This window comes from Bos indicus x Bos taurus, chromosome 9 (genome assembly GCF_003369695.1).
Source record: "Bos indicus x Bos taurus breed Angus x Brahman F1 hybrid chromosome 9, Bos_hybrid_MaternalHap_v2.0, whole genome shotgun sequence".
NCBI lineage: Eukaryota > Metazoa > Chordata > Mammalia > Artiodactyla > Bovidae > Bos > Bos indicus x Bos taurus.
The window spans coordinates 72,589,840-72,661,928 of record NC_040084.1 but is presented as its reverse complement, the minus strand read 5'-3'; the positions used below and the strand labels follow the sequence as shown (position 1 = coordinate 72,661,928).

At 39.4% G+C, this 72,089-nt stretch overlaps 1 long non-coding RNA gene across 1 annotated transcript; it reads right to left on the bottom strand.

The window, feature by feature from the left end:
• Window positions 1-35,077: 35,077 nt before the first annotated feature.
• On the bottom strand, window positions 35,078-41,253 carry LOC113898830. The gene is made up of 2 exons (XR_003512749.1): window positions 41,172-41,253; window positions 35,078-35,343 (listed from the first exon to the last, which is right to left on the bottom strand). It is a non-coding gene; the product is annotated as an uncharacterized LOC113898830 (long non-coding RNA).
• Between the last annotated feature and the right edge of the window lie 30,836 nt (window positions 41,254-72,089).

Below are 72,089 nucleotides of genomic sequence, written 5' to 3'. Positions count from 1 at the left end.
TGAATGCTGGGCTCCTTTGTTTAGACTAGCCTAGAAGAACCCACAGAGAAGGTGGTGGTACCCCACTCCAGTATTCTTGCCTGGAAAATCCCATGGACGGAGGAGCCTGGAAGGCTGTAGTCCATGGGGTCATGAAGAGTCAGACACGACTGAGCGACTTCACTTTCACTTTTCACTTTCTTGCATTCAAGAAGGAAATTGCAACCTACTCCAGTGTTCTTGCCTGGAGAATCCCAGGGACGGGGGAGCCTGGTGGGCTGCCGTCTGTGGGGTCCCACAGAGTCGGACATGACTGAAGTGACTTAACAGCAGCAGCAGCAGAAGAACCCAAAGGGATAGAGTAGAATTGACCTTGTGTTGAAACTCCTAATATTGTTCTTCTAATGCAATAAAAAAGAGCAGCTCTCCTGTAAATTTCTTGACATGTTTATTTCACAGGAAGGGTGTCACTAATTTGATTAATTTTTAAGGACTTGTTAGATATCTTCCCCCAGGCCCCAAAAAATGAAAAGATAAGCAATTAAAAATTTTGAGTATCTTAAGAGTGCTATGGGCCCTTGTGAAATTCTGTTTGAGAAAATTTATAGAAAGTTACTGTGAAGCAACCATATGCTTAGAAAGCTTCTTGTTTAAGACTCCATTGGGTCAATTCTGAGGTTATTCTGGGAGTTGGATGCATTTGTACTCTCTCTGAATCACAGTTTCTGACATATTATTTTACCAGTTCTTGATCTTTTTCTAAAAACTGACAGGCTTATGGAGAAGTTAATAATTCAGTGAGTAAAATATGCTTATGTCTGCAAACAACAGAGATCAAAAAAGGTGCCCCATTTTTACTGTGAATCTTCCTAACAATATCAAATATGCAAACCCAAATTTGACTTAGAAAACATGCAAAAGATTTTAGCCTTTAAATCTTCTCTGCAGGTTTCCCTTATCATAAAATGCTTTCAATTTTGCTTGAGGTGAAACAATTTAAAGCCCAGCTTCAGACCACTGTGTCTTATATTACAGAATTTAAAAAGGGAAGAAGGTTCTTAGAAAAGTGTGGCCTATGTCAAAAGTAGCTGTATTACACCAAAATGACTATTTCTACATTATTTACAACCAATGGAAAGATAAATTTGAGCATGATTTTCTTATAAATGATAACTAATGTATTTTATGAATGCATTGGTACAAACCAGATTTGATATCACCATATAAGATACAGCTACTTTTGACATAGGCCACGCTTTCTTAAGAACCTTCTTCCAATAGGGACACTGGTGGTTCAGTGGTAGAATTCCTGCCTCCCACGTGGGAGACCTGGGTTTGATTCCTGGTCAATGCATCATGCTCTTGTTTGTTTTGGGGCTTCCCTGGTGGCTCAGACGATAAAGAGTCTGCCTACAGGGCAGGAGACCTGGGTTCAATACCTGAGTAGGGAAGATCCGCTGAAGAAGAAAATGTCAACCCACTCCAGTATTCTTGCCTGGAGAATCCTATGGACAGAGGAGCCTGGCGGACTACAGTTCATGGGGTCGCAAAGAGTCAGACACAACTGAGTGACTTCATTCTCTCTCTCCAAGTTGATAAGAGTAAGACTTTTCAGTTCCCTAATGATTTCTCTATTTTCTATAATTATTTGCAATGATATTTCAGTTATATTTGGGATGTAGCTGTCAAACTATAAAAATAGCCTCCTAGTCCACAAAACAATATGCTGTCTTCAAATTAAAGATGAATACTCTGTTTTAGAGTACAAAAAGTTCCATTCCTTGGGTTGCTATTCCATTCATCCAAAACTTCACACAAAATTACCTACTAGAAGCTGAAAATCAGGTAAATAATTTGTGAAGTAATACATAAATTCATGAAAAGAAAGGAAATCCTTTGTGCTGACAGACTTTGCGGGGAGCAGTAGTAGAAGGACCAGGTCTTCCTCCCCTGGGATCCTTGGTTTCCTTTGCCTAGAATCCTCTTTCTCCATATTTACATGGCTGCCTCCATGAGATGGTTAAATAGCATCATCAACTCAATGGACATGAATCTGAGCAAATTGCAGGAAATAGTGAAGGATAGGGGAGCCAAGTTGCTGCAGCCCACGGGGTTGCAAAGAGTCAGACACAACTTAGCGACTGAACAACAACAACTCCATCTTATCTTGGGAACTCAGCTAAAAGCTTAAAGGTTACAAATCAGATCATTCTGATCACTTAACCTAAGTAGGTGCCCTATTATATAATTGTTCACATAGTCCTTATCACTAACTGATATTCTTGGTTTCTGTTTAATGTCAATCTCCTTGCACTTGGAAGACATGAATTTTGTCATACTCACTCTGTAATCCTAGTATCTAGAGTATCTACAGCAAGTATTATGGGTTGAACTGTATCCCCAGACCCCCAAAATATGTTGACGTTCTAACCCCCAACACCTCAGAATGACCTTCAAATAATTGGAAGACAGTTGTTACAAATGTATTAGTTAAGATGAGTTCATATGAAGTAGAGTGGGCCCTTAAGACTAAAAACACTCTCTTATAAGATAAAGTCATACAGACAGAGATACTATGTGAAGATCTAGACACATGGAGAAGATGGTGATATAAAGAAGAAATTGGGTTACATGGGGGCTACCAAGAACTGGGAGAGGGCATCAGAAAGAATATGACCCTACCAACACCTCACCTCCCTTTTCAAGTGCTGACAGCTGATATTCTACCCCTTCACCTAATGGCCAAATATGTGCCTTAAAAATTATACTAAAAACTGGGATTTTTGCAATAAAAATTTGTATAGAAAATGGACTGAAGGGTATCATTCTATTGCAGTTCTCTGGTTTGGCTTAAAGTAATGTTGCTATAATTTCCATCAGAAATATTTGTAGGAGGGAAGATTTTTACCATAACTTTGTACTAATGTTATTGTGAATTTCCATGTTTCAGCTAGCATTAGTTAATAATTTAAAAATGCATTATATATTTTTTTCTTTTTTGCAGTAATAAGAGCATATCTTTGGGACAATGGATGGCATCAGAGTTGAACTGAAGCCAACTCTAGTTTTTTAAAGAAACTTTTTCATGACACTTCTAAGTGAGCAGATTCAAAAGACAGCATGAGTCAGTCTCAAAATATTCTGGGTAATTAATTCCCAAAGTTTGCATGACCTAAACAGTAGTAGCTCAAAAACACAAATTCAAGATGTATTCATTGTTAGAGCTGATTTTTAGTGATTCCTTTTTTAAAAATCTGAAATCACTTGAAAACCAATTATATATATGCATGTATGTGTATGTGGAGAAGGTAATGGCACCCCACTCCAGTACTCTTGCCTGGAAAATCCCATGGACGGAGGAGCCTGGTAGGCTTCAGTCCATGGGGTCACTAAGAGTCAGGCACGACTGAGCGACTTCACTTTCACTTTTCACTTTCATGCATTGGAGAAGGAAATGGCAACCCACTCCAGTATTCTTGCCTGGAGAATCCCAGGGACAGAGGAGCCTAGTGGGCTGCCGTCTATGGGGTCGCACAGAGTCGGACACGACTGAAGCGACTTAGCAGCAGCAGCATGTGTATGTGTTCAAAATCACCAGCATTTAGGAACTGACAAGTTTTATTATGAGATCTTTAAAAAGGTTATTCCATTTATATATCCCTTTATATCAAATATGGGCTTCCCTGGTAACTCAGCTGGTAAAGAATCTGCCTGCAATGCAAGAGACCCTGGTTTGATTTCTGGGTCAAGAAGATCCCCTGGAGAAGGGATAGGCTACCTACTCCACTGTTCTTGGGCTTCCCTGGTGGTTCAGATGGTAAAGAATCTGCCTGCAATGTGGGAAATATGGGTTTGATCCCTGGGTTGGGAAGATCCCCTGGAGGAAGCAACTCATTCCAATATTCTTGCCTGAAGACCCCCAGAGAAGCCTGAGAAGACAGAGGAGCCTGGCAGGTTACAGTCCATGGGAGTTGGACATGACTGAGCAACAAAGTTATCAAATAGGAAGCTAAATCATAAAAAGCATCTTCATTTATTCCTCGGTGCCACAAGAGCAATTTCTTTAAAGGAAGGCATATCACCCTATAACTGCAACTAGCTCTCAGTCTGTTCTGGGCATAATACATAGGATTAAGTAAAAAGAAGCAAATGGATGTACTGAAAACAAAGATCAAACTTTGTGGAGTCACGTGCAGGGTCTGAGAGCATTTCCTGTCTCATAGGAAACATTCACATCACGACTTGTCATCTATACTGTCTAGCCCAGTGTCTCCTAACTTCCTGGAATAAAACCAAACTAAGCAAAGCAGTAAAAATGTCAATTTTTCTGTGTTTTGGAATTCCAAACTCTTATTACTAGAACACTAAATCTTTCAACCCTGCTGACTCTTGTGCCATCCAAAATTAATAGTGGTTTTTAATGGTTTATTTTTTAATGTAATGCATCTATCTACATACCATAAATTATAACAACTTATTTTAATCTTATTCTAAAATTCTGCAAAATATTGGCTTAGTATTCAAACCTACCTCTGCTTTTTACTTTGGCAAATGACTTGAACAAAACTCATTCTCCCATAAATATTAATTGGGTTTTAGATGCTGGCAAATAACCAGAAAGTGAGTAATATAAAAGTCATACTTAGTTTATCCTGTGGATTTGCCATTCGTGTCTTCTACAATACTTGTTGGTCGAATGATTTCCAAATCTGATCTATATTTCAACTTTGCCTTCATAAGAAATCATCCCATCTGGAGACAGGGTTATATTTTATCAGCACCATCTCCACCAACTACATGGCCATCAACACTTTTCAATTTGTAGAAAATTCAGCATTATCTGCCAAGTTGTCAAGATGTCAAAAGTGCATAGATTATTTTAACAAGACTACTTCCATTGTAGGTTAATTTTAGGGACTCACATCAGGTGTGGGGAGCACTTCCATGCCCCATGCTTTCAGACTGCAGAGATTAGTAGGTTCTTATTTTCTGTTTGAAGCAAGCATTCATAGGGAGTACAAATTCATTCAGCCTAAGGAGAGACATTTCAGATTTATGCAATCCGGAGTCTTTATTATACCAGTAAGGAAATAAAAGTGATGTACCAAGCCACTAAAATCCAGATTTTCTCACCGTCAAGGCCCAGGTCATATTCATAGCTCTTTGAGGAAAAAGGAAACACAGAATTAACGCCTACTGAATGTCATCCATGGGCCAGACACAGTTATAGCTGCCTGGCACTGTCATCCTTCAAAACAGAGTTTAAGGGTTAGGCTCCCAGTTAGATTTCTTCAGTGGGAAATTGGTTCCACCTCTTGTTACCTAGTTCTCTGATTCTTAGTTTCTTCACGTATAAAATGTGGTTCATAAATGAACCTTCCTTAGTGACAAAAACTAAATGAGATAGTCATTATCAAAGCCTTAATAGTGCGTGGCACATAAGTGAATATTGAATAAAAAAGTATTGAATAAATTGAATATTGAGTTAAAAAAAAGAGGAAAAGAAACTTCACATGTCATAGGGGTAGGGAGGATAAAGCAAACGAGAATAGATTTTATGCCTATTATACAAATGAGAAAAATTATAGTTGGGTAAAATTCAGTTATTTGCAAACAAATTGCAAAACCAGCATGTGAAGTTTCTTTCTGTTTCAACCCAAACTTCCAGTTGTGTCTGCTATACCACAACACCTTATAAGAAGGATAAGAGAGTCAGGGAACTAGAAAGAGCACTGGGACCATCTGCTTGGAGAGCAGGCTGCTTTGCTCATGCTGCACTCTGAAAGCTTTCGGGCAACTTCCCAGCAACTCTAGTAACCTACGAAACTCTGAACTGTTGCTCTGCCCAAGTGACAGAAGTCAATGAGAATATTCAGATGATAGTGCAAATATTAGTCCAGGTTAAAGTCTGGAATGTAACCTTGGCTTCCGTTAGCTCATTCTCAAGGACAGGCTTTGCACGTGCTCTCTTTCTGTACAGCTGACTCACTCCATGCCCAGCATGGCAAGGGCTTGCTGGGTCAGCTCTCCTCATGACATGACCCTAGGCAGGTCACCAACCTCTGCAAGACTGGGTTAAGGACAGAATCGCAGGCCATACTGCCAACCACCTAACTCAGATTCTTACAGAATGAGATCTTGAAATACCTAATTTTTATGTAAACTTGTCACTGAGGTCAAGCTTGTATCAGAAAAAAAAAAAAAAAAGAGGTACAAATCCTGTAAGGGTAGTCTCATTAATTTTCATGAAATGAATACAATCTCAAATCAGTTAGCAAAGCAATCTAGTCCAGAAGACAACTCTTTGGACTATCTATTAGTCACTCTCTCCCAAGGTAACCACCATATATTCTGACTTCTAGGATAATAGCTTACTGTTCCATATTTTTGAAATTTATATGAATGGAGCCTCATAGTGTGTGTTCTTTTGTATCTAGCTTCTCTGACTCAACAGAATGCTTGTGAAATGCATCCATGTTGTTGCATGTAGTTATAGTTTGTTTGTTCTCATTGTTATATAACAGGGGGTCAACCTTCTGTTTTGTTAATAAAATTTTATTGAAACACTGCCAGGCTAATTATTTGCACCCCCCCCCTCCTTTCTCTTCTTCTGATGGCCTAGCAGTGGTAATGTTTTATTATGATTTTCTGAGCAAATATTAAGAGGAGAATGTAATAGAATTTTATAAATGTTTTCCAAGCAATGAGTATGCTCAGTTGAATCACATTCTCTCAGAAATTGGCAGTACCTACCTGTATGAAGCTTATTTAACTTATATGCAGAGTACATCATGGGAAATGCTGGGGTGGATGAAGCACAAGCTGGAATCAAGATTGCCAGGAGAAACATCAATAACCTCAGATATGTAGATGACACCACCCTAATGGCAGAAAATGAAAAGGAACTAAAGAGCCTCTTGATGAAGGTGAAAATGGAGAGTGAAAAAGCTGGCTTAACACTCCAGCATTCAAAAAACTAAGATCATGGCCTCTGGTCCCCTCACTTCATGGCAAATAGATGGGGAAACAATGGAAATAGTGACAGACTTTATTTTCTTGGGCTCCAAAATCACTGCAAATGGTGACTGCAGCCATGAAATTAAAAGACTTGCTTGCTCCTTGTATGAAAAGCTATGACCAACCTAGACAGCATATTAAAAAGTAGAGATATCACTTTGCTGACAAAGGTCAATATAGTAAAACTATGGTTTTTTCAGTTGTCATGTACAGATGTGAGAGTTGGACCTTAATGAAGGCTGTATGCTGAAAAATCAATGCTTTTGAATTCTGGTGCTGGAGAAGACTCTTGAGAGTTCCTTGGACAGCAAGCAGATCAAGCCAGTCAATCCTAAAGGAAATCTACCCTGAATATTCATTGGAAGACTGATGCCGAAGCTGAAGCTCCAATACTTTGGCCAGCTAATGCAAAGAGTCAACTTATTAGAAAGGACCCTGATGCTAGGAAAGATTGAAGGCAGGAGGAGAGGGAGATGACAGAGGATGAGACAGTTGGATGGCATCACTGATTCAAGGGGCATGAGTTTAAGCAAACTCCAGGAGATAGTGAAGGGAAGCCTGGCATTCTGCAGTCACAAAAAGTCAGACACAACTGAGCGAGTGAACAGCCACAACATGTATGAAGAGAGATGAGATATATAAAATCTTAATACAGATAAACAGTTGCAATTGATTGCAAACATACTTTCAACCTCAATGAAGCAAACTATATACTCCCCAAAACATTTCATTCTTTATATTAATGGACCTGTATTAACAAAAATTGTATCAATTATTATTTTGTTTATTGTTATTAATTTTAAAATTGTGAAAACTATTTTCTTTCTTGTTATTATAAGTACCTACATCCAACATAATAGCCTTAGTTTTGCTTTTTCTGGCCCACAAATTCTGAGTATTTACTCTGTAGTCCTTAACAGAAAAGGTTTGCTAATCTCTGCTTTAGATAGTTTTATTGTTCTTTAGTTGCTAAGTTGTGTCTGACTCTTTTGTGACCCCATGGACTGTAACTCACCACGCTCCTCTGTCTATGGGATTTTTCCAGGCATAAAATGGGTTGCCATTTCCCTCTCCAGGAGATCTTCTTGACCCAGGGATTGAACCTGCGTCTCCTTCTTGGTAGGCAGTTTCTTTACCACTCCACTTTAAACAGTGCCCTCTACTAAAAACTAAAAGTATGCCCAATAATTTCTTTCTCTTGTTTCTGAGTCTTGGATCATTTTTTCCAATAGAAAGAAGCACACGTCTTTTCTCTTATGAAGGTTATGTTCAACACAGAGAAATCAGACAATAAATATAAATAGATCATAGATAAAGGAATATTATGATGAAAATAAGGTGATATGATAAAGATGGTGTGATAGAGTCATAGGGATGCAATTAGACTGGGTGGTCAGTTAAAGCATGACTGAGGAGGTACCTGGGAGCTAAGCCTCAATGATAAGAAGAGGTCAGACGGGCAAAGATCTTGGGACTGACTGTGGCAACACTGGAAATAGTATGTGCAGAAATCTTAAGGCAGGAATGGATTTAGTGCTTTTGAGGGAAAATAGAAAAAGCCAGTGTCGCTAGACCAAGATAAGAGGTGAGGTATAGAGAGAGAACTGACAGCACCCAGGCCAGGTCTCCTGTCTGCCTCCTGCATGGATCATAAAGACTTCAGACTAATTTCTTTCTGTCTTGTGTGCAGCTACTTCCACACAACAATGCCAGAGTTTAGTTGCCTCAGAGACTGTTTGGCTTCAAAGTTGAAAATATTTACTATCTGGCACCTTACATAAAAAAAGTTTGCTGACCTTTGCCCCATAGTATTCAACTGCCAGTATATCAATATTTCTTTATTCATTCTACTTTTGATGGGCATTTGGATTGTTTCTAGTTTTGAGTTAATACAAATAGTGTTGCTGTGAAACTTCCTATACATGTTTCTGGTAGTGCATATACCTATTCCTATTGGATGTATGGCATATGATTTTTTTTTTAAGCCTCTGATTGATTCTAATGTACAGACAGGTTTGGACATTTTTACTTTAAAAATGTTTAAAGACTTGAAACCCAAAGTGTATAAACTGCCTTGCCCAAGGTCACACAGATAGTATTTGGCAGACTTGAGATTGACAGACAAACCTCTGTTTCATGGAACAGTTTTGTTTTTCCACTATAGTTCCTGTAATCTTTATCTTTAAACATTAACTTACAAGGGCCTTTACTTATACGAGGTCCTTCACAAATGTAACTCTTTTCTGCCATATCTGGTTGTACCTTTTTAAGAACAGGCATGATTATATAAACCACTTAACCTAGCCCTTCATTTTATAAATAAGTAAACTGAGGACCAGGAATATTAATAATTTGCCCAAAATAGGCATTTGAATCTTGACTTTTATCATGTGCTCTAAAATGATTTTGAACTTGCTGTTGCATTTGCACTTGTCTTTGCATTTGATAACATTTCAGTCAATTCACTAACAAAAGGAATATCTATTCACTCAACTATTTAAATTTACAGAAATATCTAAATTAAAATTGATGATTTATCATTCCCCTTCCAGCTATACAGCCTCTCCCCTGCTGCTAGATGATTCCTCTTAACAGTTTGTATTTTCACTATCTATATATGAACATCTAAAATTCATGTAACTTGTATGAGTCCACAACTTTGATGAGGAGAAATACAACAATTTTTCTTTAGCTCAAATTAATTTCTAGCTTGAGGTTCCATCCCATCAGTTAGGTAGCCACTCAGTCTCAGTTATTCGGAATAACTTCTTTTTTCCTATAAATTGTCTAGCATTTTAGGGACAGAGAGAAGGTTATGCAGTACCAAGAAATTGAGTGGGAGGTAGAGCATGTGCAACATCTGCTTCTTGGTAACCATGGTAATACTGACACTTCTTTCACCCTATCTGGGCCTTGGCCACCGGTTCCCACAGACACATCAGCCCCTGTTGTTAGACCCTGTCAGGTGTGTGGGTTTCTGCGTGGTGTCTGAGTCACAGCAATCTCTGCCAGCTTATCTGATGCCCTATAGCAATTTCCTCTGTGGGCTCTTGCCAGCCTCCCTGGCCTCCACCTGGAAGTCGAGGTCAGTTTCCTCTAGTCTTAGATCCTACCAGCCGAGCTATAGTTTTCCACTGGCCCAGCTCTATCGAGGCATTTGGTTTGGGGCCCCTTTTTCCGGGCACATCTCCAATGCTCACTGCTTTCTTTCTAATACATTTTCATCTCTCCCCAAGCTGGGGGCATCTACTTTCAACCTTTAATAAGAATCTCTGTAAGATGCTTTGTATATTTGTATTTTAATTTCTGTCAGATTATCTTTTTTTAGTCAGGCAGTTGGGTCCAACCCCTCTCTTCTCCAACCCTCAAATATAGGCAAGTTTGACTTTTTGGAAGCCAGTTGCTAGAATGATTCTTCTCTCTATTCATACCTCATTGGGAATAACAGACCTGGAGCAGTTTAGGGGCTTGAATGGGGATAAGGGTAGAAGGGTATAAAAGGTGTACTACTGAAAGAAAAAGAAGTGGTTAATATCTCAAAATATTATCCCACTACAAAAATAGGTACATCTGGAAAATAATTATTTCATTTTGCTCTTATTCTAAAATTGGCATTATACATCAGACTGTAACTTATACTTCTTCACTGAATGCATCCTGGACAAATGCATGCATACAGATATGCCTCATTATTTTCAATGGCTTCATAGTACAATTCAATTATTATCCTTGCTAATGGATATCCAGGTTGTTTTCGTTACTATAAATAATGCTGAATGACAGTATTAACCAATATTTATTATGGTCTTAAAATATAGTAGATGATGTTTTAAACACTTAACATGCATCTTATTATTTAATCTTTATAAAAATTTCATGTGATATATATTTTTTGTCTTCTTTTTCTGAAAACTGACGCACATAGGATTGAATAACTTACAAGGTAAGTTATCAATGTGAATCCCGAGTCTAACTATAGAGGCCATGCTCTTAACCATCACACGGTTCTGCCTTCCTCAATTAATAAGCACACTTGTATGTATGTTTATATACTTTATTTTTATTTCTGTGAGATAACTACCCAGAATTGAGATTATAGGTAAAGTCTTTGTGCATTTCTATATCTTGACAAAACCTGTCAGATTACCTTTGGAATGAAGCAATTTACAGAACCGTGCCAAGTGTTCAACAGAATGGATTACCCGCAAGGCTTAACAACAGTGGGTGTCAGGTCTTGTCTAAAGTTATTTCATGCCAATTGGAACACTGTCTCTCCACCTCAAATGATGCCCAGGTATTTCAATTTTCACTTTAGTGGCTACTAATATAGATGTCAAGCATCTTTTCTTAGGATTACTGGTCCTTTGTATTTCCTCTGCTGTGAATTGCCTGTTCACATCTGTCATTTTCTAATTAATTTGTAAAAGCTCTTCATGTGTGAGGGATATTAAGCTGCTGTTTTACATGTGTTGTAAATATTTTCTCTTCTTTTGCTTTATACCACACAGTAGTTATACATGTTTATTTGACTCTTTCATTTTATTCTTTATGAAATAATTGCATAGTACTCTATAGTATGAATTGCTTTTTCCAAAATATGTTAATTTACTGTTTCCTATCTTGCTAAGGAAAGCTTGTTTCATTCCATAGTTATATAAATGTTTTCCTGATTTTTCTTTTTTATGATTTTACATGTTGTATGTCTAGTTCCTTAATATAGCTGGAATTTACTTTTGGATCTTATGAATAGGAGTTGATACTATTTTCTTGCTAATAGATAGCCAATTATCCTAATTCCATGCATGTATGAACTTTGAATTGTTTGTATATTGCATATTACACTTCCTTCCCCAGTGACTTCCACTCCCAGATACACTTGGATCTACTTCTAGACCTAATTCTTTCCTATTGATTTATCATTTTTAATTTCAGTATCATTCCACTTTGATTTCAGTAACTGTAAAGTAAATTCAGATATCTGTTAAATGAAGTACACTCCCCCATTTCTGAAACAGAACTATAAAGTTTACTACATACTTTTCCTTCTTCAGATAGTTCATAATATCTCAGTAGACCAAGAGGCTATCTTATTATAAGTGGGGTTTTTTTTTCACGAATGAGGAAGTGCAGATTTTTCAGGCAAATGAAGCTCCTTATGCCACATGATCTGATATCCTTCAAATTTTGCTAATATTATCAATGAATTGACCTTGAATTTGAATCGGAATTCACATTTTCTTTCAGTTTTAGACACTATCTAAAGTCCAGACAATAGAGAAATTGGCCAATGAGGGAAAATTAGCTAGGGAATTTTATGACTGATAAAGATCATTATTTTGTTAAATAGAAACGATTAATTTAGCAATAATTTAACTTAAAAGTTGAATACTGTTACTCCTGTGATATAATGTTTATTTTTAGTGTCCCTTCCCCTGCCCTCAATCTTTATCACTAATTTGTATCCAACTATAATTTTAAAAGGTTTTTATTCCAAGCTTCATTATGGATGTGAGAGAGTTGCAGTTTATGGGCTTTTTTTAATGCCAAAATCTTAACTACTTTTCCATCAAATTCCATGGGCAAGTTGGTTCTTGTGAATTTTGCCTAGGCTATTCTTATTTGTAAATGTAGCTCCATAGGCATATTTCTCTAGATGTAACATCTATGTTTAAGTAATCCAAATAGAACCACCCTGCATTAGTATATTACTAACTCATAACTGAAATTGGCACAACAATGATTCATGTGCTGTAATATCCATTACTGCTTCCTATGAGTTTTGAAAACCTTATTTTAGGAAGAATTCTGTCTCAACATCCATCACAGTGGATTTTTGCCCTCATTTCCTTAGTATTTATTCTGGATGGTGTTTGTAAGAGGACGAGGATCTATTTTGGTTGGGGACATTATTCTCTTCCCAGAGGAGGAAGTGAGAGACCCCCGCGCTTTGTCTCCAGCTCCAAAGCTGTTAGACAGATCAGACAGGGCCCTCGGTCTGCCAGGCTCCAGGAAGACTTCTCTCTTCTGATGGAACAGCTAAACAATTGTTACTATTTACAATGGGCCAAATGGAGAGGTATTCTTAGAACAATAAGAAAAGGGAAAGTCGGCCACCAGGCAGGAAAGAAGGCTTTCAGGCAACATCAAACCTAGAGAATGTGAATGTCTTTTACATGTAAACAGTTTACCCATAGCACCTCTTCAAATAACAATACCGGGGTGCTTGCAACGTGCCAGACGCTTGACACACACTGTTATCTCTAATCCCCTAACAACCACACCAGACAAGTATTAATCCAATCTGACACAGGAAGAAATCAGGGCCAAAGAGCTTGTAATAACCACTCCATGGCTGGTAAACGTGGAATTCAACCCCAAACTTGTATTATACACTTAATATATATCCTATCTTACCTATCTTGTTTGTAAATTAAAAAATAGGTGGAAGTTTACAGTTTTTAATGAGTGAATCTATACTCTTCTCACAAAAATCACACGGTAGCAGTTAGGGGTCCACTGATAGATTGAAATATGTTCTTTTTGAGTTTCTCTGAATTCTGCAGAGACAATGGGAATCAGAAGAAAACTTGCTACATGCTCTGTGATAGGGCAGCCTCCTTTGTCACATACATAATTATCTCCGCATCTCACTCTCTAGGGCTTCCCTGGTGGCTCAGATGGTAAAGAATCTGCCAGCAATGCAGAAGACTCGGGTTCAGTCTCCAGTCTCCGGGTCAGGAAGATCCCCTGGAGAAAGGAATGGCTACCCACTCCAGTATTCTTGCCTAGAAAATTCCATGGACAGAGGAGCCTGACAGGCTACAGTCCATGGGGTCCAAAACACAACTGAGCAACTAACACTTTCACTTTTCATCACTTTCAATCTCTTCAAATGGCCCATGGGATGAACTCTTATTTTGATTATAGTAACTCCAAACCTTGAAGACAATATGTGTAGATTCGAAATCTATATTCATAATAATCATCATATTAATTTTTAACAGAATGCTTGGGTTACATATAGCACAAGTATGATGAAAAATAATCACCAATTTAAAAATATATGGCCTTTTTTCCATTAGAGTTTTAATGTTTCACTGAAATTTTCTATAAATGCTAGATCAATGAAGCAAATCTTACCTTAATTGCATATAATTTGCAAAAAGTGAGAGGAGAAAATAATATATCTAAAAGTGAGGTGCTCATTGGAATGTTTTGGATATGGAGTGATACATGAGAACAGTCAGTATTTGATTTAAGGACTATAATGAACCATGAAAAGTTACTAGCTTTCTAGTTGCTTTAGGTACAATGACAAAATCTTTTTTTTTTTTTTTTTTTTTGCTATAACTTCATTTGCTCCAATGGGCCCAGGGCCTGCTCCACACTTAGGAGGACAGAGGAAATGTTTGTGTGGTCTCCTTCTCACTGCCTAGCACCACACTCCCGTTCAAGGTTTCCTTTCCTTGTCCTCAACTCCTGCAGTGGAATTGCCACCAGTTTGGGGAACATCCACTGTGTGAAGGGGAAGGGAAATACATGTTCTTATGAGCTCTTTTTGATAACATTTTCAAGGATTGGTTAGCCATTTGCTAGTTACCGTCACAGAAAGCAGGATTCTGGACAAATAAGTCAGATGAAGCAGCAGAGGTCAAGACTGTACGAGAAGATGGAATAGTGAGAGGAAGATGGCTGGCATCCTGCTGAGGACACTGAACACTAAGAGGCCGATGGAGTGGGATGGGTAGAGAATGAGAAGAAAGAAAGCGTTAAAAGAAAAATAGTTCCCCAAAGAAGAGGTGGAAGACTTTCTCATCCTTTTGTCTAAGTTCTCCCAAAGTCTATATTTGTTTAAATGATCATCTACAGGACACATCAGACTTTTAGCATGACTGCCATTTCCTCTTCAGAGGAAAGCTGCTGTAGCCATAGCACCTGAGGAAGAGGTTAATCTTGGAAATTCCTCAGGCGTAAGTGGCCGTGTTTGCTCCATACTGACTTGCTTCCCACAGACAACTGGAGCAGGGTTCATGCCTAACCTAGTAATCTAGTCAGACCAACAGTCTTGGAAATGGTCTGACGTCAAAAGCTCTGCCCTCTAAGAATAATGATGATTGCTTGTACAACTAATTTATTTTTTCTTAAAAGAGCAATTGATAGACCAACTGTGGTTCTTCATACTTTTGTATTTGGCAGACATTTTCTTGAAAATGAACAAAGTGTGTCTGTCATTTCAAAAAAAGATCTGGCAGTATGTGTTGTGAATGATAAAATTTAAACTTTCAAGTGAAAAATAGAGTCTTGGAAAATGTGTAGCTGCCATTTTAAGCTTGACAGCTTTCCAAAACTTAAACACTTAAAAAAAAAATTCTGACATAGATGATATTAATATATGTGATTTCTTGGATACTGTGTCAGCATTTACAAGACACCATATACCTCACTTAACCAAATTTTCCAGATAACCAATACTTAATGTTACAAAAGCCACAAGTGAAATATTCATTTAAAGTGCAGGGTAGATCACTTAATTTTTTTTTGAATAGTGAATTTTAATATAACTGAGTAGTCAAATTTCACTGATATGATTTCAAACTTCATGTCACAACTAATCTTTAAGAAACCACCACTTGCTGAGTTTTGGTATTCTATCGAAGAAGAATACCATAATCATCTGGAAAGGATATTCAAATGCCCTTCCTTTTTTCAAATACTTGTCTGTGTCAGGCCAGATTTTCTTCACGTGCTTCAACCAAAACAACATAATGCAACATATTGAATGCAGAAGCAGATATGAAAATCCAGCAATTTTAAAAATCATACATTAAAACAATCTGTAAAAATGTAAAATATAGCTATGTTTCTCCCTAATTATTTTCATTTCACAAAGTAAAGGTATTTTTGAGAAATGTTATTTATGTTAACAGATAATGAGCTGATTATCATTATGTTAAATGCATTAATAAATATTTTTAGGGCTTCTCAGTTTTAATTCCTGATTTAGTAAATAGCAATTGATGTAATCCAAAAAAAAAATTTTTTTTTAAAAACCACTTTGGGTTTCTCAATAATTTTTAGAAAAGAATTTAAGATAAAAAACTAGAAACTACTGCTCTTATTTCCATTTCTTCTTAGAAAAGTAGGTAACTCTAAAGAGGTACTACATTTATTTTTTGTTGCAAAAGAAAAAAAAATCAAATATAAAACATTCAGAAATGTCCAAAGGGAATTTTTGTTCTTCGGTTGAGACCAAAGTTCCAAGTTACATATACGAAAAGTAAAATAGACAAAGGCCCACCGAACCAAAATACTTTCTGGCATACTGATAGCATGTTAGCTAGGAATCCAGCATAGTGTATGAATGCAGAGTCAGCTACTAGGTTACATTTAAACTAAGACAATATTTGCATGAAAGATTTAATCATTAAAAGTGCAAAAATGTCATCTGTTTTGAATCAAGTAGGAGACTTTGAAAAAAATGTGTATTCTTTAATGTCACCAGATTTAGTTATTAAAAACTGAGAGTTAAACAAAAATCTTATTCTCATTGTCATATGCATGTACAATATTCAGATAGCAAAAATAAAGCTAAAATTTTTAAAGTCGGGTACAATTGTTTCTTCAGAGACTTTGATAGTACAAGAAAGATTATGTTTTGATGAAGGTGGTAGCTTAAGTTTCAGTCAAATTTTGTTAATTACAATAAATTTCAACGATTGTTTCAATTATTGAGCTTCCAGAATGTGTTTTGTTAAATGTTACATTAAATAGGCTATTATCTCTGACTTAAGATATTTTCATTAATAAGATTTTTGTGTATATAGTCATTATCATAAATCTGATATGTAACTTTTTGGGTTTGGATGCCATACTGATTAATATTTTTCACTAAGTAAGAAATATTGTTGCTGTTCTGTCGCTAAGTCATGTCCGACTCTTTGTGACTCCGTGGACTGTAGTCTGCCAGGCTCCCCTGTCCATGGGGTTTTTCGAGGCAAGAATACTGGAGTGGGTTGCCATTTCTTTCTCCAAGGGATCTTCCTGACCCAGGGGTTGAACCTGCATCTCCTGCATTGGCAGGTGAGTTCTTTACCACAGAGCCACCAAGGAAGCTCAAGTAAGAAATATATATATTTTAAAGAACACAGATAATCACAGACTAGCAGTAGTTATACTTCTTATACAAGTGAAAAACTGAAATAAATTTACAAAGTAGCTGCATTAACCAAATTCAGTATAATTTAACTATGATAGTTGAATCAATGATATGGTTTTCCAGAAGTTAAACCACTGCTGGCAGCAAACTCCTGACTTCCTCTACTACAGCAGAATTCTTTTGGTTTGACATGAAGATACTGCACTATTATTACACAGTCAGATGGCTATATTCACTCACAGCTCTTCTTAAACTACAACAAAACCTTCTTAAGTATGAGATGCAATGAAATCATTGTTCTTGACTCAGGTTCCTATTAGCCAGAGTGCCTGAATTCTTTGCGCACTGAATTCCTCTGATTGTAGCCATTTAGAAAGTGATCACCAGATGATCCCACCTTTGATCGCACCAATTGTTTTTTTAGCTTTAGAAATGAAAATGCAAATCTTAAAAATTCGGTGGAGAACTTGAGTGACCTCAAGAGGGTGCCCTCAGAGTCCAATTGAGGAAACCATGCTCCAGTTGGAGAAAGCCTTGACTGGAGCTGCAGGAAATGTCCTGCCTGCAAAGGAGGTTGTCAAGGATGTTTTTATTTTTGACATTGGAAATATCCAAGCTTATCAAAGCTTTCCAAGCTAATTGAAGGGCCATAAGACAGAGAAGCTAGTCCTCAAAAGAAGAGCTTTTCTTTATCTTGAGAAAGTGAAATTTTACACATTGATTTCCACTTTCCAAGAAGGAGCACTATACTTTTCTCCAGTGAAAATAGGAAGTTTCCCTATCAAGGACACTTTTACTTGCAAATTTTACATAAAATTACTAGTGGGTATATTTTGGCAACATTTGCCCAATCTAAAATTTAAAGCAGAAGTCAGCAAACTATACCAACCGTAAGTATAATTCAGCCCACTGTTTTTGGATAAGTGTGAGCTAAGAAAGTTTTAAACATTTTTAAAGTATTGTCTAAAAAAAAAGGAAAAGATAAGCTGAGAAATAAACAGAGAAGGTATGTGGTCTGCAAAATACAAAAAAGTTACTCTCTGGCTCTTTTACAGAAAAGTTTCCAATACCTGCTCTAAAAAATTGCTTACTTTTAAAAAGCAGTATCAGTCTTTTCTCGGGGGAAAGGTTGACAGTATTCATTTTCTGTCTATTTTTCATCTTGATCCTCGTTCATCCTTTACTTTAGCCTTGCTATCAAATTAAAGGCTTTTAAGGGGACTTCCCTGGCAGTCCAGTGGTTGGGACTTTGCCTTCTAGTGTGGGGGTTGCCGATTTGAACCCTGGTTGGGGAGTTAAGATCCCACATGCCTCTCAGGCAAAAAAAACCAAAACATAAAACAGAAGCAATACTGTAACAAATTCAACAAAGATTAAAATGGTCATCAAAAAAATCTTTTTTTAAAAAATGACTTTTAATATATTGCTATCTATATTAAATAAATTATTTCATTCATTCCTTTATTTTAAAAACAAGTGAGAAGGCAATTTATATTAATACAACTATTGAAACAAGCCACTAAAATGGAATAGTCTGTTTTTTCATTTTTTTTTTTTCTTATGGGCCAGTAATCTTGAGAAAAAGCAAATGTGACCTATTTACCTTAGATGCCAACATTAGAGCAAAATCATTCTTTCTTATCTTCAGTTTGTCTTCTCATTTTTTTCTTTATTAATAAAAAAAAGTAGGCCACTAACTTTCTCTAAGTTTGAGAATAACTTGAAGAATGTTTAATCCATGCTCAGGGTTTCCCACGTGGAGTAAGTAATTACTAGACCCAGTGAAGGACAATGGAACACGAACCTCACCTTCTAAATATCTTTTCCCATTAATTAAAGCATGAATAATATTTGTTTGGTAAAAATCTAAGTGGATTAATACTCTCTAAGCCTTCAGAGAAATTCACTTTCAGAGCTGCCAAAGGGTTTATAAGCTTCATTAACTGTCCATTTTAACTATGATTAAGTGCTTAGAATATTTTTAAGTACCCAGGAATTAGTTGTTTGATTAACTATTATGGTCTCCTTTACCTGACTCAGAGAACACATTAAAATAGCTGAAGAAATGTCATTAATTACTCACTAAGGAAATAAAATGTGGTGGGTAAGTATCTGGGTTTTATGTCATCTTCAATGGATTATTTAGTAAAGAACATTTGAAACTAAGTCCACAGGAAAAGGCACTGGGACACAGATTGCCGCTGAGAGCATTTGGTCCTCAACACTGAATTTGAAAGGCTAAAGAGAATCATGTTTTCTTCCCTGAAGGCAGATGGGTGCTTATTAAGAGCTTCCTTCAGCAAGAAAGTTAGGATCCCTGCCACATTCTCCACCCCCTCACAGCCTTGGTTTCTTCCATTCTAGAGTTCTCCACAGGAAGCAGGAAATAAGCACTCTAAGAGGGGGGCCGTGGGGCCCCCTTGGCTGCCCGGGGACTCGATTTGCATTCATCTGTGCACTGCCCTCAGGTCTAGATGGTGATCCCATGGTAATGAGAGACATCTCGGCTGTTCAGAAACGCTGATCCAGAACTTCGCTCAAGAAGCCCTTGGAGTCGTTAAGGCTGCAGCCAGCTTGTCCTGGCATGTCATGCACACACCTCTTTGGGCACTGTTGCCAGAAAACAACTCTGTGAGGACTTTGGGGGAAATCGTGCCCTCTGAAAAAACTAGTAAAGGTCTCAGAGGACAGAGAGGGCGCTGCCTCGCCAGCCCCAGCAGAACCCTGCCCTGCACTCTACCAATCCGTATCTGCAGACTCAAGGCCTGGTGATCGGGCCCCTGTGACTGTGGGCAGCAGCCCTCCCCAGAGACAAGACTACATAAAGCCTGCTTGAGCTGCTCTCTTGGGCACCTCACTGCTGCCCCTCAACTTCCACTCGGAGCTCCATTCTTTCCCTGACCTCTCAGGCCAGCTTGGACCCGAGTCCTGACAGGCCCAGGTTCTCAGACTTTATCCCTCCAAGTGGCCATGAGTCAGGGCAGCTGGGATCTCTGGATCCTAAACCACCACCTCCCGCACAGGCCCCACCCCATGACCACACTCCTACCTTTGCCCCTGTTTGATCTTGAACTCCAGGGCGCTGTGGGGCAGCCAGCCAGCTTGAAGTCTGAGCTTTGCCCTATGCCCCACAATTCAGTCTCATCTCCTCCTCAGGCTTAATGACTCTTGCTTTATGTATGTACCTTTCAGCTCTGAACTCTAGCTCTGCCTTAACTGGCCTGTTACCTGGACCACAGAGCAAGGCTGGCAAGGATTCCTAACATGAGTCGCTTCATGCCTGTTCCCCATGTTTGCTGAAGCTATTTGTGTGCTTCCAGATTCCAGGGAATCTCTAGATACAGGACAAGCATTGAAATTAAGGGAAAGAGAGTAATAGGGAGCACCTTGTCCCAGTAAATTTCCCCTGTGAATGCTGGGGGAGAAATTACTGAAAGGAAGTTCTTATATCAGCACTGACAAGTATTCTTAAGGGAAGGGGAGGCTTGGGTTATAGATGAGATGGATGTTCACAAGAAGTAGAACAAGACTGAATAGAAGTTCATCTCTTTTACTTGGCTCCTTTCATAGACAAGAAAATGGAGGACCAACAGCATAAATTGACTTGACCAATATCACTCTGGTTAAAACAGAGCAAAGTTGGAATCAGCATCTTGCTTCCTGGCTGCTACAGTATTCTCCACCTTCATTCTTTCAACAAGCATTCATTGAGTGTCTACTCTAGGCTGTGTTATTACAATTTACCAATTCTTGGGTATGTCATAGGTGCTTCCCTGCTGGCTGAGACAGTAAAGAATATGACTCCAAAACAGGAGACCAAGTTCAATCACTGGGTTGGTAACATCCCCTGGAAAAGGAAATGGCTAGCCATTCCATTGTTTTTGCCTAGGAAATTTCATGGACAGAGGAGTCTTGCGGACTATGGTCCATGGGTTTGCAAACAGTAGGACATTCCTGAGCAACTTTCACTTCAGTTCAGTTCAGTCGCTCAGTCGTGTCTGACTCTTTGTGACCCCATGAATCGCAGCATGCCAGGCCTCCCTGTCCATCACCAACTCCCGGAGTTCACTCAGACTCATGTCCATCGAGTCAGTGATGCCATCCAGCCATCTCATTCTCTGTTGTCCCCTTCTCCTCCTGCCCCCAATCCCTCCCACTTCACTAGAAAGATACAAAAGAAATATAACAAAGAGTAGCCATTTTAAGGGACATTGATCTGGTTTTTAAAAAAGGAAATCTTTTAAAATATTAAGTATTTTAAAATAATGCAAGGCTATTTATGCTTGTGGGGTAATAGAAATACATGTAATAAATTTTCATGGGAATTCAGAAAGAACAACCATCAAATTGGGCTGTGATTCTCAAGAAAGACATGTTGGATGGTACAGGTATTAAACAGAAAGACAAGATAAGATTTAGATCCTTTGACAGGAATGAGAAAGGATTTTTAAGTAGGAGAAACTGAAGTTTGTTGGCAATTTAGAAGAGAAGGCTATATCATTTGTGTGGGACACATTATAGAAAGCCTTTGGGAAAAACAATCAAAAGTGTACAGTAGGCACTGGGGAACCATTGAGGTGTTTAGCAGGAGAGTAGTGAAGAGTCAGACACAACTGAGCAACTTCACTTTCACTTTTCACTTTCATGCATTGGAGAAGGAAATGGCAACCCACTCCATGCTCTTGCCTGGAGAATCCCAGGGACGGGGGAGCCTGGTGGGCTGCTGTCTATGGGGTCACATAGAGTCGGACACGACTGAAGCGACTTAGCAGCAGCAACAGCAGCAGCAGCAGTGATGAGCAGGGTCTTATTGGGTAGCTCACCTGGTAAAGAATCCACCTGCAATGCAGGAGACCCTGGTTCGATCCCTGGGTCAGGAAGTTCCCCTGGAGAAGGGTTAGGCTACCCACTCTAGTATTCTTGCCTGGAAAATTTCATGAACAGAGGAACCTGGTAGGCTACAGTCCATGGGATTACAAAGAGTCAGACACACAGTCATAAGCAGAGCAATGCTTTAGGAAGACTAATCTGGTAAAGCTAGGATAGGAGGCAGTTGGAGTGGAGGGAGAGAATGAGAGCTCAGAATTGATGACAAGCTACCAGGTCATTAAAACAGCATCTAATTATAGAAGATTCTTATAGAAAGTTAATTATGTCATTTTCAAATACTTAGAGTAAAGTGATCTCAAGACAAAAACAGAACTGTTACCTTTGGGCCTGACAAATCTGCTGAAGCCAAGAATTTAGATTGTGTGTTTCTATCATGAAACTTTTATAGAAATGGATAAAGGTAATGCTCAAAAACAATTTGTTCTCAGATTAAGCAAACCACTTTCTCCCCAAACAAAACATTTTATTTATAATTTGTGTTCACATCTCTTTCACAGCTGGCACAAAGTTGAACAAGACTAGTTTATGCTAACATAACTAAAAATTCTCCGTGAGTGTATGCTAGATTAATAAGCATTTGTTACTCTTTCAAGAGTTTAAAGATACAAATAATATTAAAAACAACAATGAAAGATAGAAAAATGAAGTTCATTCCCAATCCTGTTACTTCAGCACCAGCTGTTTCTCCTTTTCCCATGTCCTTTTTTTTCCAGGCTTTGTTTGTGTGCTGCTGTGTCTCTTTTTACAATGGTGAAACCATTTATCCATAAAAAGATATAGTAAAATCGACTACCTTTGCACTTAACATAATTATCCCATTGTATTAAATAAGAACTGTTGGTTGGTAGATGGCAATATGAAATGGATGGAAAGTTGGTTTCCCTGACTCTGAGCTCTTCAAAGTAAAGATCACATGGTTTGGAATCTCATACAAAAAGCCTGTTTAAATACAGCAACTCTGTCGCTGTCTTCTGCTCCAACTAGCTGACTAAATGATGAAGGGCAACAGCTGCAGTACTTTCTTTGTGTGTTTCTTGTGTGTCTGTGTTTTAATTGCCAAGTTAGCCACTAATCTCTCTAGCGAGTTAACAGTGGTTATGTCTTATGGAAAAAATTATCTACATCTCTTCATATGGATTTTAAAGAAATTAAACCCTGGCTGTTTATTACTATTATATTTTTGAGATCAAGTCATCATTATTGGAAAGGAATGTTGTAATATTTACTCCATTAATATTTGAATTCAGCTACATTCAGATTCTTGTTATAGATTGGATTGTGTGTCATGGTTCACTTGTTACCAATCAAGTCATTATCCCCGATGAACCAGATTTGCTTGCCTGGAGGCAGTGTTCTAGGATGTACTACATTTATTCAGAGGTTTTTGGTTTGTTTATTTTAATAACCCTTGTTAGCAAAGCCTGAAACTTGAAAGTTGTCCAAATTCACTACCAAAATGTAGCTAGAGCTCCAATTTAGTGATGAAAATAGAAAAAGGTCTTGATTCTCAATGACCTTCTGTCTCAATTTACACAAATTTGCATATGCATTATGACCTTCACTTATGAGTTACAGAAGCTGAAATGAAATTAGGTAATATTGTTTTCATCAATTGAATGCATGATATGAAAATAAAACTAAATTCCAAAAAGGCAAGAATTAATTAAAATGCTTGGTATAATTTCATCACAGTAAATGTCCAATACCATTATATCTGCCATGAAGATTATTTTACTGCAAAAATGATTTTTGTGATATTTTTAAGGAACTAAAATCTATTTTCATAGTTCCAGATATTATTCCATTAACTGATATTCCATGTGATGCTTATGCCATAAGATCCAGAGCAAAAATGATTGGTGCAAAATACATAGTTGTTACTATAGTAATAATCTCCACTAAGGCTTACAGTGCTCACTATTTTACCTGAAGTTGGGGGGAGACCAGTATTTCATATAAACACATTTTTGGCCACAAGTTAATGTTTCTTGTCTCATGCTTTTTTAAGTTAAATGCCCTCTGACTGAAAAGTGTTTCTTCGTAATAATTGGTAGTAATAAAATAAATGTATATCAGAAAATTTTCCACAAAGGTTATCTCAGTATATTCTCACAGTCTTGGGAGGTAGTAATTATCATTATATTTTTTGATGGGTCAGGATATTGAAAGCCAAATGAAATAAAAGTCTTTTTAATTCTTATAACAAGTCAGTGGAAAACCCATATTTTGAGTTCATGGCTGGCTTCCCAGTACATTGCTCTTTCCATCAGCCTTGTATATCATGTGTTGATTGCAATGGAGCAAGATTGAAAGTCCCCCAAAAGGTTACCTTCAAATTGTTTTATTGCTTCAGCCAAAGTATTTTGTCATAGTCAAATGCAGTGATTCATAGTCACGTGCTCACTCTGCACTGGTCCACCAGCGCTTTGCTTGGCACAGTTTTAAAGCTCTCGCTTCTAAGTGGAAACATGTGCCCTCCCTCATCTTCTGTGTGTGCTCTGCCCTCATCCAGTACCCTCCCTCTCACCCGGATGCTGCCACATCTAATGAGCTTACAATTATTTTTAAACTTCTTTCCATGAGGTGATATCTACATACCAGCTGAAGGGGAGAATGTGATCCATCTTGCAGAAGTTAAACCATGGGTCATGTGAAGAGCAGGAGGTGGTAAGAAAGGAATATTTGATGAAACTCTCCATAGAAATGTCAAACTCAGTATCACATTTCTATCTGACTCCAGATTTTAGAGTTCAAGATGTTTGTGCTAGAACCAATCAGTGGAATCAGTTCAAGTTTGGAGAAATATTTCTTCCAGAGTAACAAATAAAGAAAGAGAGAGAGTGAAGCAAGAGAGAGAAATAGAGGGAAAGAGAAGAAATGGAGGGAGAAAAGAGAAGAAAAGAAAAAGAGGAAGAGAAAAAGAAGGAAAAAAAGGGGGGCAAGTCTTTTTGTGTATGCAAGTTTTCCTGCTCTTAAAATAATAATAATAATGGTTTAAATTAATAATAAATTTGGCCACTGAAGATAGTTCTGATTCTGGTTAAAGAATCAATAAGCTTCATCTGACCAGTGGCCATAATTGGCAAATTCCTACCAGAGGTTACTAATGGGTAAATACTGCTGTGATCAAAGAATATATATATAAAGTACATTTAATATATATATTTAAGAGTATATTTAATATATATTCCTATTGAAGAACAACAAAATTACACAGGAGAGAACATTTGGACAACGGTCCACATAGTTGTTAGGAGCAGTTGCTTGAGTCCATCTGAACTAAGGAAGGAACATTGCACTGCTCTGCCCCTCTGCTGACATTTGAATTTTTTTCAGTTTGGGGTTATGACAATACAGGTGTGGCTTCTATAAATACTCTCATATCATCTTTGTAGACATATATATTGCTCTTGGAAAATACATGAGAGTAGAATTACTAGGTCATGGCATAGCTGCATGTTTAATTTTATAGGAAAACAAATAGTTTTCCAAAGTGGTTGTATCATTATATACTCCCACCAGCAATGGATGGGAAATGCAATTGCTTCTTAATACCTCACAACTATTTGAGGTTATCAACTTTTTAATTTCTACTCTTCAGGATTGGAGTGAAACGATATCACACTATGGTTTTAGTTCATATTACTTGATGACTAAGGATGTTGAACAACTTTTCAAGTACACATTAGATTTTGTATATTTTCTTTTGTTAAGTGTTTAAGTCTTGTCTCCTCTCCTTTTAAAAAAGCAAAACCAATTAAAAAAAAACTTTTTGTAGGACATATTTATATTTCATGGATATAAGTCCTTAGTCATATATATTAAGCCACGTTAGTGATATCCCGTGCCATATTTTTAGAAGCTTTTTGATGAGCAAGAGCTTTGAACATCCCCATGGAAAAGAAATGCAAAAAAGAAAAATGGCTGTCTGAGGAGGCCTTACAAATAGCTGTGAAAAGAAGAGAAGTGAAAAGCAAAGGAGAAGTGAAAAGCAAAAGAAGAGAAGTGAAAAGCAATAAATATCTGAATGCAGAGTTCCAAAGAATAGCAAGAAGAGATAAGAAAGCCTTCCTCAGTGATCAATACAAAGAAATAGAAGAAAACAACAGGATGGGAAAGACTAGAGATTTCTCCAAGAAAATTAGAGATACCAACGGATATTTCATGCAAAGATGGGCTCGATAAAGGACAGAAATGGTATGGACCTAACAGAAGCAAAGATATTAAGAGGTGGCAAGAATACACAGAAGAACTGTACAAAAAAGATCTTCATGACCAAGATAATCACAGTGGTGTGATCACTGACCTAGAGCCAGACATCCTGAAATGTGAAGTCAAGTGGGCCTTAGAAAGCATCACTACAAACAAAGCTAGTGGAGGTGATGGAATTCCAGTTGAGCTTTTTCAAATCCTGAAAGATGATGCTGTGAAAGTGCTGCATTCAATATTCCAGCAAACTTGGAAAACTCAGCACAGGACTGGAAAAGGTCAGTTTTCATTCTGACCCCAAAGAAAGGCAATGCCAAAGAATGCTCAAACTACCACACAATTGCACTCATCTCACACTCTAGTAAAGTAATGCTCAAAATTCCCCAAGCCAGGCTTCAGCAATACGTGAACTGTTAACTTCCTGATGTTCAAGCTGGTTTTAGAAAAGGCAGAGGAACCAGAGATCAAATGGCCAACATCTGCTGGATCATGGAAAAAGCAAGAGAGTTCCAGAAAAACATCTATTTCTGCTTTATTGACTATGCCAAAGCCTTTGACTGTGTGGCTCACAATAAACTGTGGAAAATTCTGAAGGAGATGGGAATACCAGACCACCTGACCGGCCTCTTGAGAAAGCTGTATGCAGGTCAGGAAGCAACAGTTAGAACTGGACATGGAACAACAGACTGGTTCCAAATAGGAAAAGGATTATGTCAAGGCTGTATATTGTCACACTGCTTATTTAACTTCTCTGCAGAGTACATCATGAGAAACGCCGGGCTGGAAGAAGCACAAGCTGGAATCAAGATTTCTGGGAGAAATATCAATAACCTCAGATATGCAGATGACACCACCCTTATGGCAGAAAGTGAAGAGGAACTAAAAAGCCTCTTGATGAAAGTGAAAGAGGAGAGTGAAAAAGTCGGCTTAAAGCTCAACATTCAGAAAACGAAGATCATGGCATCTGATCCCATCACTTCATGGGAAATAGATAGGCAAACAGTGGAAACAGTGTCAGACTTATTTTTCTAGGCTCCAAAATCACTGCCGATGGTGCCATGAAATTAAAAGACACTTACTCCTTGGAAGGAAAGTTATGACCAACCTAGATAGCATATTGAAAAGCAGAGACATTACCTTGCCAACAAAGGTCCATCTAGTCAAGGCTATGGTTTTTCCAGTGGTCATGTATGGATGTGAGAGTTGGACTGTGAAGAAAGCTGAGCGTCGAAGAATTAATGCTTTTGAACTGTGGTGTTGGAGGAGACTCTTGAGAGTCCCTTGGACTGCAAGGGGATCCAACCAGTCCACTCTGAAGGAGATCAGTCCTGGGTATTCATTGGAAGGACTGATTCTGAAGCTGAAACTCCAATACTTTGGCCACCTCATGTGAAGAGTTGACTTGTTGGAAAAGACCCTGATACTGGGAGGGATTGGGGGCAGGAGGAGAAGGGGATGACAGAGGATGAGGTGGCTGGATGGCGTCACCAACTCAATGAACATGAGTTTGGGTAAACTCCCTGAGTTGGTGATGAACAGGGAGGTCTGGCATGATGCAATTCATAGGGTCGCAAGGAGTTGGACACGACTGAGAGACTGAACTGAACTGAACTGAGTCTTATACAAGTCCTCACAGTTCTGATTACTATAGTTTTATAGCAAGGCATGAAATATGATGTATATTTACCTTCTTGCTTCTTTTCAAATTTATTTTGGCTATTGGTACTTTGAATCTGCACATAAATTTTGGAATCAGTTTGTCAACTTTAGGGGAAAAAAATCCTCCTTGGACTTTGACTGGGATTATACTGATTCTATGGATCAATTTGGGGAGAATTAAAATCTTTAAAAAAAAAAAAGAGTCCGAAATGCAGTACTTGGATGCAATCTGAAAAACGACAGAATGATCTCTGTTCATTTCCAAGGCGAACCATTCAATATCACAGTAATCCAAGTCTATGCCCCAACCAGTAACGCTGGGAGGGATTGAACTGAAAATCTTAATCTTAATGATGTCCACTATTCCAGCTCATAAATACAGTGTATTTTTCCATCCTTCTATTAAATGTCTGCTTTTATTTCTCTCAACAATGCTTTGTAGTTTTTAGTATAATGTGCTTAGTCACTCAGTTGTGTCCAACTCTTTGCGACCCCATGGACTGTAGCCTGCCAGGCCCCTCTGCCTGTGGGGATTCTATAGGCCAGATTACTGGAGTGGGTAACCATTCCCTTTTTCCAGGGGATCTTCCCAACCCAAGGATCAAACCCAGGTCTCCTGCACTGCAGGCAGATTCTTTACTATCTGAGCCACCGGGAAGCCCTGTTGGTACAAAGGTCTTATATTTTACTTTGGAAAATTCAGTTATTTGCATTTGTGTTTTTAATAATATTATAAATGGAATTGCCTTCTTAAATTTTATTTTAAATTATTTTCTATTAGTAGGTAGCATTGATTTTTGAATATTGAACTTGTATTCTAAGTGAACTTGCTAAGTTTGTTTTAGTTCTAGCAGTTTTGTGTTTTTTTTCCTTTTTGAGGAATCCCTTAATATTTTCTACATGTCATCTATAAATAAAAATAGATTTATGTGTTAGTTGCTCAGTCATGTCCAACTCTTTGTGACCTCATGAACTGTATAGCCCATCAGGCTCCTCTGTCCATGGAATCCTCCAGGCAATAATACTGGAGTGGGTAGCCATTCACTTCTCTAGGGGATCTTCTCAACCCAGGGATTGAACCCAGGTCTCCCACATTGCAGACAGATTCTTTACCATTTGAGCCACCAGGGAAGCCTGATTTTATCATAGGGGATTTAAAAATTATGAGTTCAATTTGTACATGAATAAGATTATTTTTACTACTGAGGATGCTATTAACCAGGCTTCCCTTGTGGCTCAGATGGTAAAGAATCTGACTGCAATGCGGGAGACCTGGGTTCTATCCCTGAGTTGGGAAGATCCCCTGGAGAAGAGAATGGCTACCCACTCCAGTATTATTGCCTGGAAAATTCCATGGACAGAGGAGCCTGGTAGGCTACAGTCCATGCAGTTGCAAAGAGTTGGACACAACTTAGCAATTGAGCATGCAGGCATACTATGTAGATTAATATTATACTCCATGATAATGCTAGTAGTATTTCACTGTATGAATTCACCAATTGATGGACATTCAATTATTTCTACCTTTATTGTTTTATGAATGATGCTGTTATAACATTCATGTAAAAGTCTCGATGTGAACATACATTTAATTTCTCACTTTAGTGCATAGGAATGGCATTGCTGAGTTGGATGATAAATGCATGTTTAAATTTGACACTGCCATACTGTCCTCCAAAGTCACTGTAACACTCGCCGTGTCCGCTGCATGAGAGTTCCAGTCGCTCTACATTTCTCGTTGGCACTTGCTATTGCCAGTCCTCTTATATTTAGCCATTTGAGTGAGCAGGTAGTAGAATCTCACTGTGGTTTTAACTTGTTTCCCTGAAATGACTAGAGATGTTGCGTATACTTCCATATGCCTATTTGCCATCTGGATATCTCATTTTGTGAAGAATTTGTTCAAATTTTTTGCCAAACTTTTCATTGTGTTTATCTGCTTGCTATGGGGTTGTAGGAATTCTATATAGATTCTGGACACAAGTCCTTTGACAGACATATGCTTTGCAAGTATTTTCTTTCAATCTACAGCTTGCCTTTTTATTTCTTTCAGTCAGTGCATCTTTCTGAGAGCATAAGTTTTTAATTTTGTTCCTGTACATTTTATCAGTGCAGTCCTTTACAATCAGTACTTTGTATGACCTATTTAATAAATCTTTGATTAACTCAATATCACAAAGATTTTCTCCTCTGCATTTATGCATTAGTTTTATTACTCTTGTACTGTGTTCTAAGATCCATTTTAATTCATTTTTGCTTATAATATGTGGCAAGGGTCAGGGTTAAAATTTTAAATCCTTAGAGTTATACAATTATTTCAACACATTTATTTAAAAGGTTATCCTTCCCATATTGAATTATCTTGGCATCTTTTTTTGAAAATCTATTGATCATGTTAGTGTCGGTCTATTTCTGAATTCTATTCATTCCATTGTCTAACTTTATATCAGTACCATATTGTCTTGAATACTGTAGCTTTATAATAAATTTTGAAATTAGGTAGTGTAAGTCCTCCAGCTTCACTCTTCATAAGTAAGGTCTGATCTCCTTAATATATAGTAGCTCTTAGAAATCAAGATTAAGAAACCAACAATCATAGAAATGAGCAAAGGGCATGAACAAAAAGTTCACAGAAAAATAAATTCAAATGTCTCCAAAAGTTATGACATATGTTATCACATTTGGAATGAGATCAAATATTAAAACTATTCTAAGATAACATTTGGATTAGACAAACCAAAAGTTTGACACACTCTCTTGGCAAAGAAGTAGAGAACCAGGCACTCTTATATTTTACTAAAGGGAGAAAAAAATTATAATTCCTTAAGGAAAGAAGACTGGAAATATCAAGATTACAAATGCATTAACTCTTTAAGTTAGGAAACCAGAAACCAGAATCCAGCTTTAGTTACACCTGTACCCAAACAAAAAAAGGGCTTCCCATTTGGCACTAGTGGTAAAGAACCCACCTGCCAATACAGGAGACAAAAGACACGTGGGTTTGATCCCTGGGTTGGGAAGATTCCCTGGAGGCGGGCATGGCAACCCACTCTAGTATTTTTGCCTGGGAAATACTATGGACAGAGGAGCCTGGTGGGCTACGATCCATAGTGTTGCAAAGAGTTGGACATGACTGAGGCAACTCAGCATGCACATGCATCCAAGGAAAAGAAAAAATGCAAAAGGATACCTCTCACAGCATTGTTTGTAATAAAAAAGACTAGAAACTATGCAAGAGAACAGCATCTGGGAGACTGGTTGGAAAGAAAACACTTATATATTGAAATATTATGCAGCTGTCAAAAAGAACGAGGAATATTTCTATATACTGCTTTGGGAAAACCTATAATTAATTAACTAATTAATTAAATTACATATAGGTTCAGGTCAGTTCAGTCGCTCAGTCGTGTCCAACTCTTTGCAACACCATGAATTGCAGCATGCCAGGACTCCCTGTCCGTCACCAACTCCTGGAGTTCACTCAGACTCACGTCCACTGAGTCCGTGATGCAATCCAGCCATCTCATCCTCCATCGTCCCCTTCTCCTCCTGACACTAATCCCTCCCAGCATCAGAGTCTTTTCCAGTGAGTCAATTCTTCCCATGAGGTGGCCAAAGTATTGGAGTTTAAGCTTTAGCATCAGTCCTTCCAATGAACACCCAGGACTGATCTCCTTCAGAATGGACTGGTTGGATCTCCTTGCAGTCCAAGGGACTCTCAAGAGTCTTCTCCAACACCACAGTTCAAAAGCATCAATTCTTTAGCACTCAGCTTTCTTCACAGTCCAACTCTCACATCCATACATGACGACTGGAAAAACCATAGCCTTGACTAGGCAGAACTTTGTTGGCAAAGTAATGTCTCTGCTTTTCAATATGCTATCTAGGTTGGTCATAACTTTCCTTCCAAGGAGTAAGCATCTTTTAATTTCATGGCTGCAGTCACCATCTGCAGTGATTTTGGAGCCCCCAAAAAATAGTCTGACACTGTTTCCACTTTTTCCTCATCTATTTCCCATGAAGTGATGGGACCAGATGCCATGATCTTTGTCTTCTGAATGTTGAGCTTTAAGCCAACTTTTTCACTCTCCTCTTTCACTTTCATCAAGAGGCTCTTGAGTTCCTCTTCACTTTCTGCCATAAGGGTGGTGTCATCTGCATATCTGAGGTTATTGGTATTTCTCCCAGCAATCTTGATTCCAGCTTGTGCTTCTTCCAGCCCGGCGTTTCTCATGATGTACTCTGCATAGAAGTTAAATAAGCAGGATGACAATACAGCCTTGACGTACTCCTTTTCCTATTTGGAACCAGTCTGTTGTTCCATGTCCAGTTCTAACTGTTACTTCCTGACCTGCATATAGCTTTCTCAAGAGGCAGGTCAGGTGGTCTGGTATTCCCATCTGTTTCACAATTTTCCACAGTTTATTGTGATCCACACAGTCAAAGGCTTTGGCATAGTCAATAAAGCAGAACAGATGTTTTTCTGAAACTCTCTTCCTTTTTCCATGATCCAGTGGATGTTGGCCATTTGATCTCTGGTTCCTCTGCCTTTTCTAAAACCAGCTTGAACATCTAGAAGTTCATGGTTCACATACTGTTGAAGCCTGGCTTGGAGAATTTTGAGCATTATTTTACTAGCATGTGAGATGAGTGCAATTGTGCGGTAGTTTGAGCATGCTTTGGCATTGCCTTTCTTTGGGGTCAGAATGAAAACTGACCTTTTCTAGTCCTGTGGCCACTGCTGAGTTTTCCAAGTTTGCTGGCATATTGAGTGCAGCACTTTCATAGCATCATCTTTCAGGATTTGAAAAAGCTCAACTGGAATTCCATCACCTCCACTAGCTTTGTTTGTAGTGATGCTTTCTAAGGCTCACTTGACTTTATATTCCAGGATGTCTGGCTCTAGGTCAGTGATCACACCATCGTGATTATCTTGGTCGTGAAGATCTTTTTTGTACAGTTCTTCTGTGTATTCCTGCCACCTCTTCTTAATATCTTCTGCTTCTGTTAAGTCCATACCATTTCTGTCCTTTATTGAGCCCATCTTTGCATGAAATGTTCCCTTGGTATCTCTAACTTTCTTGAAGAGATCTCTAGTCTTTCCCATTCTGTTGTTTTCCTCTATTTCTTTGTATTGATCGCTGAAGAAGGCTTTCTTATCTCTCCTTGCTATTCTTTGGAACTCTGCATTCAGATGCTTATATCTTTCCTTTTCTCCTTTGCTTTTCGCTTCTCTTCTTTTCACAGCTATTTGTAAGGCCTCCCCAGACAGCCATTTTGCTTTTTTGCATTTCTTTTCCATGGGGATTGTCTTGATTCCTGTCTCCTGCACAATGTCACGAAGCTCCATCCATAGTTCATCAGGCACTCTATCTGTCAGATCTAGGCCCTTAAATCTATTTCTCACTTCCACTGTATAATCATATGGAATTTGATTTAGGTCATACATGAATGGTCTAGTGGTTTTCCCTACTTTCTTCAATTTCAGTCTGAATTTGGCAATAAGGAGTTCATGATCTGAGCCACAGTCAGCTCTTGGTCTTGTTTTTGCTGACTGTATAGAGCTTCTCCATCTTTGGCTGCAAAGAATATAATCAATCTGATTTTGGTGTTGACCATCTGGTGATGTCCATGTGTAGAGTCTTCTCTTTTGTTGTTGGAAGAGAGTGTTTGCTGTGACCAGTGCGTTCTCTTGGCAAAACTCTGTTAGCCTTTGCCCTGCTTCATTCCATATTCCAAGGCCAAATTTGCCTGTTACTCCAGGAGTTTCTTGACTTCCTACTTTTGCATTCCAGTCCCCTATAATGAAAAAGACATCTTTTTTGGGTGTTAGTTCTAAAACGTCTTGTAGGTCTTCATAGAACCGTTTGACTTCAGCTTCTTCAGTGTTACTGGTTGGGGCATAGGCTTGGATTACTGTGATATTGAATGGTTTGCCTTGGAAATGAACAGAGATCATTCTGTGGTTTTTGAGATTGCACCTAAGTACTGCATTTTGGACTCTTTTATTGACCATGATGGCTACTCCATTTCTTCTAAGGGATTCCTGCCCTCAGTAGTAGATATAATGGTCATCTGGGTTAAATTCACCCATTCCAGTCCATTTTAGTTCGCTGATTCCTAGAATGTCGACGTTCACTCTTGCCATCTCCTGTTTGACCACTTCCAATTTGCCTTGATTCATGGACCTGACATTCCAGGTTCCTATGCAATATTCCTCTTTACAGCATCGGACCTTGCTTCTATCACCAGTCACATCCACATCTGGGTATTGTTTTTGCTTTGGCTCCATCCCTTCATTCTTTCTGGAGTTATTTCTCCACTGATCTCCAGTAGCATATTGGGCACCTACCGACCTGTGGAGTTCCTCTTTCAAGTATCCTATCATTTTGCCTTTTCATACTGTTCATGGGGTTCTCAAGGCAAGAATACTGAAGTGGTTTGCCATTTCCTTCTCCAGTGGACCACATTCTGTCAGACCTCTCCACCATGACCCGCCCATCTTGGGTGGCCCCAGGGGCATGGCTGAGTTTCATTGAGTAATACATATAGGTATTAAATATAAATATTTTGGTATATATACCTATATATATAATTTAATTAATTAGTTAATTTTTGGCTGTGCTGGGTCTTCATTGCTACACATGTACTTTCTCTAGTTGCCATGCATGGAATTCTCACTGTGGTGGCTCCTCTTGTTGCAGAGCATAGGTTCTAGGTGTGCAGGCTTCAGTCTTTTTGGCTTGAGGAATTAGTTGCCCTATGGCATGTAGGATCTTCTCTGACCAAGGATCCAACCTGTGTCCCCTTCACTGGCATGTGGATTCTTAATGACTGGACAACCAAGGAGGTCCTCTACAGTATATTTTTAAATGAAAAAAAAAAAAAAAAAAACACAGCAAAATGTAGCAGAATAAGCTCGATCTTTCGTATCAAAAATAGAAGTATGAGAATATTTACTCGTATATGCATAAAAATATAAAGCTAAACAGAATAAAAGGCAAGCAGAAATTCAGTGATGGCTTATAGTGAGGGGGGAGAAAGTGGTGGATGGGGACAGAAAAAAGTGACACTACTCAGTGCACCTTTGTATAGTTCTGATTTTTGAACCATGTTCAAATAAAGTTTCTTGAAAAGAAAATAAACTCAAGAAGACACAGGGAAATATTATAAGAATGCTGTAATATCATAACATACTCAAGCTTCTGCCTTGCTAGATGTGGTTTGGTGGGGTGGTAGCATGTGGGGAAATCTCGCCTACCAGAAAGGCAGGGCAGGGCCTAGGGAGCTGGGTGTTCACAGGGGTGGTGTCCAGGCACCAAGCCATTCTGAACAGTTGGAGTGTTAGCCCAGTTTATCTTGGCCCCACGCATGGTCTGATTCCACTCATTGTCTTGGCTCTCTTCAGTGGTAACTCTGGTCATGGAATTGTCCTGGGAAAAGAAGTAATAGGTTATACAGACCAGCTTCCTCTCCCTGTAACCTGGCTCTATGAAGGTCCCGGGGAAACATTAGCAAGTGTTTCCATCACTTTTCTTTGAAAGGCCTTTCTATAATTACCTTCTGTCTCTCAGGAAGACGGTTCCGTTGCACCTAATCTAAATTTGGCTTTCCTAATTCCATTGTATATCTTATGAAAATAGTTTGAAAAATGCAAATAGTCATTCTCTCCACTGATGTTTCAAGGAGGCAAAGATTCTGAACTGATTCTTCTAACCAGAGCTTAAGTTGGATATGGATGCATGCTCTCAACCATCTCTCTTGGTAAACTCAGAGATACAGGGCAGAGGGGATGCCCTTGCTGCTTGCTCAAGCAGACTGATCTTTCTGGGCATTCAAACTCGATAGTCACTGCTTCTGGAGTCTCCCTTCAGCTTTGACCCCAGCATCACCTTTTAATAGGCCATACCTTCTATTATTCATAACAGTTTCCGACTGCATTGGAGTTGACAAAATGTACAACTATCCCAGGATGAGGAATGAATGCACTTGGGGCCAGATAAAAGTGCCATCTGCCTGGACTCACACCATACAGCAAAGAAAGGACAGTCATAGCTCATCCCTTCCTCTTTATGTACCAGTGATTTGAAGGGAACTATCAGTAATACAAATATGTCCCCTGTGCAAATCTGAAGGCAATTGGTTTAGGTGATGTGAGTATGACCAACACAAAAACCAGGAGTATTATTTTTATGGCTATTCTCTCAGTTCAGTTCAGTTCAGTTCAGTTCAGTTGCACAGTCATGTCTGACTCTTTGTGACCCCATGGACTGCAAAACACCAGGCTTCCCTGTCCACCACTAACTCCCAGAGCTTGCTCAAACTCATGTCCATTGAGTTGGTGATGCCATCCAAACATCTTATCCTCTGTCGTCCCCTTCTCCTCCCACCTTCAATGTTTCCCAGCATTAGGGTCTTTCCCAATGAGTCAGTTCTTCGCATCAGGTGGCCAAAGTACTGGAGTTTCAGCTTTAGCGTCATTCCTTCCAAAAAATCCCAGGGCTGATCTCCTTCAGAATGGACTGGTTGGATCTCCTTGCAGTCCAAGGGACTCTCAAGAGTCTTCTCCAACACCACAGTTCAAAAGCATCAATTCTTTGGTGCTCAGTTTTCTTACAGTCCAACTCTCACATCCATACATGACCACTGGAAAAATCAGAGCTTTGACTAGATGGACATTTGTTGGCAAAGTAATGTCCATGCTTTTTAATATGCTGTCCAGGTTGTTCATAGCTTTTCTTCCAAGGAGTAAGAGTCTTTTAATTTCATAGCTGCAGTCTTCATCTGCAGTGATTTAGGAGCCCAAAAAAATAGAGTCTGCCACTGTTTCCATTGTTTCCTCATCTATTTGTCATGAAGTGATGGGACCAGATGCCATGATCTTCGTTTTCTGAATGCTGAGTTTTAAGCCAACTTTTTCACTCTCCTCTTTCACTTTCATCAAGAGGCTTTTTTAGTTCTTCTTCACTTTCTGCCATAGGGGTGGTGTCATCTGCATATCTGAGGTTATTGAAATTTCTCCCAGCAATCGTGATTCCAGCTTGTGCTTCTTCCAGCCCAGCGTTTCTCATGATGTACTCTGCAGAGAAGTTAAATAAGCAGGGTGACAATATACAGCCTTGACGTACTCCTTTTCCTATTTGGAACCAATCTGTTGTTTCTTGTCCAGTTTTAACTGTCCTTTCTTCACCTGCATACAGATTTCTCAGGAGGCAGGTCAGGTGGCCTGATATTCCGATCTCTTGAATAATTTTCCACAGTTTTTTGTGATCCATGCAGTCAAAGGCTTTGGCATAGTCCATAAAGCAGAAGTAGATGTTTTTCTGGAACTCTTTTGCTTTTTTGATGATCCAGTGAATGTTAACAATTTGGTCTCTGGTTCCTCTGGCTTTTCTAAATCCAGCTTGAACATCTGGAAGTTCACAATTCACATATTGTTGAAGCCTGGCTTGGAGAATTTTGAGCATTACTTTGCTATCGTGTGAAATGAGTGCAATTGTGCAGTAGTTTGAACATTCTTTGGCATTGCCCTTCTTTAGGATTGGAATGAAAACTGACCTTTTCCAGTCCTGTGGCCACTGCTGAGTTTTCCAAATTTGCTGGCATATTGAGTGCGGCACTTTAACAACATCTTTTAAGATTTGAAATAGCTCAACTTGAATTCTATCACCTCCACTAGCTTTGTTTGTAGTGACCACTTGACTTCATATTCCATAATGTCTAGCTCTAGATGAGTGATCACACCATCGTGGTTATCAGAAGCAGAAGATATTAAGAAGTGGCAAGAATACACAGAAGAACTATACAAAAAGATCTTCATGACCTTCCTTCAGGACAAGTGAAAAGAGGAATAGAAGCTCTTCCCTAAACAATTGTGTAAGAGACCAAGAGCATAAAGAAGGAAGGGCAATGAAAATACATGTGTAACTCAGGTGTATAAGGTCTCTCTGCCACCCAGTTTACACAACCTATAGTTCCTTGCTATTTAAAATGTGGTCTACAGACCAGCAGCATTGGCATCACTAGGGAGCTTGTTAGAAATGCAGAGTCTCAGGCCCTCCCTCATTCCCTCTGGATGGGAATCTGCATTTTAACAAGATCTCCAGGTGGTTCAAATGCACATTAAAACTTCAGAAGTGCTCTCCTGACCTGCAGATGTAAGTAGAATGGTATCTCCCTCTCACTTGAGCTCTTGCTTTCAGCTACTCTTCCCCTGTACTTAGACACCTCCCAGGCTTGGAGTCGGAATGAACCCAACAGGTTCATTCAGAAAGGTGCATGTTCTGTATGGGACCCATTGAAGTGATGGGATGGGATATACCTCCCTTTCCTTGCCATCCTGTCCACTTGCTTGGCCCAGAGCAGAAAGATTAGATGTTTTAATAAAGCAAACATCTATATTTTTAAAATCAAGGGCAATGTTAGAAGCATTCCTAAACTAGGAGAGGGAAGGTTGAAACTCTCACCTTCTTAAACCACATCCCTCTCAAGATCCCTCCTCTATAATTCCATCCATCTCCCAGGACATTGCGGTAGAGGGTTCCCCTCACTTATTCTTCACACTATCCTCCTTATCCCCTTGCAATGGGTCAGGTCTGTGACATTCTTTCTAAAGTGGTGGATTTCAGCTCACCTGTGAGTGATGTGCGTAACTCCAGGTCCCCATGTTGGTAGTGGAGATGAGGCTTCCTGATCCAGTTTGTGGCTCCACTTCCACACCAGAGTGAGATGCAAACAGATGGGTCCTCTAACTAGGGGACTTGTTGAAATAGCCCATCATAGTGTGACAAATAAGAGCACAGTGTGGAGCCAGATTCCCTGTGTTCTAATCCTGGCTCTACTTAGAACAGCACCTGGTAACATTGAATAAGTATCTGCTATCATTATGTGGTGGAGAAGGAAATGGCAATGCACTCCAGTATTCTTGCCTAGAGAATTCCATGGACAGAGGAGCCTGGTGGGCTGCTGTCCATGGGGTCACACAGAGTTGGACACAACTGAAGCGACTTAGCATGCATGCATGCATTGGAGAAGGAAATGGCAGCTCACTCCAGTATTCTTGCCTGGAAAATCCCAGGGACAGAGGAGCCTGGTGGGCTGCCGTCTATGGGGTCGCACAGAGTCGGACAGGACTGATGCAACTTAGCAGCAGCAGCATCATTATGTGGGTGCAAATAATTTCTGAAATTATTCAGAATACTTTTATCTTGTGAATGTAAAGAGCAGTTTGTCCTGATTAGTTTAGAGCCTGATATAGATTAACAGGAAGGAAAAGTGACATTTTTGCCAAGACTACTTGTGCTGGGCAAAAAGAGAAGTCAAGATTTCTTGGTATTTCTTCCTTGGCCTCAATCTCCTGACTTCACACATAGGTTTATTGCATCTGAACATCTTGAATTGCTCAGAAAAAATGACACTGCATTCCCAGTGTTCCAGTTGTCCATTATTTCACTTGACTTTCACATTACTCTTTTCTTTTTGCAAATATTTGTTATATGGGGCATTGTTGTTAATTTCCTTCTTTAGCATGATGGTGGATTGGAGGAGTTGACATGCAATTATTTCCATATAATTGTGTAACTACAATAAATAGAATTAAGGACTCAAATGAGCTAAATACAAATAGGTAGAGAATTTTAGCATTGACATTTCTCTTTTTAGCAATATGCTAATTGTATTAAGGTCTTCTTTGTTCAGAGGTACTCAGAATAGTCGCCAATAAATTTGGATCATTGAGAGCAATAATCCTTGAGCGACTAGATGTTCTGTGTAGTGAGTCAGCCCTGTGGTAGCGTCCTGCACTGTGTATCTGTTATTGTGGCTCTAGGAATCATTGCCAAGCTGGTTAATTTGGTCCAGATATTAATTAGATGGGAATTCTATTTTGAAAAATGCCAAAGCTTACAAAAAAGAGAAATGTCTTTACGATCATATCAGGTGGGATTTCTGTGTAGGTTTAGAACATCTATAGATTTTCTATGAAATTTACAAAGTTATTTTTATTTTTTTAAGTGGTAGAGTAATGAAGAGCTAAAGGAGTTTTTATATAATTATGAAAATTCTGATTAGAAGAAACTTAAAAGATAACTTACTGAAACATTTCATAAAATGTTGGCACCCTTGATGGAGCTTATTCTGTGATAAAGCTGAGAAATATATAGCCTCAGGAGGCAAATGAACTGGGGCTTAAATACCAGCCAGTACTTTCTGGTTAATGTTTGACTTCAGCCAAGTTGATTAATTTCTATTAGACTCAGCTTCCTCATCCACAAAATATGGCACATAAAACCTACCCTAGAGGTATTGATAAGGATTAAATGACATAATATATATAAAACACCTAGCAATATGCTGATGTTTGTCATGATAAATGCCATAGAAAGCATCCAACCATAGTAAGTACCCAATAAAATTCATAAAAGCAAAACCCTACCAAACTCTTAGTTCAATGAGATTTCTTCTTGTCTACCTACTTTGAAGAGTTGCTGTTAGGGATAGATTTATAATATTTAAAGCACCTATCACATGGTGGATGCTCGATAGATTATAGGAATTATTAGTATTTCTTGATGAACATTCTACATCTTTCCCTGATTCATCAAATATTATTACTGTGTGCCAGTGCTCTAAGGAAACCCAATGAGTAACACACTGGTGTTTTCTGTCCAAGTGTGGAGGCAATTGATTTGAAGTGCTTTGAGTGGACAGGCAGAGAGAGGCCAGGAGTTCAAGACACGAAACAGGTAGATGATGGTGGCATTGACTGAGAGCGGGCAGAACAAGGACAACAATTAGACTTCGGGATAAAGGTATGAGGAGGAATTAAGAGTTGTATTCTTTACATATTGAGATGCTCATGAAACATTCAAGTGAAAGGTCACAGAGATGGTTGAATAGATGAGATTACAGATGATATTTGGCTGGAGAAAATAATGGGTTATCACACGTTCATGGTATTCAGAACAATGGAACTCAATGAAGAGCTGAAAAAAGTTGTGTAGAAAGACTGCCGCAAACTGAAATTTGAGGAGCTCCAACATTTAGAACTTCATGAAGAAGGGGAGATCAATAATACCCCAGGAAGTCAATGTCATTGTTGGATGGCTTAAATGTTTAAGATGTTTCATTTTGAGCCTGCCCTTTGGAATTTCAAAATATTGGCCTTTTAAGAACAACATAGAGCAGGTCTTTCCTTTCAAGTACATGAGGAAGGCTCCCTGCATGTCTACTGGACTTTTCTCCTTTAGCCTAAAATACTCACATGTCCCGGAATGTGACTCAGAAGCAGACATCACCCAAACCCTACTCTTCCAGCTTGACCAGCCAGCCACCTGCAGGACTCCTAAGCAAATACAGAGTGAGATGGAATAAAAGGAAAACAGATGAATTACTTTCAAAATCCACTGCTGTGGTCTTAATGAATCATGACTGGCTATAACTAACAGAGCAGTTGTATAAAGCATGGAAATAATCTTAAAAAAAACAAGCCTAAGAGGGCAAACTCTAAAGTCGGTTGTGCTTCCAGCAGCTTTAAAAATATGGAGTGAGAAGGCATGCTCTGGCGATAGAAAAACAACTACAAATCAGCTGGACTTCTGCTGGAATTAAGATGAACGGTTCACATTTCTTCCTTGAGTTCATGACACCAGCTAACTCATACATCTCTGCCTGGTCCTTGTTTTGCTTCCCATTTCAGAACTCCAATTTACTGCATTTGTGTGAAATTATATTTGGACATACATTAATTGACATCACCCCAAGCTCTGACCTCCACTCTTCATTTTGCAAACAATATTTATCTACTATTTCTTTGGTACTTACCCCAGGTTGTGGTCTTGCTGTATTTTGATATATCTAGAGAAAGCCATATGCAAAACCAGGTATTATTAGTAAAAACTCCAGCCATTAGGCAAAAATAAGATTTTCTTCTAGTGCTCTGTGTAGAACTGGAGATTTATCTGCATTGGATTTTTCAGACACCTCTGCATTTTGAACAGTGCTGTGCTACCTACTAGGGGCTTCCCTGGTGGCTCAGATGGTAAATTCTTGACCAAGAAGCAGTGACTAGCCAAGTCAGACCATTTAACATGGCAGGACCATGAAGTGTGATCTCCATCTACATACTAAGTATCTGATCAGGTAGCTGGTTGAAGTGGTTCTACTCATGATACCATGACTCAGAGCTGAATTTACTCTGCTTTGTGATGCTAACAATCACCCAACAATAGAACCATAACCTGGGGATGCCTTAACCTGGGAAGAGTTGTGGCTCTTCCCACCACTTTTCTAACGTTTGCTCCCTCATTGGCAACTCTTCTCAAGGACATCTTCTACCTCCTTCTGTTCTAAGCAGTAACTTTTCAAATAATAATTATTATTCTGATAATGTCATTGTTGTTTAGTCACTAAGTTGTGTCCAACTCTTTTGCCTGGACTGCAGCCTTCCAGGCTCCTTGGTCCAGGGAATTCTCCAGGCAAGAATACTGGAGTGAGTTGCCACTTCCTTCTCCAGGGGATCTTTCTGACCCAGGGATCAAACCGATGTCTCCTGCATTGTCGGGTGGATTCTTTACCACCAAGCCACTAGCCATTATTATTATCGGAATAAATCAGAAATAGTTTTTAAAATGTGATGCATGTAGGCTATTCTTTACGAGATTTTCATTCAGTAGATCTCAGGTGGAGCCGGAACTCCACACTTTCTGAAGTTCTTTGTAAAGCTTTCTGAATCAGAGTGACCAGGTTTGTAAATGACATTTCTAAAGACTCCAAGTCAGAGGCATACGGTCATGGCTTTGTGGGTCCTGTCTTCTCTCTGGTCTCACTCTATCTGGTTACAGCCATCCAGTAGCTGTCTTGACCAGTTTGTTCCCACTCTGACCATTACTGTTCTTCAGATTGTTCTGATTCACAGGTCTTAATGGTCTTACTGGTTACTCCAGATTCTCTGATCCCAATAATCCTTTTCATTCCCTGTCCTCATTCACTGAGAAGATCTCAATTTGGCTTCCGTGGCTTGATACAAGAACGGTGGCGGAGACAACACTCATCAAATATCCATGCACTCCAAACAGCTCCCAGCTCTCCACCCCTCTATTATGTTACTAATTTTACCCAAGGGATTGGGAGCAGTAGAGACACATATAATTTCTGGGATTATTCTCTTAAAGGCTGGTGTGAGCTTACATGCCTCTCCTCCTCTATAGCAGCAAACTTGGAAGTCACATAGTGAGATGGCGTCCTCACAAGATGGCTGAGTCATGGATGAAGGGGAGTCTCTGCCAGTCTCCATCAGTCTATATGGGAGCAGTAAATAAGTGTTTTGGGGTTGTTTTTTTTTTTTTTTTTGCTGTACCACATAGATTTCAGGGTTGATTTGCTACCATAGCATAGCCGATTCTACCCAGGACTAAACAGAAAGTGCAACTCCTGGGTAAAGTTGCTGCCAAGAGAACTGAACTCAAGCTATCATGATCCATCTGCCTAATGTCTTGTTTCTTTCCCCTCCAAATAGCACACTGGCAGCATCCACTGGGCACCACAGAGGGAAAGTCATGCTAGTTACATGAGATGAAACAGTTGTGCTTGACAGTGAAAAAAATGTAGTTCCCACTTAAACTTGACTGGCATTTCAGAAAAAATAATTTTCAATCATCTTTAGTCCCTTTAACATTTTCCTTAACTCTTATATATCCTGTAGGTGGCTCAGACGGTAAAGCATCTGTCTACAATGTGGGAGACCCGGGTTCAAGCCTTGGGTTGGGAAGATCCCTTGGAGAAGGAAATGACAATCCACTCCAGTACTATTGTCTGGAAAATCCCATGGATAGAGGAGCCTGGTAGGCTACAGTCTATGGGGTCACAAAGAGTCGGACACAACTGAGCAACTTCACTTTCAAAGGTGACAAACTCAGGTAGGAAATTAAAATGCATACAATAGGCAGATATAAAATAACAGGCAATGGTATGGCCTCACATTTGGAACAGAACAAATAGAAGGAGGCTTGACCACCTAAAAGTATTTCAAGCAAATCAAAGAAAATAATAGCTTCAAATTAAATAAGAGGCTGTAGCCCCACTCATCAACCTGGCAGCTATGGCCTGAAGTTGTAAATTCCCCTTGTAACTCTTGCCAGGTCTGAGTCATTTTCATACTAAACATATGAAAAAATACTATGCAGCTATTAAAAAAATGTGATGTAAAAGAACAGAAGTTGGTAGAAAAATTGTATATATATGTGTGTGTGTGTATATATATATATATATATATATATATATATATACATTGCATTGCATTAATTGCTCAGTTGTGTCCAACTCTTTGGGAACCCATGGACAGTAGCCCACCATGCTCCTCTATCCATGGGATTCTCCAGGCAAGAAATTGGAGTTGGTTGCCATTTCCTTCTCCAGGGGATCTTCCCAACTCAGGGATCAAACCCAGATCTCCCACACTGCAGGTGGATTCTTTACCATCTGAGCCACCAGGGAAGCCCATACATACATACATACACATATATATATATTTAAATTTTTAAAAGAATGAAATTTTGCCATTTGCAGCAATAAAGATGGACTTGCAGGGCATTATGCTAAGTGAAATAAGTCAGAAGGAGAAAGACAAACACTATATGACATCACTTATATGTGGAAACAAAAATAGAATCAACTAGTGAATACATCAAAGAAGAAGCAGACTCATAGAGAACGAACTAGTGATTGATCACCAGTGGGGAGGGAGAGATGGGGAGGGGCAATATAGGGGTAGAGTATTAAGAGGTGCAAACTATTAGGTAGAAAATAAGCTACAAGGATATATTGTACAACAGGGGTACAGAGTCAATATTTTATAATAACTGTAAATGAAGCATAACTTTTAAAATTGTGAATCACTATATTGCACATGTATAACATATAATATTATACATCAACTGTATTTCAATAAAAAATTACATGTTATATTATGTTACCAACTTTGTAGAATAAAAATGTGTAGAAAAAAAAGGCTAAAGGGTACCTGTCCCTAGTTAACAGAGTTAATACTCACTCCTAGTCAACAGAATAGATATCACCGGGTTATGGGATTATGGGTAATTTTTACTGACCTTTTTTGTGTATTTTCCATCTCTTTAAAAATAAACACATTATTTTAGTCATCAGGAAAAGAAACGTTATTTTAAAAATCCATGTTTAGGGCCTTTTCAGGTGGCTCCCATGGACAAAGGAGCCTAGTGGGCTATGGTCCACAGAGTAGGACACGACCGAAGTGACTTACCAAGCATGCGCTGGTGGCTCAGTTATAGAAAGTCCGCCTGCCAGTGCAGAGGATGGGGTTTCCATCCTGGGTCTGAGAGGATCCCGTGTGCCTCAGAGCATCTGGGCCTGTGTGCCAAAACAATGGTGCCTGGGAGCCACAGCTACCGAAGTCCACGAGCCCTAAGCCCATGCTCCTTGCCCCGAGGGGCCACCATAATGGGAGGCCTGCGCACCTCAGTGCAGAGTGGCCTCTACTCGATGCAACTAGAGGAAAGCCTGTGCAGCAACAGCGACCTGCACAGCCAGAAATAAATAAATATTGTTTTTTAAAAAATCCAATATTCAGGAAAAAAGGAGCAATTATATGCATTCTCATTAGCTATGAGAACTTCTAACATTTTAATTCTAAGTATGTAATTTATAATGTGTGTGGTGTATTTTAAGTCTAGCAATAGTTTACTAAATTATATAAAAACTAACCTGGAACTGTCATTCATTTACAAATTCTACTTAAATTGAAACATCCATCTCTATTATCCTTTACATATTTCAGAAAGACATTATGCCCATCTTAATGATCCTCATAACTATCTTGCAACAGACAACCAACCGCAACTGAAAAATACACCACCATGGGCACAAATTGTAACAGGCAATGAAAAATTGCCTATAATTATAATTACAGCTACCCAAAGAATGCAAATAATTAAGAAGAGTTTTTGTTCTCCAAGTTTTATTCTGCTGTTTATTCATTGGAATGGCTTGGCAGTTGCGAGTTCACAACTGTCCTGAGACTGGTTCATTAAACTCTAATCTGATTAGGGCTTTTTGTTTCTTTGTTCTCTGTGTCCTCAGGTGGCGATTTTTGGCTGAACATTACAGATTTTTGCCCCATGTCAGGTAAAGAAACATAATTTTGCCTGTGTATTACATAATTGGGACACAATTTTCAGGCCTCAATCCTAAAAGGCAACTCTACTCAACAGAGTTCCATTTCTATTCAAAACATCTTCAACAAATAAATCTTGTTACATATGTAACAAAGCACTACACACGCATTTATGTGTGGATAGCCAGATGTGTCTAATTTCCCAAGCATTTACTAGTTACACTTAACTTGCTTTTTAAAAATTATGTTAAAACTATCATAAACGTTATTTATCTCAAGAAATTCAAGACTGATTTCATGAAATTTGGAGTCAGATAGCAAGATGGGTGGAAAACATGGTAAGGGAGATAACTTGTCAGGAAAGGGGAGTATAATCTACTGCTGCTGCTGCTGCTAAGTCGCGTCAGTTGTGTCCGACTCTGTGCGACCCCATAGACGGCAGCCCACCAGGCTCCCCCGTCCCTGGGATTCTCCAGGCAAGAACACTGGAGTGGGTTGCCATTTCCTTCTCCAGTGCATGAAAGGGAAAAGTGAAAGTGAAGTCGCTCAGTCGTGTGCGACTCTTCGCGACCCCATGGACTGCAGCCTACCAGGCTCCTCCATCCATGGGATTTTCCAGGCAGGAGTACTGGATTGGGGTGCCATTGCCTTCTAGGGTCAAATCAAAAGGAGAGGATCACAAAACTATCTGGAAAAGGCTTTCCATTAGAAATGTAATAAGGACCCAGCAAAATCTTTAATGGTGTTCCTAGACAGGTGGCACTAGTGGTAAAGAACCTGCCTGCCAATGGAGAAGACATATGAGACACAGATTTGATCCCTGGGTTGGGAAGATCCCCTGGAGAAGGGAATGGCAACCCATTCCAGAGATTTTCCCTGGAGAATCCCATAGACAAGGGGGCCTGGTGGGCTACAGTCCATAGAGTCACATAGAGTCAGACATGACTGAAGCAACTGAGCACAAAATCTTCACTACTGAAAAGCAATTATGAGTCATCATGCTATGCTGGTGGGCAGAAAAGATTGTGGGAGACCGTGGCCAGTGAGTAGGCTCTAGCCCAGCAGTCACTGTGGATTTTACCCTATCAGACAGTTTAGTCGCTCAGTCATGTCTGACTCTTTGCAACCCCATGAACTGCAGCACACCAGGCCTCCCTGTCCATCACCAACTCCCAGTGATGAGTCAGATGAATCAGTTGTTCGCATCAGGTGGCCAAAGTATTGGAGTTACAGCCTCAATATCAGTCCTTCCAATGAATACCCAGGACTGATTTCCTTTAGGATGGACTGATTGGATCTCCTTTCTGTCCAAGGGACTCTTGAGAATCTTATCCAACACCACAGTTCAAAAGCATCAATTCTTCGGCACTCAGCTTTCTTTACAGTCCAACTCTCACACCCATACATGACTACTGGAAAAACCATAATCTTGACTAGATAGACCTTTGTTGGCAAAGTAACGTCTCTGCTTTTTAATATGCTGTCTAGGTTGATCATAACTTTCCTTCCAAGGAGTAAGTGTCTTTTACCCTATGCTGCTGCTGCTAAGTCGCTTCAGTCATGTCCGATTCTGTGCAACCCCATAGATGGCAGCCCACCAGGCCCCCCCATCCCTGGGATTCTCCAGGCAAGAACACTGGAGTGGGTTGCCATTTTCCTTCTCCAATGCATGAAGGTGAAAAGTGAAAGTGAAGTCTCTCAGTCATGTCCGACTCTTCGTGACCCCATGGACTGCAGCCTACCAGGCTCCTCCGTCCATGGGATTTTCCAGGCAAGAGTACTGGAGTGGGGTGCCATTGCCTTCTCTCCACTTTTACCCTATAAGCATAAATAAATGTCAGAAATTTTTGACTTTAATGAATGCATTCAGAATTTTATCATCAAAAAAGCACCTAGAAAAGACAAGTTGTTCTGCTAGACTTATACATTTTATGTTCTTTAAAAAATAAAATTGTATTTTTATGTGTTTAATAGTTTAGGAGATCTAAAAGCCTTATTCTGGTTCTGGAAAAAATTCAGGTGAATATGGAATAAAAATGAAAACATATATCAGGGTAAGAACCCAGACCTTAGCATATTCTGCATGAGACATGAGTCCTGAAAGAGCAGGGTAGGCATATGGCTCTAGAAGATTCTAGAACAGTGGCTTCTGACGATGTGGTCCACTCTCAGGTTTCGTCTACAGTCACCTTTCCTGACAGCGAGCCACCATCTAGACACCCAGCTTTTAGGTCCTGGAGTAGCAAGTAGTTTAGTGGAGACATGTGCTACATTAAGAGAGGTGCTAATTGCAATTGGTGTTGTAATATTTACATTGTTGAAGATGTTTGGTTCCTTTTTTAGGAGCTGAATATGAAAATTGTCTGCCAGGCTGGCTGTCAACCTATGAATGATGGGCCACACCATATGATCGAAACAGGCATGATGACAGAGTCTGGAATTTGGTCTGTGGAAGATCTCCTCCTGTCTGTAATTACACCAAAATGAAACATCCTCAGTTGAAAAGAACCAATGCATTGTATTTTAAAATCTACAGAAACGCACCGGTGTCCCCCATCACCATAATGTGACTCCAGCTTCTAAGTTTGTGACAGTACGAAAGAAACAGGAAACCCATCTCTTTCTTAAGCTTCAGATGACTGGGGGCTTGCAGAAGGATCAAAGAAACCCTTCCAGGCTCTCTCTTTTTTTAGTTTTTGGTGCTTACCATGCACTCCTAACATTAACAAGCTTAGTTCCCTGATGCACCTTCTGGGCCAAAAGATAAGATTTTCTTTCCCCTAAATCACGTTTTCTCAAATATTTTTCAAAGCTGAGGTATAAGCCTTTTAATAGAATTATGCAAACGTTGCCCTAACTTCAAATGTTTTCGGAACTAAACGCCTCTTTGAAGAGTCTCTGTATTTGCAATGTCCACATGAGGAAACAAAAGCTAGGAACAGCAGGCGATGAGGGGGACAATGATGACACCCCAAACTCCGGTTTTATTTGTCCCCAAAGTTACTTTGTGTAAATTCAAAGCAACCTCTGCTTCTCAAAGGTCAAACTCACTGGGATGAAAATGCTGACCGGTCATTAAGGGATAATCCTCTTGGCAGAGTAGAAGCCCAGCTCGAATGCACCTCACTCCTGATTTGAACTGTCTGGATGATGGGATAAAAACATCTAAGGGCCAAGCCCCCAGGGCAATGAACAGTGAACACTTGCATCCCTCCCAAAACTGAGATGCAAAAGTACATTTGAAAAAAAAAAAGCCTTGGATTGATGAGAAACAACTTAGTATTTCCTAGGTTTTCTCTTAAAATAATGGAAAACTTTTTTTTTTTAAATGAGACTCAGGAAAAGATAACTATAACCGATTTCTTTCAGGGTAATACACACTTAGCATTTCAGCCAGAGTAAGACCCCTTGTTTAACGGAAGACTAGTAAATTCATGTTTGGAAAATATATTTCAGAAAAGCATGCCAACTGTCCTGATCCCATAGTTCTTGGGTATTCTGCTTGTGGGTTAAATAAAAATCACATACTTAAAATTGCCACAGGTCCATACCACTGTCTTATTACTCACCTTGAAACTAAGTGTTGATGAATAGTGCTGGTTTTGTTTTTTTTTTTTTTTTTGGACTCAGGTAATGTTGCAACAAGAAAACAGTGTGTATAGTTTAAAGCAGTCCCCTCTGCTCTACACCTAAATGATGCAGATTTTAGGCCATGGCCACAGCTCCAAAGCAGCTCAGAGCACCCCAGCTGCCCTCCGAGCTGACCCCTTTCCATCAGCTAGCTATTCTCTCTTCAAGGTGAAGGTCCCTGTTGTCCCTAACAGCAGTACTGGAAGGTGAAGTGTTTGGCAAAGCAGCCTCCGACAAAGGATGAGTATAGAGAGAAGCAGCACATGGGACCTGACCCCAGTTCAGCTTTTGAGGGTCACTAGCTAAGGATGACATTTACTGCAAACACATCATTTCCTCGTAATGAGGTCTCAACTGAAAAGCCAAGTCCCATCAGCTCTCCAAAATCCATGTTGATATTTAAAAACACACACGAGAGGACAAACTCCCAAAACTCCAGCCCTTTCTCTCTCCTACAGTCATGCCTGCCTGCCTTGGCACCGTCCCTATGAGATGCCCTTACCAGACACAGCTCTGTGGCTGCAGCTGGGAGGTGAGTTGCTTGCCCAGAGTGTATTTGCCGCGGTCCGTCTGGGCAATGTTTTTCGGCGATGTGCACATTCAGCTAGCATCTCTGCCAAGGAGCTTAAGTCGGGAACAGTGGTAGTTCCAAGTATGCAATCTGATTTCAAAATCAAGTTCCTGTGCTTCTGCTGTATCCGAGTGTCCCCAGTCATGATGGGCTTGACTGTCACTCTCTCAGCTGCTATGTAACTTCGCTTGCAGGTTGCTTGATATTTATCTGGCTTTAAAACTGGCATATCTAGGTCAGCAGAAGTGGAGGAGTTTCTTCCTTGATTTATTTGTTCTTGTTCATGTTCAATTATGATTAGAAGCCATCTCTACATAGCTGCTCTATAATTTGTACCCTGTTTGCTTCTGGGATTTCTTCTAATAGCACTGTTCCATAGAATAACATTAATATTATGAAAATGAAATCCATTTTTACAGTTTAGCATGAAGCGGATGGTGTTCTTTTATTAAAAATTGCTGAAGGCTGCAATTTGCAAGTAATTAGTTAATCCATGTGAGATTTAACCTTCACGTGTATTTTCTCCTAGAGAACATTTTCCTATAAGCAGAATGACAAAAATGAAAACTTAAATCCAAACCAAACACACCTATCAAACTAATTCAGACCACAATAGCAACATCTCTCTGTTGCCCATATATCTCTGAAAAACGTGGCTCCCCACTTTGGTCTGAAATGTCAAGTTTGTACCAAAAAAAAGGAGAGGCTGCTGGTGTTTTTTGTTTAGTGGGCTTATTTTCTCCCCTAAAATAACATGGGAGCTTCCTTGGTGGCTCAGATGGTAAAGAATCTGCCTACAATACAGGAAACTTCATAGACACAAATCAATTGCATATTCTTTAAAAGAAATTTCTTCAGCAAAGTTTTCAGATAGGGTCATTTTACAATTCTAAGTATGGATAACACAGCAAAGAGAAAAAAAAGATGTTTTGGCTGGTACACTTGGGTGTTAGTTTGCAGTCTTGAAGCTAACTGGATAGCCATAGACTCTGGGTTGAATCCAGGGAATGGCTCTAATTCTCTAACTGGTTCAAACTGGTTTGGTTGCCTGAGTTAGAAGTGCTAAAAGGGAACAGAAAACAAATATCCCTAGTGGCTGCTTTTCTGAGCATCATTACACAGGGTACAGTTGTGAAAGAAGGTCAGGAATGACAAGCAGACTGGATTGTGCCTCAGGGTAAAAAAGATCAATTAGAACTATATGTATTGACTATACCATAAAGGAACCATCGATGTGTGTGATGGAGTAGCTTGTTTTCTAGTTTCACGCTTCTCAGAATTTTAAAATTCAGCATAGTTGTTGCAGAGTAAAGCATTTTCCACTGCTCTTATCATCTTTGAATGTGCCCTTCAAATGTGATGTTAGAACTGCTAAATATTAGCTTTTTCATTTTATTTTTCTGCCTCCCCTGTTAAAGGGTTAAGTGCTACAGAACCTTTTCACTGTATTTACTCCTCATCTTTAGATCTGCACCAGTGCTGGGCACATAGTGCTTGCTCAATAAATGTGTGTGGACTAAATACCAATCAATCTCTGTCAGTTTTATGTACCATAAAGCTGACTGATGATATGCCTATAGCTTCCGAAACAACATTACATTATTTCACACTCACTGAACATCAAAAGCAAAATCCCCACTTTTTAATTTTAGCACACAGTATAGATAGCTAACATTTTGAGACTTTTAATATTCTTGCTTGAAATGAATGGAGGCCTCTTCCTCATATGGAGAGTTACTGATTGGTTATCAGTAACAGCTTATGAGATTGTTTATTTCTTGAATAGAGGCCAGAAATAATATTGGAAGAGAAAACTCTTTCCAAAGTTCCTTCTGAATGCACCATCCAACGAAAGAAAGCTGAGAAAACATTACTTCAAAGGGCTTTCAAGAAAGTGATGTCAAATTTTGCACTGATGTGGTGCTGCTTTTATTTCATATACACACACATTATCTGTTTTTAATAAAATGTTGATAGAGAAATCTTGTTACAGCTGGAAAGAAATGTGGAACAAATGTCCTCTTACAACTTGCAAACTTTAGCCAATATATTCTGGGTTCTTGGATTAGCAGGCTTGTCTCAACTGGGGTGTTTTCTTTAAAAAAGGCAGATTTCTAGGCCCCACCCTGAAACTTCTGATCAGTAGGAAAAGTAGGGTGCAGAAACCAGAAATGTTTATAATCATGCCATGTGATTTATATGCGAGCTGTCTGCACATGTTACTTTGAGAAAAATAGAAATGCCCTTATCAATAGAAGATCCTATAAGATCATGGCATCCTTTAAGCATAATTCTCATTAGATTGTAATTTAGGTACTTAGTTGCCAGACAAATACCTATAAGTTTTGATTACAAGAAAAGTAAAATGTCCAAGAGCCTATTAGACCATGCTCATCTAGTTCTAAAAATGTTGATCATTTCTATTTTTCAATAGACAGGCTTTTGTTTAAGTTGGCACTACAAATGCTGGCAGAAGTCAAATGCAGGGGGAAAAAAATCAATAGAAATATTTATTCATCATTTGGCAAATCACAAAATGTTTTCTCCCATGTCATCTGATTCTCAAAGTAACTCTGTGAGGGAGTCAGCATAGGTATGTTACTCTATTAATAATTTTGCATATGAGCCAACCCAGGACCAAAGAGATTCTCACTTGCACAATAAGTAGAATTAACAGCAAAGGGCCCATCCCTTCTGGGACTGCTCATGCCTAGTTTAGCATTTAATGACTCTTCATGATCCCCTGGGCTTCCCAGGTAGTTCAGTAGTGAAGAATCTGCTTGTCAATGCAGGAGATATAAGAGATGTGGGTTCAGTTCCTGGGTCAGGAAGATCCCCTGGAGGAGGAAATGGCAACGTATTCCAATATTCTTACCTGGAGAAGCCCATGGACAGAGGAGCCTGGTGGGCTGCAGTCTAGGGGGGTCACAAAGAGTCGGACATGACTGAAAGACTGAGCAAGCACACATGGGCCCTTACATATATCGAAATATATTTTCTCATTGCTTTTCTTCCCTGACTGTTTATCTCTGGAAATACTGCATGGAGAGATCTCAGTACATTGCCCAGCTCATGGTAACTAGGAGGAAGAAAAGGAGAGTTGGATTGTTATTGTTGTACTTAATATTAAATGAGATAATGTGTGTGAAAAGCCCTTTGTAGGTTATACAATAGTAAATATATACTTGCATATATTATTATATGCTTCTGTGACTATAGAATATATACATGTATTATTATTATCACCATTTATCTTTTCTTAGGCATTAAGGCTTCAAAACGGGAACTCTTGAGATCACCGACAACAAATTTGGTGATAAATTGTAAAATGAAAAAAATGGAGGAAGGAATACATGCAGAAAGAAATAATACTTTTTAGAGTAAGAAATGAATTACAGTATGTTGAACTTTGAGGAAGTACTCAAATTGAAGTTAAACTGTGGGAAGAGATTTATGACTTGTTTCCAAAATGTCCCCAAATGGCACATAAATAAATAAGTATACACAAGCTTAGAGTGTCTCCTTTTTTTTTGTTTTTTCTCAGAAAAGTTATTGTAGTTGAATTCGATCCCGCCTGAGATGTTGGTTGCTTCAGAGGAACCACACAGACTGGCGCCTATGCTGTGAGGTATCCTGACTGGATCAGGTCTGAGGGTATCTTTTCTATTCTGGAAGCAAGGTGGCATTTCTCAGCAGGATTCTTTGCTACTTCTCACAGCCTGATAAGGGAATGTAACACAGCCTGCCTCACAGCCTTGTTATTTTCATCTCTTAATATTTTCTGGTCTCTGCACCTCATCTATATGCCCATAATTCTGTATTGCCAGTTGTAACCAAATCCTACCTTGGAAATGTCAAACCTGAGTGGAAAAGAGAGCAGTCGTTCCAACAGCTGCTGCTCTGGGCTGTTTTGCTGCTGTGTCATAGCATGAGGAGTGTTTAGACATAAAGTTGAATTACCAGAGTCTTTTCATCAAACAAACACTGCCTAAGAGTGGTGTAAATAAGTGACGTGATGCCTCAATGAAGCCAATTGTTCCAAATAGGAGCGAAGTAAACATCAACTTACTACATGTGCAAATCTTGGCATATATTAGAATGTTGTTGTTCAGTCGCTAAGTCATGTTTGACTCTTTGTGACCCCATGGACTATAGCCCACTAGACTCCTCTGTACATGGGATTTCCCAGGAAGAATACTGGAATGGGTTGTCATTTCCCTCTCTAGGAGATCTTCTTGGACCACGGATCAAATCTGTGTCTCCTGCACTGGCAGGCAGATGCTTTACCACTGAACCACCTGGGAAGCCTGCATATTAGAATAATTTTGTATAAAGGTCTGAGGGGCTTGAAAGACTTTTTTCTCATCTAGTTGAATCTGAAAAAGAGAAGATAAAACTTATCGTGGCTGATAAGTCCACAAATGTTATGCATCTCACAGCAAATTCTGATACACATTATTATTTTGACCCACTACTGATTGTAGTACGAATTGGACCTAACTTAAACTAGAATCTGGATCAGATCATACCTGATATGCTCAAGTCACTTGGCACATTGGCTGCCAGTGCTTCATTGATCCTGACTAAAATGCCCACTTTAGAAACTCATAAGTTTTAGCCCCTTCTGCTGCTGCTGAGCTAAGTCACTTCAGTCGTGTCCGACTCTGTGTGACCCCATAGACGGCAGCCCACCAGGCTCTTCCGTCCCTGGGATTCTCCAGGCAAGAACACTGGAGTGGGTTGCCATTTCCTTCTCCAATAGCCCCCTCTAGAATTGTATAATGGGATTTAAAGGAGATTTATGAGCTTCTAGCCCCCTCTAGAAGCTCATAAATCTCCTTTTAATCCCATTATACAATACAATACCCACCCGATGCCAAATAAAGGGTGCATCAAACAGTAGTTGAGAAACAAAATTCAGCATGCTTCTCTAGAAATTCTTACATCTATTTCTTTAAGGGAAAATTTTAAATTGCTGGGAATGGGTACTTTTTCCTCTTCTTGAAACTTGTAAGGAGCTTAAAAGCAAAAGACATTTCTTCCTGTGACATTTCCCTCCAAACAGAGGTAAGGAGAAACAGAAGACATAAAAACATGATCATCCCCAAGCCCACTAACTAATCTGGTCTTTTGAACCAGAAAGAAATAAAAATATTTCAAATTCTTTGCAGATATCTGGGATTTCAAGATGAAGCAGACTCTCTAGTCTCTCCACTCCATTCCTTTGCTCCCATATCTGAACATCTTCAGGCCGATAAACATCTACCCACAATAAGAGCTTGGTTTACTAAGCATCTACTGCATATTGCACCCTGGACTAGAAGTTTCACAAATCTCACTGCATTTGGAATTTTCAATCCCTGGAGGTACTGTTTACACGCTTTGCAGGTAATAAACAAGGGTCAGAAAAGGTAGATACTTTGCCTAAGATGATAAGGTAGAAAATTTGAAGCCAGGTCTATCTTCCTCCAATTCTGTGTGCTGTATTTCTGTCTGCACATCTGCACTTATGTGATTCGCTGCACAAAGGTATCGAACTTCCCTTTATCTAGATTCTCTGCTCACTAGTTATTTGATTCTGCACTGGTCACTTAACTTCCTAAAAAATAAGTTTCTAAAAAATGGAAATAACAATTCTTGTTCCTCGTCTTTTATATGATTGTTGAAGAAGTAATATGAAATAACATATATACAGTATTTTCTAAGTGCTAAAAAAGCTTCCAAATCACAGGTGTGCATTACTTAGAGATAGGTTTGACTATATAACTGAAAAGTCCAAAATGATTGTGGCCTACATGAGAAGAAATCTGTTTCTCTCTCACATGAAAGGTGACCTGAGGGAAGTGGATCGGGGACATCTTGGCAGGTGCCCAATGTATGGCACCCACAGTCCCCTGGTCAGGCTGTAATACATCACCCCGTGGTACCATATGGCCCCACCCACACTGACTACATCCAGCAGATGAGAAAAAAGTCTAAAAGAAGGGAGCACTTCTTCTCACAAGTGTCCTTTGCCAGAAGTTGAACACATTTGTACATTTCCCATTTCCCCATAATCTTAGGTTACCCACTAAAGCATTTAGAGACACAAATCATGTTCAGATGACAATATTGAATAATAAGGCTTTTGAGGCAATGAGTCATTTTCCCTTTGAGAGCATAAGTGATACTTGCAGATTCTTTCTTTTTTTTTCCTTTTGACTGCTGGTTCTTAGTTCCCTGACCAGGGATCAAACCCATGCCCCTGCATTGGAAGCACAGAATCCTAACATCTATACTGCCAGGGAAGTCTTCTGATTTTTTTCTAAGAAAAAAATACACATTAGATATTATGCTCATTACTAGGGTGAATATGTGAAGCACAGAGTGACTACCCTTCTACCCTTTTTTTTTTTTTTTTTTTGCACAAAGCAGCTGGACAGAAAATATAAAACTCATCTAATCGCCAAATGTTGGCAGGAGAATATTCCAAACATCCTGAAGAATGACTTCAATGTGGCTTTGAGGAAACATAACTAAAACCAGCATTCATCAACCAGAGAACTATAACCAAAAATCTAGAACTTGAAAAATTGCGAGGTAAGGAGAAATAAAAATTCTTTCTAATTCTTTCTAGTAGCTGTGTGAACAGTAAACAATGGGGGCTCAGAGTTTATGTAGAAAGACCAACCACGCAACTGTGGAGAGAAACTGAGAGAAAGACCAAAGTCAAAGCGGACTCCAAGGGGCCTGAGTAATGGGCAGGACCCAGGTGCTCAACAACGAAGTGAGGAAACGGGAGGAGTTTGGCGCCTTGGGACAGAGGGAGGTTTAGGCACTCGGTTATAAATAGCCCAACTCAAGCAGCCTATCTAAGCAGCAAAGGAACTGAACAGTATTCAGAGCAGCTGCAGGTGAGCCAAAGTGCCAGGCCTGGCAGCCCACACACAGCTCCAGACAAGCTCCACCACCCAGGAGACCCGAGTCCAGGTTGACACCGGACACCGGAAGCTCCGCCCCTGCTGCCACAAGCCCCAGCTGTCACTGTCGCCCTCACCAGAAAAAATAAATAAATACTGTATTCCATACGCTCCTGCTTCTCACTTCCCTCTTCAGATAAAGGCCACCTGAGGGGCAGAGCTGGGTCACAGGCTGCAGAGGACCTGGCGGAAGGCTCTGGTTTCTAGCTGGAGGATTTGCCTGTGAGTCCCCTCCTCCCAGAAAGCAATTCTCCAGGGCTTCAGCACCAGCAAGCCCCAAGATATTCTTGTAATTATTCCTTTGCTCATTACTAAGTGCTCAGTGAACCTGTTCTTAAAAGGGACATAATTTTCTTCTCTACTTCCAGCTCTAGACCAAGTTTCTTTTGACTGTGCAGCTGGGCCCGTTTCAAACCAGATAAAGGCCTGAAGCAGGGCTGTGAAAACTACATCACTGTTTGAGAAGCAGTTCTTTGGGGCAGGGGAGGGCCGGCGCGGGGTAGGGGGTGCGGTAATGAGGGAACAAGAAGAATAAGAAAAACAAGATATTTGAAACTTGGGAATAAAATATTTCCAGAGAAGGATTAATACTAGTCTTCACATCTTCATTTGGGCTTCCCTGGTGGCTCAGCTGCTAAAGAATCTACTTGTAATGTGGGAGACCTGGGTTCAATTTCTGGATTGGGAAGATCTCCTAGAGAAGGCAATGGCTACCCACTCTGGCCTGGAGAATTCCACAGACTGTATAGTCCATGGGGTTGCAAAGTCAGACACGACTAAGGGACTTTCATTTATTCAGGTGTAAGAGGGAATGCACACCACATAAATGACAAATGGATAATTTAAATTGCTAACATTAGTATTTAAAAATTGGGAATTTGAGAGGCATTGGTTTGGCACTCCTTAAGAATAGTCATTATCACCAGGTAATTATTAACTCTTCATTATTATTTATTGAGAGGTTACTCATGCTAAATGCTACTGTGCAAAATGCTTACTTTCAACATCTCATTTGACTTTCACAATAGCCACTTTAGGCAAGACTAGATTCAGAGAATTTAAGTACCTTGTCTAACCGGTAAGGAATTCCAGCGTCGTAAACACTTCTCTAGGAAGCTGTCTGCTTTAATTTAATCTCTAAGAAGACAAAATGTCAAGTTAGGACCCTGGAGATCCACAATACAACAATCTGCTCCAAATAAATTTCATTTCATGTGTGTCTTTGTTTTTCACGGATCTTTAAAATGGCTTGCGATGTCTTCCTTGCTGGGAATTAACCTTCATTGTTTACAAAATTATGCACCTATGTACAAAGGCACTTATTCTAGGTATTTTTGTTTTTGTTTTCCATAAGAAGGAAAGAACTAGAACTCTAATGTCATCAGTTAGGAACTTTATAAATAAGTTTTGACAGACCTACATAATTACATTTGTAGGTGAATTATTTTAAAGATATTTTAAGATATTATTTGAAGCTTAAAATATCTAGATGAAAAACAGTGGTTGTGGTGTGATTCCATTTGAAAAGCTGGACACACAGATTTATATGCCTGTAGATGCGTAAAACACTTCTAGGAGGATGTGCAAATGTGGCAGGAAGGGAAAGGAATTTGTAAAGAGCAAGGGAGACTTTTACCTTTCAGTTTATATCTTTATCATTTCAGTGTTCTACTTTTACAGTTACTAAAAGGGAGTGTTTTCAGTAAATTCTCTGTGTTTGAAATGCTGCTGAGCCTTTTGAAGAAGCTATGTTATGCCTTTCTATCCTTCATTTTTAAATTATAAAGCTGAAGAGAACTTTGGCTTTTCATACTGAATGTTTTTATACAGTCTTGATTCTTTCTTCAATGTTTGTGGCTAAAGCAAATTGCACAGTATTAATATGCATACATTTGCATATTGGTCAAAGTTTCCCTCTAAATAAAAAGAACAGAGAATTGAACGCCTAGAAATGGTTAAAATGGTCAATTTCATGTTATATATATTTTAACCACAATTTTTTTAAAAAGATATAGAATTTCATAATATGAAGTACTGAATGGAAAGGTAAGACTTCTTTGGTGCCTGCTAGGGCCAGGCCCTGTGAAAAGCGTGTTGTATGTTTATCTCTGAATCTTCAGACTTTAACAACCTTGCTGCTTTTCCTGCCCATCTCACAGAGAACACTGAATGAAATGATTTGCCCAGGGGCCTGCAGCTGGCAAGCAGTGAATGCAGAGGAAGCCCAGAAATTCTGATTCCAGACACAGGAAGCCATGTGTTGATATATTACTCTTCACAGCCTCTGTAATTCAAATGAGTTTGACTGCTGGAAATACACCTGTGACATTCCCAAAGAAACTGACTCACTCCTTGTATATATATACACAGTGCAACGTGAAGCTTAAAGACATTTAAAAAATTATTTAGCTCTCGTATCTGGGCATTTTAGGGCTAGGTTTTTCTGATTTATATAAAACAAGTTTTGACACCAGTACTTGATATTCCTAGTTATTAATTTGTAGGTGGTGTTTTCCATATACAATAAGTAACTGGAGTACACCAGCTAATTAAATTTTCTGGCTATATCAGTGATGAACAGAAAACTTTTGTTTTCATCCTTATTACCAGAAACATTTGAAATATGTTAGTATGCCTTCTTTTCTTAGTAAAATAATAATTAAGTCTTCTTCTGATAAAATAATTTCTTGTGCAATTATTAACATACCAATAATCATTGTCTAAAAATATGTTAAGCTGAAAAAAAGGACCTAAAAATGTCCTTTTTATAAAATACTAAATCATCAATAGGAGTTTGTTTTAGGTAATTTCCTCATGTTTCTAAAAGTAGAATTTTCAAAGTGATCCTGGCTAAGTGGATTTCACTTAATAAGATTTGGCTAAACACTGATGTTTCATATAGTCCCACAAACATGTACGTCTTGAATTACTGAGTTTGGAGAAAGCTCTACATTTAGTGAAAGACACTAAATGCAGGACAAATACTGAAAGTATTGTTTGTTATTAATAAAAAGGATATCATGCTTTTACAAAATACACATTCCTGCCACATCCTAATCCCTTCTCTTACCCAGATACTCCCTTGGAAAAGATAGGTAGTTGTGATTCTGTTCTCTTTTTCTCCTCACCCACACTTTTACATGTTTTCTTTAGGTGTACTCACTAGTGTGTGTGTGTGTGTGTGTGTGTTACAAGATCCTTAAGAATCAGCTAATCAAACTTCTAGCTGTAGACATGCCTTCAGCAGTGTTCCCAACAGACTATAATCAAATCTGAAAGTTAATTCTTTCATTAATAGTTATAGGATATCATTGGACATTCTTCAGACAATTCTAGTTGCTATCATCCTTCTGCCACCAAAACAGTCCTAGAGAAACTCAGATTATGAACACACTCACTTTTCCACAAACAGACTTTACAAGTGTTCTTTGCCCAAGACTTTCCCTTATCCAGTTAGGGAGTTACTGAAAATGATAAAACCAGAGGCTGTATAAGGCTCCTTATAAGGTCTAAATAAAATACTTACTGAAATGTATTGCCTTGTCTTACATGACAGAGTATCCCAGACTGAATTTATTTTTAACATGAATGGAAGCAATGCACTCACATTATGTATTTGAATAGCACAGGTATCTACATCCAATTGTTCTCAGGTATTGACATCCAATGGAGCTATGCTAGAAGCCATGCAAAACGTGTTTTACTCCTTGTAGCAAAGTACTCAGCTCACAGGATGAATAAATGAAGACAGAATGACAAGCAAAAATATAATCATGATCTACACATACAATCATTAACACACTAAAAGGCAGCAGGAAGACAAGAGCCCAAGATAACAAACAGGTAAAAGAAAATCCATAATTAGACCTTAAGAATGTCTTTAGTTGTGAAATGTGGATGATTTACCTGGTGATGCTGGTTGTGGGTTAGGAAACGTTCACCTCTCTTAAACTATCTGGTAGAAGCCAACCTGACTTCATGTTTTGCCAGTCTACCGGGTGTTTGCTCTACTGGGAATTATTAGCCAACCAGTTTGACAAGAGTTCTTTGTTTTTTGCACTGATATGATTTATTTACTGAGTTGCCTGAACAAACAGGTTGTAATTTAGGCTATTGTATGAAGAAGCCTGAAATTGTTTTTTGGAAAAGTTAGAGCTCTCTCCCAAGGAAGGGCTATTAGATAGTTACAGTAAGTGATGAGAAATGAGTCTCTTAATGTCCACACGTCAGTGAAGCCACTGGAGGGTGGGGAAGCAACACTGTAGATTAATATGAATAGTGGAACATAACTCATTGAACAAGTTCCCTTTGAAAAAAATTCTTGGCCAAATCCTTCCTAACCTCTCTCCTCCCTGGAGTACTCTTAATAAACTGGAAGGGGAGTTTACACTGAAACCTTTGGTGCTTGTTACGAAGACATTTTAAATATTTTATTTGTAGGCAATTTGATGGAGAGAGAAACCAGGCTGCCTATGGGAAAACATCACCCTTTGAAAGATCAAACTTGAAATCAAACCCCAGTTCTGCTATCGTTAGCCTCATGACGTCAGATGCTCTCTGAGTCTCAGTCCTCAACTGTGAAACTTATATCACCTATGTAAAACACTCATGGTTGTGTCTGGTACAGTGGTTCTTCAAGTGTGGTCCCCAGACCAGCAGCATCAACGTCACCAGGGAACTTGTTAGAAATGCAGATTCCAGGCCCCACCCTAATGAATCAGAGGGAAACGGGAGGCGAGAGTAGCAAGCCGTCCAGGAGACTGTGATTAGCACAGTAAGTTCTGAGAACCACTATCCTGGCATATGGAAATTTCCTCCAAAGTGGCAGATGTTATAAACTTCATATTAGTCTACAGCAAGTACTTCTCTCATGGCTCAGTGGTAAAGAATCTGCCTGCCAATGCAGAAGACACAAGTTCAATCCCTGGGTCAGGAAGATTCCCTGGAGAAGGAAATGGCAACCCACTCCAGTATTCTTGCCTGGGAAATCCCGGGGCAGAGTAACCTGGAGGCTACAGTCCATGGGCTTGCAAAAGAGTCAGACATAGTTGCAAAAGAGTCAGACACAATTAGCGCCTAAACAATTATAGCTTACAGAGTTGCTTTTCTGCCCAAAATACCATCTATTAATACTTTGCTCAGATCTTCATTTCTTTTGACCCAATAATTTCACTTTGCAGTTTTCCTCAGGAAATAATCAGAGATGTTCAGAAAAAAATATGTAGTTGGTTATTCATAGAGGAATTAGTCATGTAGTAAAAATTTGAAAACTAAAGTTAACTAAACACTATGGGATGGATTTAATAAATTATGGCATGTCTAGGTAATGTAACAATAATGTAGCAATTAAAAAGCGTATCATATATTGTGCTTATCAGAGCAAGGGCTGAAAATCAACTAGACCAGAATCACCTGGGAGGCCTTTCAAAATGCAGATCCTGGTCTTTATCTCAGATTTATGAGTTAGAATCTGTGATCAGGGACCTGAGAATCTTTCCTTTCCACGTGCTCCCAGGGGACTCTTATGCAAACTCTTTGTCTTATGCAAACGAAAGTTTGAAAACAGTGTTTCAAATTAATACTTAATAACATGGCAAGTATTTGTGGTATATTACTGAGTGAATAAGAACATTACAAAGCAAATATTTACAGGGTCTCAATAATATAGGAACCATGGACGTGTACGTATAAAGATGTACACGTCCATATAAAAATGTACACGTACGTATAAAGATGTACATGTGCGTATAAAAATACATGTGCTAAAACACTAAGTAATTATCTCTGGATAGTGAAATGGCAATTCTGGTGGTTGTTTATTGCCTTCTTGTTCTAAATTTTCCACATTTCTCATAATGTGTGTAACTTCAATGAGAAAATGAATATTATTTCAAAAACCACATTTTAGTGTGTGCATTATTGATCTATGAAATGAGGACTTCATATATACACTTAAGGAAAGAAAACTCTGGTGTAGACACATACGAACGAGAAATTTAAAAAATAATAAAATCAAGACATTGATAGACTTCCCTGGTTGTCCAGTGATTAAGAATCTGCCTGCCAATGCAGGGGACGTGGGTTCAAACCCTGGTTTGGGAAGATTCCACACATTCCAGGACAACTAAGCCCATGTGCCACAACTGCTGAAGCTCGAGCCCTAGAGTCCATGCTCTCCAACAAGAGAAGCCATTGCAATGAGAAGGGCGAATACCACAAATAGAGAGTAGCCCCCAACTCACTGCAACTAGAGAAAGCCCCCCCCCACAACAATGAAGACCCAGCACAGCCAAGAATAAATAAAATTTTAAAAATAAAAAGCAAAATCATGGATGCACAAAGCAAATATACTTGTGTCTCAAAAGGGAGGACATTTAAGTTTGCTTGGGGAGTGGGGGCCAAGATACATTCAGAATAAGGTTGGAGATCATCCCTGCTCTTCTCCAGTCCCTGGGCTCTGCCCAGTGGATACAGATGCAATCTGCCATCCATTAGGCAATGCAGGTGGCTCAGCACACTGCTGACTCTGTGTCCTTGATGATGACTGAGGACGGAAAGAAAGAAACCAGAGGATGCTAACGTGGCACAGAAGTTGCTGAGCATTCATGAAGCTCTTTTATAATAGGAGAGTAGCCTATTTTTCAGGGGTGATATAAGTGTGGTACTTTCTGAAGTCAAAGCAATGGTGTAAAAACAAATCACAATGATTGTAAACATTACAACTGAATGTCTTGGCCAGACCCCTTAAGCCCCCTATGATTTGGCACTAACAGGTAAGTGATAGGAGTACCTGCAGGAGACAGTCTCATGGAAAATGCTCCTCCACCCCAACTGACCAGAGCAACTTGCAGTTAAAGAACTTCCAGCAGGGACACATATTAATAAAACAGGAGGGCTTATTGGAAGAGGTTCCTCCCTTAGTGAGTATTTCTTATCTGTCTGAAAAAACTAATCTACCCGGGACGGGTGTATCCCTTGAAAGGATCACATTTTACAGCAAATTGTGTGGTCAAATAATTTTCTTTAAAGGGAATCTCTAGTGATTAGAGACCAGAACACAGTCCTGCTTAATTATCAATATATGCTGTACATTTTCCAGTAGTCATGTATGGAAGTGACACTTGGACCATAAAGAGGGCTGAGCACAGAAGGACTGATGCTTTTGAACTGTGGTGTTGGAGAAGACTCTTGAGAGTGACTTGAGAGTTCCTTGGATTGCAAGGAGATCAAACCAGTCACTCCTAAAGGAAATCAATCCTGAATATTCATTGGAAGGGCTGATGCTGAAGCTGAAGCTCCAATACTTTGGCCACCTGATGTGAAGAGCTGATTCATTAGAAAAGATCCTGATACTGGGAAAGATTGAAGGCAGGGGGAGAAGGGGATGATATGGTTGGATGGCATCACCGACTCAATGGACATGAGTTTGAGCAAGCTCTGGGAGATGGTGAAGGACAGGGAAGCCTGGTGTGCTGCAGTCCATGGGGTTGCAAGAGTCGGATACAACTGAGCGAAAATTAAAAATGGTAAATTGCACTTTTTTGAAAGCATGTGATCAGTTTCTTAGCATTCTGGAAGGTTAAGGGCACACATGCACAAACAAATTGCAATGCAAATGCTTATTAGTGCAAAATATGTGCATATTTATAAAAGTCAATTACATCTCACAATAATTTCTAAATTACCCCATAGAGTTCAAAACCACTTTAGCTGCTCAATAAAGTGAGAGAAATCCATTAAACTCCTGAGTCCTGCTGAGTGTCCTGATGAGAGAGAACAGGAGCTTAGTCATTACATAAGGAAGAAGGAGTATGTGTTTAAGGAGGCCCTTTTAAGATCTAGACCTTGGCCTAGTTTACTTCAAGTCACATGGTTTCCTTCCTTTCCTCAAACAAATGAATGAGCCAGGATCCTCTTACTGATTTGTATGCTTGTGTGTCCTGTATGGTGGAAAAAAGAGTGTAGGTAAGAACTGGTTGATGAGCTAAGCTCAGCTTCCTGTCAGAGGTAAGACAGGAAGCTGTATCTCTGTAGCTGGGTATGTCCAGAAGTTTGGGGAGTGAGGGTGGGGTCTCCGGGCACTCCTGTCCCTGAAAAAAAATGAAGTGAAATGAAGTCACTTCAGTCATGGCCAACTCTTTGTGACCCCGTGGACTATAGCCTGTCAGGCTCCTCTGTCCATGGGATTTTCCAGGCAAAAGTACTGGAGTGGGTTGCCATTTTCTTCTCTAGGGGATCTTCTCGACCCAGAGATTGAACCTGGGTCTGCATTGCAGTCAGAATCTTTAACTTCTGAGCTACCAGGGAATCCCTTAGACCCAGGCAGATAAGGCCCAAGCCTGAGGCGCATGCTTTAGTTTTAGAGGTAAGAAGACTATGCAGCCAAGGGACACGCCCACCTGGAGCCAATATACTTTCTTCTAGACAATGTTTTGGATACCCTGAAGCTTGAAACTTTCTAAATGTCCCAGCCCGCGTCTAGAACTTGCATGGTCCTATTCTTCTTGTGCTGTATTTGGGAGATACATCTCAGAGTCATCTATGCGGTAATGTGACTTGCAGGTTAAAAGCCATTTGGGGACTTCCCTGGTGGTCAGTTGGCTAAGAGTCCATGCTTGCAATGCAGGGAGCCTGAATTCAATCCCTGGTCAGGAAACTAGATCCCACATGCCACAACTAAAAAACCAATCCCATATACTGCAAGAAAGATCTAGGATCCCAAGTGCCACTAAAAAAAAGTTATAACCAATCTAGACAGCATATTAAAAAGCAAAAACATTACTTTGCCAACAAAGGTCCATCTAGCCAAAGTTATGGTTTTTCCAGTGGTCATGTATAGATGTGAGAGTAGGACTATAAAGAAAGCTGAGCGCCGAAGAATTGATACTTTTGAACTGTGGTGTTGGAGAAGACTCTTGAGAGTCCCTTGGACAGCAAGGAGATCCAACCAGTCCATCCTAAAGGAAATCAGTCCGAATATTCATTGGAAGGACTGATGCTGAAGCTGAAACTCTAATACTTTGGCCACCTGATGCGAGGAACTGACTGATTGGAAAAAACCCTGATGCTGGGAAAGATTGAAGACAGGAGGAAAAGGGGATGACAGAGGATGAGATGGTTGGATGGCATCACCAACTCAGTGCAGTATACTCCGGGAATTGGTGATGGACAGGGAGGCCTGGCGTGCTGCCATCCATGGGATCACAAAGAGTTGGACATGAATGACCGACTGAACTGAACTGAAGACCTTGCCCAACCAAATGAATATGTATTTTTTTTAAAAAGTCATTTGATGTCAAGGATATATCTTTTATTATTTTTTATTGAGATATAATTCAAATGCCATCAAATTCGCCCTTTTAAAGTGTAAAATTCAGTCTTTCTTATTGTATCCACAAAGCCATACAACCAGCAGATCATATTAATTGCGGTGCTTCTCCCAGCTTGCTCACCGTAAAGGCCTTTTCAAAAACAAAATGTGTACTTAGGAATCCTTCTTTCTAAAATGTACAAAATCTAGGAATATTTAAAAGGTGCAATGTAGAAACACAGCACTGTGCTCTGCTTCAGTTCTTTATGACTCTCCTCTTAGAACCACAGAACATGAAAACCAAAATCTTGAAAGATGAGCACAGCAACTTAGCAGGTGTGGTTGAACATTTTTTTCTCCAAAAGGATCCTTCACTCCTTCTAAATAGGATCAAGAATGGGGGACTATAGAAACATAGATAGGCCTTCCCTGATGGCTCAGTGGGTAAAGAATCTGCCTGAAATGCAGAAGACACGCAGGAAAAGCGGGTTCCATCCCTGGGTTGGGAAGATTACCTGGAGGAGAAAATGGCAACCCACTCCAGTATTCTTGCCTGAAAAATCCCATTGGCAGAAGAGCCTGGCAGGCTACAGTCCAAAGGGTCAAAAACAGTCAGACACAACTGAGTGTCCACGCAAGCACCCCATCTTGGTTAATAAGATATGCATCGTATTTTTCATCCTTGTAGACAGCTGACTTGACTACACTCCAACTAGTTGAAAGTGAAAAATTCAGTCACAAAGCATCAGGTCTTTGAAAAATGATAACCCAGAGTTATTTTTGGTAGTCTTCCCCCTTTAAATTTATTTTGTTTGTAGACATGACCACAATTTGAAGAACAGAATGTGTGCTCAGAAATGTGCTACATTGATAAATTATACCACAAAAAAAGAGACAGGCTATATTTTTGACTTTGCTAGTTGACAGTTACAATTTGCATTTCTTACTTTCCGTGTATGTCATCATAGCTTTTTCCCTATAGGTTTCTCAGCGTTCTCTCCCTGCTCCTTTCTTGTTTTCTTCAATTTTGACCCCATAATTCCTGAATCACCATTTCGCCACTTGTGATTGTTTTCAAACTAATGTGTTTCACACATACGTTACAGGGATATATCCATCAGGAGAAAATTGCAAGTGCCAGTAAAAATCATGTCTCTAATTTGTTAATGCATGTCTGAAAAAATATAGAAAGTGTGAGATGAATACAGAAATAACTTGAAACAGAAGGCTGAGGAGTGGGAAGGAGAGGAAATGTACATAATAAGTAGTTTGCTGATTTCCCCCCTCATAAACTAAGCCACATGTCACTGCCTGCTACGGGGTTTGTCTAGTGCCCGCATTTTTAGCATCCACCAGTGGAGTTCCAGGCCACTGACTCTCGGGGTTCAGGCTTGTCAGTCAGTGATCATTCATGCATCCAGCATGTTCCTTTCCTGGCAACTCTTCTAAGAGATGGAAAGTTGTAGCCTCATTCTAATCATAAGGTTCCTTGGGAAAATCTCTTGGATGCTGTACAAACCACTCAGTTCTAATCTTTCACTAGGGATAACTGAAATTTACAAGTCTACCATTATGATCTGTATTTGTGGTCCTTGTGATTTGTATTAATAAGCTTCCAGAGTGTCAGAAAGAGTTCACTGCATACACAAAGGCACCAAAGATACCGAGGACTTCTGCTGCCTGAAGAGCACGGTGCACATTACCATGGAGAAGAGACAAAGAGTTGCCCGGCCTGTTCTTTCTCTGTTCAGCTTAGAGAACATTACTAGGCACAGTCCCATTCTAGGCACATAGGGGCTTATAGGAATCACTTGTTCTTGAAAAGCACAAGAAAAGGACTAAGAAAAAATAAATAAGCTCGTGATAAAACAATAGACTCACAAGTACATGCTGTGGTGGCATAAAATGTGTATACAAATGCTTAGAAAATGAGGAAATCATTAGGTGGAAATAATCTGAGCAGACTTCATTACAGAGTTCATTATTCAGCTGACCATTGTAAGAACGATAAGATTGAGTTGGGCAAAGCAGAGAATTCCTTCTGAGCTATAGCAGAAGAGTTGGAGGAAAAGAATACAGAGAGGCAAAAGTCCTAGCAATGTAACCTGAAATTTAAATATTATCTACTCCACAAATCTTTTCTAGTTAAAGGCAGCTACATGACCTAGTTTTGGCCAAAAAGTTAACTGAATTCTGCTGGGTGCCTGAGTGACAAGGCTTTACTTTTTTCCATGCAGAGGCAGACACAGCAGCTACAAACTTCTTTCCTCTCATTCCTGCCTGGAAAGATACAATGAGTTTGATGTGTGAAGCTGCAGCTTCTTGCCTCCAACATGAAGGAAAGGCCAGAGAATCAGAGAGGCTGGACTCGACACCTCTGGCTCCTCTGTACATGGGGAAAATAACCCCTCTTGGTTATAAGACACATTTTCTATTATTTGAGGCCTAGCATATTCCTAGTTGATATTCTTAGGTGGGTTTTTGGTCAGGAAGACATTGCCCAGATTTTAGTTGTACTGGGTAAAAGAAATTTTAAAATAAAGATGCACATGATCGTAAGTTTATTTCATGAGAAAGTGAATGTTTTAGAGCTTGCAAGTTTATTGAGTTGAAGAATAGCACTTAAATAATTCTCTCTATATATACATCCATTTCATAATTGTAGCTAAAAGCAGATTTCCTGAGCTTCAGCCACATTTAGTCCATTAAGCCTCACTAGCTCAGATGAGCATGTCTAAGCCCTTCTGTGTGACCGTGAATTTAATGTCAGCTAGGATTTCAAGGGATAGATCCTTTTACAGCGTCATTTATTTTCCTTTAGTTTCTCTCCCAAGTCCACAAAGTAATGTGGCTTTTTTTTTTTTTTCATATTTGGAAGATTGTTGTATCTGCTCCCAAAATCTAATCTTTTTACAGGGCCTTCTCATATTTCATAAAATAAAAGTGGCTTAAGAATGCATAGTCTCCAAACCCTTCGAGAGTTACTTTTTTTACCAATTTTAGTAACTGTCAGCAGGGATAAAGGATAGCATATCTTAAAAGCAGCAATTTTCCACAGACTATAAAAACTGGAAGGGACTATAAGGACTAATGGATCCCATCACTGGTTGATCTTCAAAATCGTCTTTTTAAAGATAAAATTTCTGAGATTCATCCCCAGAAACCCTGATCCAATGGATTGGGAATGAAGGCCAGAAATACCTTTCAAAAAATCTCTTCAAATACTTCCCCAGGCATGCTTGGGAAGCGCTAATCTAGTTCAGCATTTCTCCAAATGTGCGCATCACCCAGCTTGGGAGCAGATTAGAAGGTAGTTTCTGTTTCAGTAGATCTCCAGGTGGTCTGAGATGCTGTTTCTCTAACAAGCTCCTAGATGATGTGCATGCGGATGTCCGTGAAACACACTGTGAGTGAGGAGCCTCCAGGCCACTGGCCACCTCTGTACTCTAGGTGTGACAGCCGAGACCCAGAGAGGTCAAATGAGTTGTCCAGGTCACACAGGCATGGAGCCCAGCTTCCTGAATCCCCAGGCTGGTGCTCCTCTGCACTATTCCTCTGACCCCAGAAAAGTTCCATCTGTCCATGAGACCAGCTGGTGTTGGTGAGGGCCAGAGAACACAGAGTCTCTTTGGTTCACTCTCGTTTTACTACGGAAGCTAGGTCTTTTGTGATCCCTTTGGCTACCTATCTTCAGCTTCTCTTTCTACTTCCTATGCAGCCAGTGGTGTGCTGGTAAACATTTAACTACTGGTTCTCCAGATGGAGGGAGGAGAGAGGGAAGCCCTGATTTGCAACAAATACTGGTTTCCATGGTGTAGACTTCTAGCACAGCCAATTACAAGATACTGATGAAAGAAATGTTCACATATTGAGACATAGGGAAGTTATTCTGGCTTCTACATGAGTTAACTTAAATTTTATTTTTATTTTTGGCTGTCCTGGGTCTTCATTGCTTGGCTTGGGCTTTTCTCTAGTTGCAGTGAGCGGGGTCTCCTCTTCACTGTGATGCACAGGCTTCTCATTGTAGTGGCTTATCGTGTTGCGAAGCACAGGCTCTAAGTACGTGGGCCTCAGAAGTTGCAGCACGCAGGCTCAGTTGTTGTGGCTCTCAGGCTCTCGAGTGTGGGCTTAGTAGTTGTGGTACAGGAGTTTAGTTCTACATGCACATCATGCGGAGTCTTCTTGGACCAGGGATCAAACCCATGTCCCCTGCATTGGCAAGCAGATTCTTATCCACTGCACCACCAGTGAAGTCCCAGAGCTAACTTAAATTTTATGCTAACCCAAACAGCATGTTTGTGGCCCATCAGACATACACTGTACATCTGCTTTGATTATCAGAGAAAAGGGTACATTGATCAGAAGTAAAGAATGTCCATGTTACAAATAAAGATTAAATGCCTCACTTCCTGGGATGTCAATGCTGCTACTCCTTAGATGATAAAACTCCCTTCCCTGGTGCTGAGGCCACGCTGACTTGCTGTGTACATGGTGACGTGTATGTGTGTGTTTTACCTTGAAGATGTGTATCCCTGGCTTGTTTAATATTCTTGACAAGATATAAAACTGTGCTGAAAACCCTGCTTTTCTGGAGCAGTTTCTCAGAGTAATTGGGGAAGCAGGTTTCTGAGCTAGTCCTCAATTTGGCTAAAATTAAACTTTTCTGCTCTTATTATCGATTGCTTATTGATTACTGACTATGCCCACCTGAGGTTACTGAACCTGGAGCTGGATAAAGATGCACACAACCAGCTCTCATGACTTAGAGGGAGCTAACTCTAGCCTTTCCCTCCTCCGGCTCTCCTCTGACCTGGCCACAGCTCAGGATGGCAGTTGTGGTTCCAGCCAGGCTGCTAGGAGTTGGTACCTGGTTAGGGGCAGGAGAAGAAATAACACTATTGGTTTTTTGCTCTATTTTGCTTTGTTTTGTCTGCAACTTTTGGAATCTCAGTTCCTGCGACCAGGGATTCAGGGGCTGAACCTGGGCATGGCAGTGAAAGGCTGGAATCCTAACGACTAGGCCACCAGGGAACTCCCAAAATAGCGCTATTGTTTTTCATGCAAGTCAACCTCCGGTGTAACTGGTAAGGATGTATTGATTGTGCGTTAACAATGAAAATGTCTTAGGAGAGCTATTTCCAAGAAGAGCAGAAAGATCACGGGGAAAGTATCAGCTTATAAAGGAACTAAAACATTTAGAGACTGAAAACAAACAAGTAAGCAAAAATGAACTAATTAACCCCAAATTGGACAAGTATATAGATGGGTGCTTGTGTTTCATAAAAATAGAACCAAAAACTGGATTAATTTTTTTAACTTAATTTTTTAATGTGTAATTGATTTACATTGTTGTGTTAATTTCTGCTGCATAGCAAAATGCCTCAGTTCCACATCCAAATACTTTTTTCATTATAGTTTATTACAGAATATTGAATATAATTTCCTGTGCTATACCATAGGATCTTGTGGTTGATCCATGCTACATAAAACAGTTCGCATCAGCTAATTCCAAAGTTCCAATCCATCCCTCCTCCACCCCCTCTCCCTTGGCAGCCATAGGTCTG